At 37.4% G+C, this 72,089-nt stretch overlaps 3 protein-coding genes and 4 long non-coding RNA genes across 16 annotated transcripts in view; 3 read left to right on the top strand and 4 right to left on the bottom strand.

The window, feature by feature from the left end:
• Nucleotides 1-9,072, bottom strand: part of LOC139963889 (uncharacterized) — a 13,914-nt gene extending 4,842 nt beyond the window's left edge. Inside the window, exons 1-4 of one of the 2 annotated variants that reach the window (XR_011791788.1) lie at nt 8,941-9,072; nt 5,202-5,785; nt 3,747-3,873; nt 1,985-2,096 (exon numbers count right to left, since the gene is read on the bottom strand). This is a non-coding gene — a long non-coding RNA (uncharacterized lncRNA). Of the gene's footprint in view, nt 1-1,984; nt 2,097-3,746; nt 3,874-5,201; nt 7,920-8,336 lie in introns of both variants that reach the window. The other variant, XR_011791787.1, reaches the window with a different exon arrangement.
• A 9,396-nt stretch (nt 9,073-18,468) lies between these two features.
• On the bottom strand, nt 18,469-23,333 carry LOC139964003 (uncharacterized). Of its 4 annotated transcripts, none has more exons than XR_011791815.1 (4): nt 22,526-23,333; nt 21,540-21,713; nt 19,496-20,656; nt 18,469-19,191 (listed from the first exon to the last, which is right to left on the bottom strand). It is a non-coding gene; the product is annotated as an uncharacterized lncRNA (long non-coding RNA). The 4 variants fall into 4 exon arrangements; XR_011791814.1 differs by having other exon boundaries at nt 18,469-19,678; nt 19,914-20,656; XR_011791813.1 differs by having other exon boundaries at nt 18,469-20,104; nt 20,465-20,656.
• Nucleotides 23,334-24,848: 1,515 nt separating this feature from the next.
• Nucleotides 24,849-30,589, bottom strand: LOC139964247 (uncharacterized). 5 transcript variants are annotated; one of them, XR_011791923.1, is made up of 5 exons: nt 30,386-30,589; nt 29,668-29,834; nt 28,727-28,901; nt 27,196-27,356; nt 24,849-26,319 (listed from the first exon to the last, which is right to left on the bottom strand). It is a non-coding gene; the product is annotated as an uncharacterized lncRNA (long non-coding RNA). The 5 variants fall into 5 exon arrangements; XR_011791922.1 differs by having other exon boundaries at nt 29,692-29,834; nt 30,386-30,588; XR_011791924.1 differs by lacking the exon at nt 29,668-29,834 and having other exon boundaries at nt 30,386-30,584.
• A 2,124-nt stretch (nt 30,590-32,713) lies between these two features.
• Nucleotides 32,714-53,590, top strand: LOC139963834 (complement receptor type 1-like). The gene is made up of 6 exons (XM_071965019.1): nt 32,714-32,899; nt 33,427-33,630; nt 45,199-45,317; nt 49,466-49,558; nt 51,514-51,669; nt 52,219-53,590. The coding sequence occupies exons 1-6, from the start codon at nt 32,779-32,781 to the stop codon at nt 52,297-52,299; spliced, it is 774 nt and encodes a 257-aa protein (XP_071821120.1). The 5' UTR covers nt 32,714-32,778; the 3' UTR covers nt 52,300-53,590.
• Nucleotides 35,592-38,536, top strand: LOC139964089 (uncharacterized). The gene is made up of 3 exons (XR_011791826.1): nt 35,592-36,330; nt 37,186-37,302; nt 38,391-38,536. It is a non-coding gene; the product is annotated as an uncharacterized lncRNA (long non-coding RNA).
• LOC139964088 (uncharacterized) lies at nt 39,555-44,148 on the bottom strand. Its single transcript, XM_071965439.1, has 3 exons — nt 43,694-44,148; nt 42,919-42,993; nt 39,555-41,740 (listed from the first exon to the last, which is right to left on the bottom strand). Exons 1-3 carry the CDS (start codon nt 43,837-43,839, stop codon nt 41,614-41,616), a joined length of 348 nt encoding a protein of 115 aa, XP_071821540.1. The 5' UTR covers nt 43,840-44,148; the 3' UTR covers nt 39,555-41,613.
• An 11,304-nt stretch (nt 53,591-64,894) lies between the features above and the next one.
• LOC139963939 (uncharacterized) lies at nt 64,895-71,322 on the top strand. Of its 2 annotated transcripts, XR_011791797.1 has the most exons (3): nt 64,895-65,116; nt 65,251-70,821; nt 70,956-71,322. XR_011791797.1 is itself a non-coding variant. In XM_071965179.1 (2 exons), exon 2 carries the CDS (start codon nt 65,845-65,847, stop codon nt 70,369-70,371), a length of 4,527 nt encoding a protein of 1,508 aa, XP_071821280.1. In that variant the 5' UTR covers nt 64,895-65,116; nt 65,251-65,844; the 3' UTR covers nt 70,372-70,942. The 2 variants fall into 2 exon arrangements, 1 of the variants encoding a protein (XP_071821280.1); XM_071965179.1 differs by lacking the exon at nt 70,956-71,322 and having other exon boundaries at nt 65,251-70,942.
• The last annotated feature ends 767 nt before the right edge of the window (nt 71,323-72,089 follow it).

Genomic DNA, 72,089 nt, shown 5'->3' with positions numbered 1-72,089 from the left:
CTGCATAGTGCATACTGTGCATATTTCAATGTCTTTTTAAATATTTGCAATGAAGTGTATGCATTTGCTAATTCACTAAATTAAAAGACTTAATATTTTAAAAGGAATTTTTAACCAGTACAAACATGTACAGTGTGTATACTGTACATGATTTTGGACAGTGTGTATTTAAATAGTACTTGGTGTAAAATAACACTGTACAGAACATGTACACACATATATAGTGCACACTGTACGCACTGGTTCACATTCATTTTCTATTCTGATATAGGGTTGGGTAGAGGATGTGGGTGGGAGGGGTGGGTTACATGCATACAGACAATTTTAAGCAGATTACCATACCAAAACATTCAGTATATATGCATGTTTATGCAGTCTCTATGCAGTAAAAGTCAGTCACATACTGTATGTATACAAATCTGCATAGTGCACTATGGGGAGGGTGTTGGGGGGGGGGGTGAGAGGGAGTCAAAGAGTATTAGACAGAACACGTTTAATAAATACATTTCAATAATTTCTAATATTGTTTAACATCTCTTTGAATGAAGATACAATGTTACCACTGTTTGCCCTCGCAAGCATGTTTCTGTAGAGCTGATGTAACTCTCATACAGTATACGCCACTTTAAGCTGCTCATCAGAGCATTAATAACTAATATAAAAGATGTTTTAGCTCATTCTGTGCATCATAACCATACATATCTTACTAATTTTGTATTAAAAACCGAAAATAAAACTTTTAATTGTGACCAAATTTGACCTTGAAATGCCCAAAATAGCCCAAAATATTGGTAAAATGTGATGTTTGAGGGCGCTGTTCACATGCATCGTTGGGCATATAGACCCTTAAAATGCAGTTTATTTGTAGTCCTTATGCTAGTGGACCACCTTCCTAATTTTGTTAAGCACCTGTATGCTAATGCTAAGAAGTTGTTGTCATTTGAATTACTCAAATCGGCTTGTGCAAGCATTTTCATACATATGAACGAAGTGATTTTCGCAATTTTCGAGTCGTAAATTTGAGTAGATAACACAAAATACACAACCTTTTTGACTTGAGTTTTTAAAAATAGGGTCAATACGCTCCTGAAAAATGCTATTTAAAAGAAAAAAAAAATACCCACAGGCCCAAAATGGACCCCCAATTAGGGCCAGAAGTGAGATTTCTTAAGTTTGAGGGCGCTGTCCGTAAAACGTGCGACCCGCTTGACTTTTTTTTTGCACTTTTCCCGTAAAACTACCACTGGACAAGGATCCTATGGAAATTAAAACTCAAACATGCCTCTGCTTGTGAATATAGAGCACACTCAAAGTAGGGCCAGAAAAGACCCCTATCTCATTTTCTGCCATTTTAATTACTTGTTACGAAAAATTGAGACCGTAAATTTTCCTCAAAATTAGCTAAATTCGAAGACTGGCCACATGTCTTCCACAATATCTGCAATATCAGACATAAAATACTTTACATTTTTGCAAAAAATGCCTCCAAACTTGACACAAATTAAGTGCTCTTAAAATGCAATCTGGATTTGGTTGCTAGGCGGGGCCGTATCCTAGCAACGAAAATTTAAAAAAAAATTTTTTGCCCAATTTCATCCTTTGAGACATATGGCAAGACACCATATCAATTTCAGGCGATTCTGAGAGGGTCGACGTGGAGGCCACTGTTGATTTGGCATGGATTGACCCCTATCTCATTTTCTGCCATTTTAATTACTTGTTACGAAAAATTGAGACCGATCCAATGACCTTTCTCTAAACTTTAGGGTTTATCATCTTAGTTAGGGCTACTATATCCAATTTGTAGTTCAAGCAAGTTTTTGAAAGAGATAAGTGTTAACTAGGAGCATCACTGACACACCCACACATATAGAGGACTTGAAGGAATAGATAGTCTTTCTATTGCTTTTGACTTCTGCAAGGATTCAAAAAGAAAAACAGACATCAACTTTTAATTCTAAATTAGTAAAATATTTTGACTCACTTAAGATGATTAAGATGAACTTCTTGCAATTGTCGGCATTCTTCATTTTCCTTTCCACTCCTTGTTCTTTCCGCTACCTCTTTCAAGTACCACCCACAGTAAACTCAGTCGTCTAGAAAAATATAATGTTGAAATACTTTAATTAAGCATTTAAAGTATAAGTTTTACTTCACACAATGGTGTAAAATTGAACTGCTTAACCTAATCAAGAAAAATTTATGTAGTGATTAGTGATAGAGTTTTATTGTGTCAATTTGAACCATGTTGTTTTCATGAATACCCATAGAATAATGCAATGAGCATGTTGAAATTTTTTACTAATTATAACTGAAGTTAAGCATTCTTTTAGGTACTTTAGAGAATTCCTTTAAAGGAGTATAGGGTGTTGAGAGTAGCTAATTGAGAAAAGAACAAGTAAAGCTGTACAACATCTTCTCATGTTATTTATTAGACCAATTGATAGGGATGTTTGGAAATAAGACCCTAATCATTTTCCCAGACAGTTGAGGTAAATGTCCTCAAAGGTGGAAATTAAAACAATTAAAGAAGTTTGACCAAAGGTAAGCATATTTCAATTTCTGGCATATTTGGGGGAACTTTCTGAAAATGTCACTATCTAAGGGAGTTGTTCATTGACATTTCAGCAGAAAGCACTTTTACTCCTGATTTGAGTGGAGGTTGCAATCAAACTTATGTCACATGTTCTTTAGAACTTCTTTAAATCAAAATTTTTGACAAGAATTCTAATGTTTTTAAGGAATGATAATGCAGCTTTAGTGGTACACTAGCTGTGAGGTGTATTCTCTCCAGTATGTACAGTACAGTCTTTGTGCTTGCTGAAGCTGAAGCTAACAATAGAGACACATGAATTTTTCTGAAGAAATGTTTAATGGACTGCACATGTAGTTAACTAAACAGATTAAATGTCACTGGATTGTATGAAGTTAAAGCCTCCATAGTCAGCAAAGATAAAAGGATGCAATGCCTGTGGTTTTGACACCCCGGGCTATAACCCACCAATTGTGATTGATCAGCAGACCATGTACAGTACTTGAAAGTTATCATTTGTAATGTACACAGCTATTGTTTGTGTGATAATTCTGGCAAAACAGTCTTACAACAGCACTTTCGACCTCACAAGTTTCAGTATACTTTATCAATGTCTTTATGCTAGTTACTGTAATCAATTTAAAGCTACTAGCTATGAGGAATTTGAAATTTTATTCCCCTTTTCCCATGCAATGTATGCAACAATAACTGTCATAAATCCATGCACATTCACAAGATAAAATAATTAGGAATCTTGAACTCTTCTAAAGATTTCCATAAAGTATTCCTTGGAAATGATGCTTTGTTCACCAATGCCAATTTCTATCATTTCCTTCTTCATGCGTGCATGGAGAGAAGTCTTTGTGTATAACACTGGAAGGTGCACTTCTGTTTTGTGGGGCATGTAATCTCCAATATGTTCAAATAAACACCTCATCCAAGCTAGTGCAAATGGAGTTTTTGTTCTCATCCTTTTCTTGCCTTTATTGCCATGAATTGCATTTTTCTTGCCAACTTGAAATTATTTCAGACAATCTTTGAATAACTTGCTACTAATACCAAAGAACATACAAAATGCTTTCTCACATACAATCTTCCCACAAATTACATAAATAGAACAAGATTTGTCTCAGGTGTGACATGATCTTTCCTGATGAATCCAAATCTTGTCCAGAGTGAATTGCTTTAGCTAAGTTTCCCTCACTTCACTAACCTCTAGAAAAGACTGTTCTAGGTCATCGTAAGAAAGCGATTTGATACAGCTACCATCACAGCAATCAGATTGGAACATAGGCAGAGGATCAAATGCTTGATTGCGTCTCCTTCGTTTTATCTCACTCCTGGTGAAAAAAAAAGGTTTTGATCACATGAAGAAATTGATGCAGAAAATTCTCTGGCAATACCAAAGCTACTGCTACTACTTCCATTTGAACTTATGTCAAGGTACAACCACAGCGAATCATTTGTTGTATCTGGAGAAATAGTACTGATGTTGTGACTCACAGTGACTGCCCCATTCAAACGACAGTGAAAGTTTTGTTTTAGTATGATTATTTAAAGTTGGTTCCTCTTCCAAATTTTCCATTTCATTATCCATGCTCACGTTCCTTTTAAGTGTATTAGGTAGGGATGTATTTCCCTTGCTTTTGTGTGGAGATGAGAAAAGAGTTGGCTCAATGTCCAATTTGTCAGGATCATCCCCTTTACATTCTGACAGAAAACTGGTAATTTGTTAAAATTTGTAAGGTTTCCTTCACACATTTTGTTTCCCATGTAAGTGGAGCACAATGACAAATGAGCACAACTAAATCTTCATTTACTCAGCTGCACACCACAATAATATGAGCCATGAATGTGAAACAGTATCCAAAGGCATGCATTGAAAGAGTAAGTCCTCAGAGCATGACCACTGCTCAACAGTTTTACTCCCTTTCTGTGGTTAACCCTGCTTTTGAAGACTGTATATATTCACTGTTGGTTGCTGCAGTATAGACTGCCTTACACTGTGATATGAACTGGCTAGGTGTCATATGATCCTTTATTGACACACTGTTTGACCACAACCAAAGGGACAAAGTTTTCAGGTTTTATTTCCACAATGGAGTTGCAATCAGGCAAGACAATATTGTTGTGATTGATTGCTTCTGAGGTTAGTACTTTATGCAGACTGTGTAGCCCTGTTATGAAATCTTGCACATCTGTGAGGTACTGTATGTGGATGTATGGAGGGAGAGGACTTCTCAAATGTCAGTATCAATGCTGCAATGTTGAAAAGTGAATTTTTAGTTGACAATATTTTGTCGAAATGGTAGTGTTCTACCAAACTTCAGTACAACTTGTAAAAAAGGACAAAACTCCTTAACTTCAATAAAATAGCCTGACCTTCAATAATTTTCCTAGCCATTGGGACACAGTCCCTAGTTCCCACAATCACACATAGTGAGAGCAACAAATGTGAGTAAAAATCTGCACACTGGACCATGCAGGGACATATATATGCCAAAACTGTTATTTATGTTTTGTTCTTTTTTCTTGAGGGGAGGGGCATGTTTGTAACTGGAAAAGCCTGAAATAAATGATAGCAATATGCACCATGTACAATATGCAATAATGAAGTATATGAGCATATTTGCTGCTATAAAGATTAAATTTGAAAATTAGCACTTACCTAAGTTCTTAAATCTGTTCTTGGACTTGTGCTTTTATACAAGATCCAGATCAGATCCTCTGATTTTATCAGACGATCATCTCTCCACGGGGTGAACTGATGCATTGATCCAGTCGCATTTGCACTCGAGCCGTACTATGGATCTGATCCTTGCCGGGGCCGGGAAAAAATTCGGATTGGAAATGTGTCATTCGCAGCCGGAAATCGCGTACTAGTAGTACATTTGGTCCAAAACTTTCGTTTTCAATGTTCATAGCCTAGAGTGACAATGCTACGTAAGATTCATAGGTCAGTTATGATTATTATGTTGTATTGTATCGACGATGGTCAGGAATTCAGGATGCAAGCTTTTTACGAAAAACACCCGATTTCGAAGAAGAGTTGACGATAAAAATCGTGTCAGTATGGACGCTAGCAACAAGTGTAGAATTTAAAACGATAGGCTCAATATTCGGAGTTGCCCTGGGACAGGGAGTACAACGTATGTGTCATAACACACGATGTTTTTGTGCGATAACACTTACAGTATCTACTGTACTACCAGGGAGTTGTAATGGGTTGCGGCACAGCTGATCTGCCAATCACTTAAAGAGGCCATGACACGAAAAATCCAACTCATCGAGAGTAACTTCCTCTGAATCTATGAGAAAATCTATGTTCAAAACTATCCTCAACACCTTGAAAACTTCAAGGACTAATTAGTAATTAACGTTTTAATATTCGCATCCGAAAATAGATATCTGAGAATGCGATTTCACAACAAGACAATGATGACGTCATGTTAGGAACACACGTGCAAAGCTCAGGCATGTATCGGATGCGCGACGATCATACCGTTCCATATACAGTACACGCACATTTACACTGAGAGAACAACCACTGTATTACGCTATATCGTTAGAAATTTCAAGTTTGTTTTACAACTGTTGTAAACTATCCGAGAGAAATGCCGGTCCGTTGTGTTGTTGGGGCTGCATAAATATCATTACCCATGCAATTAGCCTTCATCCATGGCTGAAGGACGAAAAAAAAACACGGCGATTATGACCAAGTTAGTGCACAACACCAGCGCCGATTTCACTGGGCCTAGCCAGTATGCAGCTCCGAATGAAGCGAACACTTCACGGAAGCATACTACGATCCCTCCTTTTTGTTATGAAATAAAACAAATGGACTTTAACGGTTCGACATAAAAGAGTCATTCTTCTGTCAAGTAATCCACAAAAAACTACTCTGAAGACCAGATCGGGGAACAGGAAACCTCCAATGGGGCAAGTGGCGATCCTTAGGAGGTAGCGCGCCGACCACTAGTAGTACTATAGTATTAGCGTTACTACACTGAAGTCGCAATAGACGAAGAGATTTTACTGTATCATCTAAATTAACACCCCCTTCATTGCTCTATTGTATACTAATAAGCTATGAGGTTAGCTTCAGAAGCGATGGGTTACATCTTCTTGTGAACAAATCTCAGTGCCCCAATTTATTTCTGGAATATGCTTGATCAGTTAATTATAGCAATAATTTCTTATTCCTATTCCAGGAAAACCATTTATTATGTTGTGGAGGGAGTGGGGGTAATGGGGATGGGTCAAAATAGGTAGGTAAAAAGATTTTATTCCAAAGGTTGTTTAATTAAATCTCAAAGCGATTTATTTTAAAGTCACAGAGCCAAAAATTCACACAACATAGTTCAAGTGTTAAATCATTGAACAAAATTTATTCAATATCAGTTCTAGACAGTCATTCTGGACAATCTGAACTAACATTAACAACAATCATTGTATTATATGACATAAAAGTAAAACTGTACTTTCCATAAACAATATCATTCTTAAATTACACTAATGTAATTTGTGACATCAAAGGAGGTTAAAAGAAAACAACTTACATGAAATTTTTTGCTTTAAGCCTACAAAGCAGTTGCATGTCCATCGCTATCAATCGTTGTTGTGACAAATTAATTAGAATAATCCAGAAGCAAATAGAATACAGGGTTATTTAAACCAAGAAACACTGCACGACGCAACTCACATGCAAAAATGTTACCCACGCACGACGACACGTACAACACTGATGGGCAATGTGAAACACAGCATCACACGCATTAAAACAATCGAAGACCATTAACAGGGTGTACTGCTGAGTTTTTGAAGAAAGACTACAAAACAAACCAACTGCTGCTGAAGAAACAGTCTAAACATTCAAGAGTTCTGCTGCCTCCATTGGTCTTTATTATGACTTTTCTGTCAAATATCATTGGTGATATGGATATTTTGGCTTCCAGATTAAAGGTACGAATCAAACGAGGTAAATGCCCCTAAAAAGGTCAATGCCCGTTCCCTTATGCACATATTATATGACATCACGGTCACGCCAATACTTGTGTCCAAATGCTTCAAAACATGCCTTTTCTTTTATTGTTGATGTTGGGTCTGGAAAATAACCTTTTCATCCTGAATTAAAAGTCTTGAATTTCAATATATCAACACTGAGGGAACCCTGACGGATTGATAATCCAACACAATCGTAGTTTAGAAAGGCTTCCTATACAATGAGTTTTCTCCTGGCAACTTGAATCCAGTGTAATGACCATTGGCTGGAAAATCACTTCTGATCCTTTGGACTGCACATGATGGTAGCACAACCCTGACGTGTCTTGCTAGGAACCCCAAGTATCATTGAACCTGTTGACCGTAGGCTATGTATCTGTACCGCCTGGGAAAAAATTTATGAAAGTTCAAAATGTATTAATGTTGACCATGATGTCCACAATAACAAGCAGGCACACAATGTACAGTTATGGTTACATTTGTTGTGATTTTACACCTTCCATGTATCATGAAACATTCTTTTGTTTCAGAAAATTGATTTGCAAAACTCCAGGCCAAAGTACTAGCCAAGTAATAATGAGTATGAAATAACACATATGCCTACCTAGCATGGCTGCATAATGCAACTTACATCCCCGAGCCAAACTTCCAGTATGCAACCAACCCTACTAGTACTACACACTCTACATATGGGTTGTAAGTTACCGTAACACAACGCACAATACGGTTTAGGGTGTTCCGCGAATTCCAACAACACATGCACAAAATGGACTGGATTGTTGCTTCGTTAATAAATTCTTACCACGTTGTATGTTCCTTGCAATGGTTTCGAACGGATTTCTTCTTCGATATGTTGTGGAGCTTCAATTTCGGCTCGTTTAACAGGCTCGAACTGATACGGTTCTAACACCTCCGCTCAACCCTCAGCGTTCGGATCAATATTGGAATGATCATCGCCTTCACTCTCTGCTTCGAATATGAGAAAGGGCACTCTAATTATAGCCCAATTTCACTGCCTAGTGAAGAACCATTATCACTTTGAACTTCGGTTGCCGCATTTGGCTCTGGATCCGCCATTTCACAGGAAATTTTGATTTGATATCGCACTTGTGATCGGTGTTTTGTTTAGAACTACTAGTGGTATGTGTACTTGTCTACTGTGTACGTGAATGGTACCGTAGCAGCGACAACAAATGTGTTCAAAACGTGACGTCACATGACGTCATGCGAATCGGAAAATTTTCGAGTAAACAAAGTTTCAAACGCCGAAAAGGGTAAATTCATTCTCAATTTTCGACTTGAAAAATCAAGTTTTAAACTGGCAGATTGGTTGATACATGTTTTAGAGAACATTCTTTGATGGATCCCAAAAATATAGGACTTTGAAATTTTCGTGTCATGGCCACTTTAAAACTAGTACGGGGTGGCCAAAGGTCATTTACGGTTAGCATAATAATAATCAGGGTTACCAGCGACAAGTAACAAAAAAACGTTAGATTTGCCAAAATAAAACCCCAGAAAACGCTAGATAATCAGTTTCACTCACTTGTTCTGTGTTGTTTTCAATAATTCGTTGACTGTTCGTTGCACTGATTCATCATAGGCAGTCTAGTGATTATTTTAACAAGTTAAAACGGTTAATAACAATCAGGAAATAATACAAGAAAATTAACTGTGGATTTTACAAAAATACTGATTCAGTCCTAATGAAAAACCCAAGTATGAAAAACCCATTAATATTAAAGCAGTTCACGCGGTATTATAGTGTAAAAGCCACGGAAGCCTATAAATATATTTTATTGGGTTGCCAAGTGGTAATTTGGTCTCAAAGTTTCAGAAAACAAAGTAATTATTTTGTGAATTACCGATTTTGTGCGATTTTTGATAAAACGTATGCTGGAATCCTAGAAAGGTGAAAAAATACGCTAGATCTATTGCGTGAAAAGGCTAACGCTGGTAACCTTTATAATAGTAGTAGACTTGTTCAGTTGTACTGTGTAAAAATATGCACTATGCGGAGTTCTCATCAGTATTACTTGTCAAACACACATGCATGCCTATAGTCTTATTTGTGTTAGGTTAGCCTTTCTGTAGAAGTATTCATTTGTGGTTTACATGGATACATTTGGAAAATGTCGCTTTCACTTGTTTGTAAACAGTAGCACGGTGGGGTATGGGGGCAGGGGCATGGAGATCTGCCCCACATCGATGCTAACCCCAGCTCCCAACGACTTTGCTGATCCTATATAAACAACGGTCGACCTGACCACCTCCCCCCCCCCTCCCCACCCAAAAAAAATAGCTGCATGCTTGTAAGATAAATTATGGTATATTTTTTTCAGCCAGCTTGTGATCATAACATTAAAATCACTTGCTATAAAGAATATCATTATATCCCCACCCCCCCCGCCTCACCCATACACAAACACATACACATTTCTGTTGCGACAAGTCCATTACAATATAGTCCTAGTCTACGGCGCTCAACCCTCCGATTTTCTACAGCCATAGCTATTTTCACTTAATTAATCGCACTAACATTGACAATACATTTAAAGCCTCCTAATGTGGCAAAATACATCAAACTTCCATGATAATTTTGGAAAACAGTAAAATGCTTGTGTCTAATTGATAGGGTTATTTTAATTTTGTTTGGAGTATAATTATACAAATTTACCAATTTACTCTGTGCATTGTGATCAACTCCTAGCTGAATCATGTTACTATATAAAGGAAAATACCTAGTCTCCAACAAAAGAGGGAAAAAACATATTTTAGCAACAAGATGGAATAGAGGGCGTACTTTTTTGCGACGTGGAAAACACACATATCTCTGGATCTAAAGGTGTTACAAAATCCTCCTTTACATATGTCATTGTCATTAACACAATTAAAAAGATGGGTCAAATTCAAGGTCATATGTATCAATTTGAGAAAAATATCATGTATACATTTTACAACCAAAATTGTTTATTCGCCGACTCTAGGCATATACTCTCATTTAGGATTTGTTCACATTCAGCACTTCTTATTGATTAATATTTTCGGAAATAAGATTGGAAACTGATATGCAGAAGTTATACACAAAATCTATCACATTTAGGGTTGAGGATCTCGCCACCACCTATAGTTAGTGATGTATTGAATTCTTATAGATTATGCCCGCACGTCATTGGGGTTTAAATTTTGTAATTTTTGTGAAATAATATGTGATACGGAAAAACAGATGAACTTCGGGTTCTTCATCCATCATTACTGTCCTCTTTCATGTAGTACAGGGGGGGGGGGCACATCACTTACTTATGGAGGCACAATGTGTATTGTTAAATGCCGTCCTGGGGGAGGGGTGATAGGGGAGAGTTCTCCCTTCCACTTTGTGAATTTTGGATCAATTTTAAGGGTCCTCAGATGCAATCTGGTGCTATATTTAGCAACTTGAAGTAATTTTCGGGCTTGCATCTGTCCAATATTGATGTTTTTAATTTAGGCAAATAAAGATTTTTGTCTGAGTATTTTTTTTTAACGCTACAACCGCATCTGAAGGGGAAGGGCACCTGGGGCACGATTTTTTTCAGGCCCCAGCCCCCCCCCCCCCCTTCGGCGACGCCACTGATGGGTACGTCAATGGTACTTAATGGTAACGGGTGCCTTACTATCATAGGAGGCACCCCATACTATAGCCCATCTATCAAAACGGGAAAAAGACATTACGATTAACATATATACATAGACAACATATGTACTGCACGCAGCCGCGTACACTACACATATACATATTGGTTAACATGCATGTGTGCCCACGCTTTATTGTGCCCACGCTTAGGTATTGTGCCCACACTTGAGAAAGTATGACTGAAATATAGTAGTCTTCACAGAAACTGTTTGAAAATTAAGCGATTTAGAAGGCATTTAAACCCAATACAAACGAGTAGACCCTTTAGGAACTGCACTATTTAAGAAGCCTATATATTACAAACTTTCTTGAATCCTCTTTCCGACCCCCCCCCCCCCCCGCGCCTCTTTATTTTTCAAAGGTGTTGCATACGGGGAAGTTTTGGTCTCCAGTTAGGTTCAAACCTTGTTATATGCAACTACAATAGGTTATTTCGAAGGCTTAAAGTTATGATGTATTGGCCCCATATATGCTACATATTAAAATATGGCCACCTTTGGGTAAAATTCTTAAACCGTTTGATTACCATCTAGGAGGAATTTTACCTCACTGGGAAATTCAGTCATCTATAGGTGCCTATGACATACCGATCTTGAGAGACATTTACATATTGGTATACGTTGTCGTATGTATCCGTGTCGGTTTCTTGAAAAATATACGAACTCAGAAGTTCAATGGTAATGCAGGACACTGCGAGTTTCGCCCGTGTATTATTCGACGTGCCGTGTGTATACGTACACTCAGGGACGTCGCTAGAGGGGTGGGGGTGTCTCACACCCCACCCCCAATCTTTGTAAAACCAGAGTTGGGGACTCGAGTCAGGGACTCGGACTCGAGTCCGATTCGAGTCGCAAATTTTAGGACTTGAGACTCGACTCGAGACTCGGCTGTCAGAGACTTGGGACTTGACTTGAGACTTGCGCAAAAAGTTAGCAAAGACTTGGGACTTGACTTGAGACTTGCCTTCAAAAGACTCGGTTTTTCTACTAGAGACTTGTTTGTATTTCACAATTTTCTAATCATTAAATAACTTCATAAGTTGATATCGATAATAAATAATTATGGTTTTGTGTACGCAGGGCCGTCTTAAGTGATCACCGGGCCCTGGGCCCGGCAATGGAGGGGGCCCATCAATCAAGTGAGTTCGAAAAAAAGTTGCGTGAAAAATTGATATCCTTGACAATCGCTCAAGCATAGACATGCCTGCATTTACCACCCCTCCCTATGTCGCGCATAAAGCATAAAACTTTAGCTAAATAACATATATCTAAAAAATGAAATACATTATAGAAGAGAAATCTTCCAGTTGCCCTCCATCCCTTCCCTAACAATACTGGACTTACCATTTGTAACACCCTTGTGTTGAGTCTTTCAACTGAGAGGGAGGTGTAGGCGGTTTTACACTATCTAACGCAACGTAGTCGCCAAGAACATTAATTATTTTTAAGGGAGGGCCCGAGGAACATGAACTTATAGCATGCTCCTCATGGTGAAACATAATTGCACCTATTAGGTGAATTGAGTGTACTGTTAATAGTAGGAGAGACTAGCGTAGGTTCTTATGACCAACTAGACCGGTTTCTGCTTTCAAACTTCATAGGAGGAGCTTCATCAGTAGTAGCCTTTGAATATTTTATATTCGGCCTGGGCGTCTCATTCTCAAAATGCATCTATTTTCTGTGCACAAGTTTTTATGGACTCATGGTGCAGCTATAAGAGCATCTAAAAGAGCTTCGTGTGAACCTTGAGAGTCAGCTGATTCTTCGTTAGTACGAAACCTTGAGTTAACAAGTAAATCTTTGAGATTTTGGGCCCTATTGTAGGCTAGAATCGGTTCTTTTGGAAACAGTTTGGATAATTGTTGCGTGTTGCGAGAATAAGTGCCAATTTTTCTAAAGTGCTTTTTTCAAATGCGTGGTTTTGATATGGGGTGAGCTTGAACACAAGTGGTGGTTACTTTTGTTTAGGTTTGGTAGTGAGGTGTTGCCCACGGTTTTCAAATTTTATGCCTTTCGTGGCTGAGGCAATTTCCTTTTTCTTATAGTTACGGAGTAACAGTTTCTCTGTGTAAGCCTTCGGGGCATTGTATATTCCAGGGTTGCCAACTCAGATTTGAATATTTAATGTCAACTCTCAAGTGTTTCACCAACTCTCGTCACAAGTTGTCAAGTATCGAATGCAATCAGGCATAATGGCCTATTCAATCAGTTTTCCTCCCAGATTAAGACACGGGGTTACTGTGATTGCGGGGCCCCTGGCATCGCGGGGCCCTGGGCCAGGGCCCAGTGGGCCCATGCGTTAAGACGGCCCTGCGTGTAAGCTCGAATTACGAGCGCCCAACGACGACTACAGGCGTTACCATAACTACCATTGGCTTGGTTGAATATTCCATCCAGGGCTGCTGTTTGGCTGAAAGTTGGCCTTTTTCAATAAAACAGTGGCTAGCAAATTTTGAGGTAATTTGTTCCGTGGCGTGTGCCCCGGTTTTGCTATTCGGCTGTTTAATTTATACCACATAATTCCTGGAACACTGTTACATTATTCGTAGCCTGCATCATTGTATTCAAACTTCAAAGACTTGAGACTTGACTTGGGACTTGCTCATAGGGACTTGAGACTTGACTCGAGACTCGACCTCCAAAGACTTGAGACTTGACTTGAGACTCGCTCGAAATTTTCAAGGTGACTTGAGACTTGACTTGAGACTTGCTGGTAAAGACTTGAGACTTGACTTGAGACTTGCAGCTAGGGACTTGTTGACAACTCTGTGTAAAACTGATGATAGTTGGAAAATTTGAATGCGACAGTCCGAATTTCCGACTGTCTCACTCTAATTTTTCCGACTGTCGCACTCTAATTTCATATATTCTTGTAATTTGTGAGTGACCTACAATTTTCGGTCAAAATTGACCTTTAATCAGTCATATTTACCACGTTTTCCTTGTCACATTTAGAAATTTTATCTCGCGATCTTTATACTCCACCATACAAAACTTCGTGTGATTTTGAATACTGTAAAAAAAATGCCTAATAAAACTACTGTACAACGTATACGATAAAAACGCTCAATGCTTATCTACGGAAGCTTTAAAGTGCCATCAACATGAGAAAAACTTTGCCCCATAGGGTGAAATTTTTCAGTAAATTGTTTAGATAACAAGATAAAATCTTATAAAAAAAAAAAAAAAATGTTGGATTGCTTAGTTGCTTTAACTGAGCAATTGAACAATTTTCTACAAAATGATTAATTGACAATTTATCATATCTCGTGAATTGGACATTTTGCTGCAAAATGTTTAGTTGTTCACTTCATTCCATCTGAGCAATGAAAAATTTTCTGCAAAATGTTTAATTGACAACATATCTTATCTCGTCAATTGAACATTTTTTGGCAAAATGTTCAATTGTTCACTTCATTCCATCTGAGCAATGAAAAATGTTATGCAAAATGTTTAATTGATAACTTATTGTATCAGTCGTCAACTCAACATTTTTCTGCAAAATGTTTAAGTGTTCATTTCATTCCAAATGCTCAGTTGGAATGATGTGAACAATTGAAATTGTTTTCATGCAAGTGATAAATAGCCCCCCCCCCCCCCCAAGAAAATAATATTAAGCGCGCTAGGAAAAAGCACTGTATTTTGTCGAATATAATTTGTTGAAAAAAGGTTTTCCCCTTTGTTACATTAACATAGCTTTTGTAGTTAGTAGTCTATGTAGCCTATCAAGCAGATAACTCAACTCAGTTGCTTACCCGCTTAACCAGAGTGATTAATAAGTTTGTGAAGTGAGGGCCAGTGCTACAAATGTACCGCAAAAAAATTCGGAACAAAATTGCAGTCGCGAAAGATGGGATGTCTGACCGTATCGTTCACGAGTAGTGCGGGTTGGGGGGGGGGGGGGTTCAAGGCAGCAGTCGGAATTTTCTGGCTCCAAAACCCATCCAGTTGGAATTTCAGCCACTGCATCCCCCCCCCCCCCCAACTTCAGGTCTTAGCTACGTCCCTGCGTACACTCACTTTAAAATTGCAAGGGACAACCTAAATACTATACAACCCTGTTGAATACTAAAAATATCCTAGTGGGAATGTGTGATAGTGAGTAATGATGTAAAATTTGTTGTACACATAGGTTAACGTTTCATTTATCTGTTCTTCAGGAATCACACAATAACAGAAATTAAATGATATTTAACGGTAACGGGTCTAAGACTATAGTCAACTATCCCCATTCCCTCTTTTGTGTGTGTTATTTACATTTTCTTTTGTGTACTTTGCAAAGAGGGCAATTATGTAGGTGAACAGGCTCCCGGTTCCGCTTACGTTTTAGTAATCACAAATAGTATATTTCGTGATAATTTGATCAGATTCCCCGTTTCCGAACATTTCAATCTTCATAGACATTCTCTCAAAAACTAAAAATGTATTTTAATTGCCTCGAACTTCAAATTCGCTACTGAACGTAAACGTAAAGAAATCGATTGGATCTTTCGTATTAAGTCACCGGCCTCGACAAAGACTTGGGACCCCTTAAGTGCCTTAACAACTATCAGTTCTACAAACATGTTATCCGTTCTTTGCTCATTCATCCGCTTCCTGTATAGTCATGGTTTATTTGGTTTTTAATTCCATCAATGCAACTTACACTTACCTAGCGTCAAACTTTCATTGTGTTAGTATATTTTGTACTATTCATTCGACTGCCAAGTATTGCTAACGAAGGCCCCAAGGGGACCGAAATTCTAATATATTTTCTAAAACTTTACTCCTTATTTGTCAATTATGAGTCATCTTATTTCTCTGGTTTTCTAGAATAGTAATGATAATAATAATAATAATATATATATATATATATAGAAATATATATTTATGTATATATATATATATATATATATATATATATATATATATATATATATATATCTGCAGCCTTATTTTCAATGAAATGCATCATATATTTGTTTAATGCAGCTTCTTTGTTATTCCCATCCATCCATACCTATACACGTACATGCATTGCATACATACATACACTCACGCATGCACACATGCATACACCATGGAGGGAAAACTGTTTTTACCTCCATTTTACCTGGTTTTTTTACCTGTTTTTGACCTCCATGCATACACATACTGGTAGGTATATAAATGATCCTATTCCCCAAACACACTGTTTTCATTATTTACAACTATAGTTCTAATTAAAGGCTAAGGCCATGGCATGTCCTCAACTTAAAAAACGTTAACCTTCATTTCCTGTGTGAGAGAACGCAACGTGATAGGAATGATTACGTAATATAATCTTTCATCGGCCCTCTCGATGTTGACCGCAAACGTGGAGATGTTCAACCAGACTTTGTTGTCTTTTTTCTACCACAAACATCCGCACTATTATTTGATATCGTAAATTTTCACTGTGGTAGTTGCATACACATACGTATACGTTTGTTAGACCAGGGAGTTGTTCAGACCACCAACGTATTTATACCCTGACAAGGTTAGACTGCTCATGCACGGATGCACCAAACGCAAAATCGTAGAGCCGAAGTTGCGAAAAAGTTCGAAACGCCTAAATAATAATTTTATAAATTGACGAGACCAAGAAATTGGTGTGTGGCAGAGGAAGACTCAAGATTTTTCTTTTTTTCGGACTTGTCCGGACTCTACTTTTGGAACCAAAGAGCCCTTGTCACCAATTACATGAAGATTCGAAATATACCGCCGATCCCAAACAGCATTAAGGTGAGGAAAATTTTTGGACTTATTTCCGTATAATGAAATATATTTTGTGTTAAGAATAACCAAGTGGAGTTTTTGTTTCTTGCATGTATATGGGTATGCTTTTAAAATAAATTGAAAGTGCATAGCCAATCGCCCCAAATCATAGCACGCTAAAATTGCTAGGCGTTTTCAAAAAGTACTTTCCTGGAAGCATTCACTCTCCATTTGTTCTCAAATATTCTAAATGAACACCCAAAGCCATTCTTACCAAGGAAGTGATACTTCCCATGTTCGTGCACTCCTTGCAAGTACAACTTTCTCAGACAAATTATTCCATAACCCTCTGAGAATAAAAAGGAGTTTTGACAAATATATGGTACTTATTACTTCTGGTGTTTAAGACATTGATCTCTGGTAATTCTGCTTGGCAAACCTGAAAAGGTCAGTGAAGGATAAAATGTCTAAACCATACCATTCTTGAAAACCCGAATCAAGTCACCGCGTAATTAACCGACCTATAACCTCCATTGTGGTGGGTTAACTGTCAGAATGCACATTATCAGTGTTTTATATCTTCATACAGAACTGACATCAACAGTGAATACTATTGTTCTCTGACTCGAGTCAAAGGACGCTTGAACCGCAGTGTGCTAATGTAACTGCCAAGCGTAACTTATTTGTGATTGCAGGTGTCCAACCGCAGTGTAGACAAGCATTTAACGTTATACCTTGAATTCGAACTTCTTCATGATCTGTCGTCATATTTTGTGTATTACTATTTTTAAGTTGTTCATGCAAACACATAATGGACACCCTATACATTGCTCTAGACTGACTTTGACGAAAAACCGTCCGTGTCATGTAGTGTGGCTTGTCTACAACCCAAACTGATTAGAAAAGATATTTCAATCAATTCTGACTTGATTGTGAGTGAAAAAATGCTACTTGAAGCAAGTTCAATAACAAGCAAAGCTGACAGCCATTTAACAGTTTGGAATTTTAGATTATTTTGAAAATGTTTGAATTTTTCCTTCCTGTGAGAGACACTCCGGTTATTTATATCATTAATGTTGATACGTTTTGAGGAGTTTTTCGGAGGGGTTTATTTAGACCATTAGGAGGAGATATGTTAACACAGAGGAATGTGTTTACATTATATGTATGAGGTGATTAAAATATAGCATTATATGGTATCATGCAGGATTTTGGAAGTTTTGAAACATTCACTTCCATTTATTTTATATTCACAGGCGCGCAGAAGCGTGAGACATACCTCCAGAAATATGACATATCGTCCACCATCACCCAAATCAAAGACATGGTTATATATTGCCTACCTTTGCATCTTCCATCCAAACCAAATAGAACCTCCTTGGATGGGAGATGTGAAATCAGAAAGGATTCTATAAGGTGAGGGGGATACGATGTATTTTTCTCAATCAGTCTGTTACCAGCCTATACGAAAATTATATGATGGTGTGGGGGCGAGTCGGAGAGCGAGAATGGGGAAGGGGAAGGGGAGGGTGAAGGGGAAATAGAAAACAGAGCAGTAGGAAACTATAGACTTTGCGATACTTCTGCGAGTCATAATTTCCATAGTGTAAAAACACCAGGTAACATTGCATGACATATAGCAAGTTTCCTCACCACGAACTTCAAGGGATATATTAACGAATTTGCCAGACTCTCCTCGGACTACACACGAATAGTTGCCAGACATGGACCTCCGTAGGGGCTGCAGGCTAAATTTGAACCAGGCGCTTCCTGAAAGAAAAACAGAGGTTATTGCATACCATTGATGGCGAAAAACGTGAAAATTCATCAGAAGTGTATTGCTGTTCCTATATTACTATTATTTCGTTTATGGTAGGAAGGGGGAATGCAAGTAAACCCCCCCTCGTAGCTACGTGTTGAAGGGTATAATCCTTCCGCCACCCTTACAAACAGATGGTTGGAAATAATGGTGGCAACTGTTAGCTCGCTGAATATTTCAACCCGCGATGTTGCTGACCTTCAAATGCCAAAAAAAAAATGGGAGCAAGTCGCTGAATTGAAAATCTTCCAGCCGAATATGTACCCACCTGGTTCTCTCGTTCCAGATAGGTGATTGCTTCCTAAGTTGAAATACCACCTAGGTCTTTTATACGTAGGTACTCTGCAAGACATTTCGAGGAATCTATCTCCTTCGTAGGCTATAACTTTTTCGTTTATCATGGTAAAGTTATTAGATACACGAATCTGGTAATCGTGTTGACCACTTGTATCTGACGAAATTAAAGAAAAACACAAGTAGCAAAATATGAATGTATTGTCCCTCTATTTTCGTTCAGGTTTTACAGAAACACTTGTTCAACACCGGTAGTGGTTAGCTATCAATTATAGTAAGTTACTTTCTTAAAGCGTTTTTAATAAAGAGAGAGCCACAGCCGTCTGTAAATGTATGTGTTAGAGGAAGTATTTATGTGAAGACATTTCTCTTTTTTTGTAACACCAGCGCTAAAAGGGATTAAAATATTGGAGTTTACTTTAAAATAAAAAAGACAAGAGACTTGTCCACTCATGTCTTACCCAGAATACACTTTGGAAAGTCCCCCTCCGTCCATTGTCCATCTTGACAAACGAATCTGTTTGTACCTATCATCCTGTAACCTTCTTTACACACATAAATGACGTAACCGCCATGGTGTCGGTGATGCGACGAATTTACTTTAGTGGCATCTCTTGGTGTAGGTTGAAGTTCCCTGCACTTAACTAATGGCAAAGATGGCAAAGAAGATGTTTGAGGGAGGGGAAAGTATGTGGAAAAGGTAAATAGAAAGGGAAAAAAAGAAAAAAACTCGTTAATAAGTAATTGACGCATGATGTGAAGTTCGGGTTCAATTATAACGATGAACCGATTGTGAGAACAAGCAAATGAATGAAACACGAATCAGGTCTCCTTCTCTCGTCTTTTGTCCCCCTCCAACAAATTAATCTCATTGCTTACATTTGCAAGAAGGCTCTGTTCCACTCAGTCGGTTTCGTGTGAGCAACTCCTGACAGCGTCACCATCCAGGGTCGTCGTGGAACGATCGGTACATTTTTATTGTACAGTCTCGTTATAACTGAAGTAATCTCTATCCGGTTCTTCAAAGTATCTTAGCCGTCCAGTTGGTTGAGAAAGTGGACATCTATTTGCTACATTTGGCAAAATAGAAAAAGGAAAAAAATTAATCCCCAGAAGAGACCATTAATTGATATTTGAAATAGCATGAAGCTATCAGATATGATGCGCTTGTATTTTGGGTTTCTACGTTACAATGTGAAGGGGAAAAAAGGTTTCAATTCGTTTTGTTGTGTGATGCCAGATGTTTAAGCAAACAACAACATCAATGTAGTAACAAATATGCCGGTCATTGCCAGTCATAACATCCTGGAGTGTAGCTGTTTTCAATACAATGTACAGTTATCTGTATACGATATACATTTCAGTGATGATACCAGAACCTTTATGGGAGTCGGGGGGGGGGGGGCAGTGGTAAGTGAGTTGGGACGTACCTGTACAATTTGGAACGCCTCCACATGACCACTGGCTGTCAGTTTGACATGTGCAATCGATAGGGCCTGGTGTATTTAGGATGAAACCTTCAACACAAGCGAATGTCACAACGTCGTGGACAATGTAATTACCGGTCCCACTTCGTTGAATCGTCAAATTAGTTCCAGGCACAAGTGGTGGGCAGTTGTTTGCTGTAATGAAATTATTCTCTTAAATAAATGAAACTGTTATTTTAAGATGTAAGAAAAATACATAGAAGAATGTAAATAACATCATACTGGTAAAATTTCTTCAAAATCTACCATTTCATTTTCAGATAACGTCATTTCAATCTTTTTTAAAGTGTACTATCATAGGGTGTTTTTGTTTTTGTTTTCTGCAATATTTGAATTAATTTCTCTGCTATAAAAGTGGATGATTAAGCTATGAATACACTCTTAAAAATATACAATTTCCAAAACGAGATAAAGGAATCGTTTGAAAAGTTCACTAGAAATGTCAAGATTAAATTTCCTTTCACAGGCCAAAGGAGATATCCCCTGAAATGTCTTTTTAAGTGTAATAATGCACTCGGTCGGAACAACGGCTTGCGGGCGCTTTGTAGGGAGGGATTCAATGACTCACGGTCATAGCTTGTTAAAAGTAGCTCGTAAAAGTGTCAGAACAAACTTGCCTTCTTTTGGCTTATAAGTGAATTTACGGTAAAACTTGCTTAAAATATATGCAAACTTGCACTACGATATATACACTCCGTCAAAAGTTCATAACTAAATAGACATATGACCATCCTTTCTGAAAGTGACGAGTTTTAAAAGTCCTTGATCCCAATTCCGTTCTAATAGATAAGTATACCCATTTCCAGCCCCCCCCCCCTTACACCCCAAAGGTTGCTCGTTGCAAATGTCAGCAGGATAAGTCTCTTTATACATTGAAAAAGCTCTAGACAAACTTAAAGCTTTACACCAAACATAAAAGGCGCCACCGTCTGATGCATAGCAAAGATAAAAAAAAAATAAAAAAACGATGCAGTTATATTGAAGATTCGTCTCAATTCCCTGATTGATATAACCTCACCTAAACAAGACGGATTGCTGCCGCTCCAAGTTCGATTTCCTAAACAGGTACGGGTAGATGTGCCTTGTAATGTGTAACCAGCTGTACATTTGTAATAGACAGTAGCGGAAACGGAATAATCTAGGCCGATTTGAATCAAATTTTCTGATCTTCCTGGCGGATCACAAGTTGGTACTGAAAAGGACAGAGTAGAACGTTAAAAGTGACCGTTTTGCAAGAAAGTCAAGATTTTAAAGATATTGTAACTTTTAAACTCTGATTGGTGGACATTTTCATCATTTCTACAATCACACCATATCATTATAACACCTGGCGTGTTTTTACATGGCATTGGAGGTTGATGTAGTTAACCACACCGATACTGTTCGCCTCAGAAGGGAACGGCTGTGGATGCAACGATTCTTCCCCATGGTCTCAACATCCAAGAATGGAATGACTAAACAACTTCACTCACTTTACCCATACCTCTCTCCCTCTATCTCTCTTTCCTCACACTCCTCTATTCATCACAATTCCTGCCCATCCTCGATACTCAACTGTTATATTCTTCCTACTTCACCATTTTCCTGCTCCCCTTTCACCTATATACTTACTATTCAACCCACATTGCTACATCCTTCTGCGCAGTTCAATTCCATATTACATACATACAGGCCTTTCATGATATAAGCGGGTTCATCTCATTTGCTCAGTCTATGCTAACTCTATTCATTGTTCATTGGTCCAATTTTGCTGTCTAGTGTTCAATGTGTGCTTTCTGTTTTCTGTTTCACAGTTTGCCTTTGAAGAACATCCTGCTCGGATCAAAACGTCAAACCCATTATACCATTTAACACCTTGAGCAGTTATGTTGGCGAGCAATACTGCCAGGTTGTTTTCAAACTTAGATGGAAAGCTCTATAGGTTTTGTATACTCCTCTCCGTCATGTAGCTCATCGTCTGACTAAAGCTAATGATTATGTGATCTCAATATAACAAATACTTACGAAGACATTGCCCTCTAATAAGAGACCAAGAACCATCTTCGCTTCAAATGATTTCCCCGTCTCCTTCAAGGCTATAACCTTTGTTACAAGTGTAAGTTACTTTAGCTACATTTCTGCTCCAGGAGGCGTGATCCATGGACGGCGGATCCTGGCAAGTTATGTTATCTGTAAAGTGGACAAAAAACACCGTACAATCTTGTTTACTACAGGAAAGCAGCGGTATTATCACGCAACGCAGTGACGTGCACAGGATTCCAATGGTGGCAGTGGTCATGGTGGTGTGTGTGTAGGGGGGGGGAGATAACAAACTTCTCGTGACTGATTTAGGTGAGGGCATGAACCTTTTATGGACGGTGTGTAGACCGGTCAGAATTGTTGCGCATGAGGGCTGCTTGGACGTTAATAAGTGAAATTGTGCTTCTGATGCATATTCAGACTACAGTTAAGGTCATTGAGGCGGAGTGAGGAGGTTCACGTGCTATTTTGAAAACTGTCTATGAACTCTACATTGATATGGTGCACCAGAAAACCCATGGAATATTAAAAGACCATACACATCCTCTTTTCCAGAACTATGTATTCTGCCGTTCAGGCAGCAGACTTCGCATGCCGCGGTCTAAGCATAACAGATTCAGGTTTTCTTTTTTACTCAATTCTGTTTCTCTTTTCAACCTGAGGGTTGTAAGTGTTGTTTGTTTGTTTTTGTTATATGTATATATATGTATATATGTGTATTTTTTTTCTCACATGTATGGATATTGTTGCTGTTGATATTTTTACCTTTTCATTCAACTTCTCTGTGTTTTGTTCATACTAATATTTAACTGTATTCTGTATGTAACTTCAAACTTTGATTTTTTATGTGTTTTGCTGCAGGGCGACAAATTTCCATATCTTATGGACGAAATGAATCTCTATCTATCTATCTATCTATCTATCTATCTATCTATCTATCTATCTATCTATCTATCTATCTATCTATCTATCTATCTATCTATCTATCTATCTATCTATCTATCTATCTATCTATCTATCTATCTATCTATCTATCTATCTATCTATCTATCTATCTATCTATCTATCTATCTATCTATCTATCTATCTATCTATCTATCTATCTATCTATCTATCTATCTATCTATCTATCTATCTATCTATCTATCTATCTATCTATCTATCTATCTATCTATCTATCTATCTATCTATCTATCTATCTATCTATCTATCTATCTATCTATCTATCTATCTATCTATCTATCTATCTATCTATCTATCTATCTATCTATCTATCTATCTATCTATCTATCTATCTATCTATCTATCTATCTATCTATCTATCTATCTATCTATCTATCTATCTATCTATCTATCTATCTATCTATCTATCTATCTATCTATCTATCTATCTATCTATCTATCTATCTATCTATCTATCTATCTATCTATCTATCTATCTATCTATCTATCTATCTATCTATCTATCTATCTATCTATCTATCTATCTATCTATCTATCTATCTATCTATCTATCTATCTATCTATCTATCTATCTATCTATCTATCTATCTATCTATCTATCTATCTATCTATCTATCTATCTATCTATCTATCTATCTATCTATCTATCTATCTATCTATCTATCTATCTATCTATCTATCTATCTATCTATCTATCTATCTATCTATCTATCTATCTATCTATCTATCTATCTATCTATCTATCTATCTATCTATCTATCTATCTATCTATCTATCTATCTATCTATCTATCTATCTATCTATCTATCTATCTATCTATCTATCTATCTATCTATCTATCTATCTATCTATCTATCTATCTATCTATCTATCTATCTATCTATCTATCTATCTATCTATCTATCTATCTATCTATCTATCTATCTATCTATCTATCTATCTATCTATCTATCTATCTATCTATCTATCTATCTATCTATCTATCTATCTATCTATCTATCTATCTATCTATCTATCTATCTATCTATCTATCTATCTATCTATCTATCTATCTATCTATCTATAAGAGGCTAGGAAACATTTAGGGTTTCTAGGAACTATTTAAACCTGACTTTTATCCAAGAAAAAAAAAACTTTTTGTTCAACATTGATAAATTTACCAGAAATTATATTGCTTTTAATGACGTTTGCACTCGGGTATAAAAATATGGTACATATAAGGGAAAAATCTACGCTACGACTGTCATTGTCTTTAAACCTTCAAAATGTGAGTTAAAAAGGCAAATGCATTGTAATCATACTGCAGATACATAAATTTGAGACAAAAAATAACACAATCAGAAAATTATTCTTTGTTTGTACCAACTTATGTATTTCATGTTATATTTTATCTACATGACCATAAACTGAAATTTAGTAGGTTAATTTCTTACATGAATAAAGGAAGAAAAATACCTCTTGTCCCTGTACAAAAGTGAATCAGTGAAACAAATACACCCCACAACTGCAAGGGAGTGTCATTTAGCACCAAGAAGAAACACCATTAATTAATGGCTTACAATACAGTTCTGAGGGGCGTACCAATACGCCCCGCTACTGGTTGGAGTGTCATTTAGCACCAAGAAGTAACAACATTTAGTGGCTTGCAATACAGTTCTGAGGGGCGTAGTAATACGCCCCACTACTGGTTGGAGTGTCATTTAGCAACAAGAAGTTACAACATTTAGTGGCTTGCAATACAGTTCTAAGGGGCGTACCAATACGCCCCGCTACAGGTTGGAGTGTCATTTAGCACCAAGAACTAACACCATTAAGGGGCGTACCAATACGCCCTGCTACTGGTTGGAGTGTCATTTAGCACCAAGAAGTAACAAAATTTAGTGGCTTGCAATACAGTTCTAAGGGGCGTACCAATACGCCCCGCTAATGGTTGGAGTGTCATTTAGCACCAAGAACTAACACCATTAAGGGGCGTACCAATACGCCCTGCTACTGGTTGGAGTGTCATTTAGCACCAAGAAGTAACAAAATTAATGGCTTGCAATACAGTTCTAAGGGGCGTACCAATACGCCCCGCTAATGGTTGGAGTGTCATTTAGCACCAAGAAGTAACAACATTTAGTGGCTTGCAATACAGTTCTGAGGGGCGTACCAATACGCCCCGCTACTGGTTGGAGTGTCATTTAGCAGCAAGAACTAACACCATTAAGGGGCGTACCAATACGCCCCGCTACTGGTTGGAGTGTCATTTAGCACCAAGAAGTAACAAAATTTAGTGGCTTGCAATACAGTTCTAAGGGGCGTACCAATACGCCCCGCTACTGGTTGGAGTGGCTTACAATGCAGTTCTGAAGGATGTACTATTCAGACCCTCAGATTGCTCTAATGGGCATACTGATACCCCTACTAATAATTTTTCACCAAAAAAATACAATAATAAGAGAAAGTCACTGTAACCTTACCCCCCTCCCCCCCCTTTTTATTTCACACACACTTAAAACATGCATTTTAGGATTTGCAGAGTAGAAGACCATGTGGCTGTTTCAGTGTTGCCACTTCCTGAACACATATACCCTACAAGACAATTAACTTCCCTGTTGTCCCCAAATGACCTTTGACCTTCACCAAAATCAATACGCTTCTTTTAATCCGTGCTATACACATTTTTTTCATCCTCTGTGATCTAGGATCATCCCTAGCAACAATAGTCACATTAAGTTCTGTGCCATCATCCCATCAAAGTTTCCTTGCAATGGTTTTCCTCTTGAACGCAATGGCCAGACCAAACAGACTCAGTGTGAGCATTTCTGTGTCATCTTCAGAAAAAAAGAGAGAAATAAAACTTTATTCTACACTGACAGTCTAACCATTTTATTTATTTTTTATCTGTTGCATTGATAGTAAAAAAACAAATGAACAAAGACTGCAAATGTTTTTGATATGATAAGTTAGCAGGACTATACTGTCATATGATTGCAGTGCTATCACTCTGCTGTCCTCTACAATCTGAGTAATACTATGACAGAGGTCACATTTCTGCCTGTATTAGTAGCCTACATGTTGTTCCCATTATACAAGTGAAGATTCCATTTGAATGTAATGTGTCCCCTTGGAGTAATATTGAATTAAAACATTGAATTTAATTTGATGTGACATTTGACCTATGTTTCTGGGGGGGGGGGGGGGTTCTGCTAGACATAGACTTTAACCCTAAAACACCTTCATACCAAGTTTTAAGAAAATCAACCCAGTCATTGAAGAGGACTGTTTGACATAAAATTGGACACCCCACACAGACAACTTTTACCCCTCCCTCAGTCAAACACTTCTGGTGACCATGCAATACCCCACAATGAATGACCCCTATTGGGAAAACTAACCACTACCATGGCAACTGTTGCGTAATACTGTTAATGGTCCAACTTGCAAAGGAACTACAATATTGTACCTAATCCTTCCTATGAGAGTGATTAGATAACAATTATTTGAAAATTCACATACTGTAAGAGAGCGATTCTGTGTGCACAACACAAAGTTATGTGTTATGTGTAGACAAGGACTTTCCATACACACTTTCAATGTCTTAATGCATAGGTCATTGCAACCTGAATATACAATATGGAGGAATGAGATGAATAACTGCTCGGCAAAAATTCTTCAAAAAAAACAACATTCATAGTAGTCACCTTTACCTCAATGCTCATCTGATGCCTGGTTTCCCCTATTTTGATGTGCTTGTTTGCTAACCAAAGTTTTGTATCTTTACATTCTTGTCTGGATTTCTCTCTCTCAGCTCCTTACAGGCTGTCAGATTGTGGATGCCACCAATAACTTCATAATGGTATCCATTTGCCTGAAAGAAAATTTGTTACAAAATGTGAAAATGAATATATCAGTAACTTAAGTCAAAGTAGCGTAATGTCAGACTTTTGTCCTCAAAGATCAGGTGTAATTGACATGCAAACAGAAAGCCACAGGGCTTAGTGATTCCTTTGCCTATTGTTATTGTAGGGCATTGGAAGGGAGAGTTCTACTGAGTACATGGGATCCACAGTGAAATGGAAAAAAAATCTCTTGCAACTATTAGCAAAGGAGAACTAAATGTGTACTCAAAGATATGGTGTGGACAACCCTGAGTTATCATGTTTTCAAAGGTTTTTAATATTATGATGTATGTAGGAATCCACATGTCAAGTAAAAGATCTGTTCATGTTGTTCTTCTTGTCTAGGGCTAATATTGCCATGTGCATGGTGAGGTACCATGTTCAAGCAGTTTTTCAGACTGAAATTAACTGACCTTGAGTGACGTTGACCGAAACAGCCAAAAAAAAAAGAAGACAAATGCTTAATTCCTATCAAATTTGAAATTTACCAAAACTTCACTTCTTCAGCTAGAAAAGTTGTCAGTTGTTGACCACTAGTGACCTCAAATGACCTTGACTTCTCCCAACACACTATCAGCTGAGTATTTACTAAGAGTGTCTTCATACTGAGCATTAACTTCATGCAAGCTGTACTTAGTGAGATATGTTTTCAGAATTTAACTAAAATTGACCTCAAATGACATTTGACCTCAAAAAAAGTTAACATTATAGATGGCAAGTATTCAATCAGAGGAACAAATTTGACATTCTATGTAGCTTTATTCTTTGAGTTAGCTCATTCACAAAGTTTTCAGGTTTAGACCATTGGTTACAGTATCTCATATGACCTTTGGCCCCTCCCAAAGCAATAACAGTGAAGAATTTACTAAGGTGGTAGATACCGAATACATTCTTCTAATTGTTCAAAGTGTGAACTATATGTAAGCTGTACATGGTGAGATAACCTGTTAACAAAGTTTCAGATTTTTAGGTGGTGTGGACCTCAAACAATTTTTGACGTACTAAGTAACAGCAAGTGGTAAGCACTCGATTGAGGGATAAGCATACTAATTTCACTTAACCTTTACTTCAGTAAGGTCATTTATGGGGTTTATAACTGTTGACCACTGGCAATTAAATAACAATTGCAGCTGAGAATTTGCTAAGGGGTAGCTTTCTACCAAGTATGAACTTCATGCATATTGCACTTGTTGAATTATCAAAGTTTTCAAAATTTGAGCTAAGGCATCTCTCTCTCACATATGCACACACAAGCAGTCACTGCTGCATGGTTTTTGATAAACAATTATGAAGCACTCCATTATAAAAATCACTTTATAATCAAGTGCTGATTACTCACCGTGGGTTCTGAAAAATTCTCCAAGTTTTCCAAAGTTGTTGCTATAACAGTCAGTGGTTGATATTGTGGTTGTTAAATTCTAACATAGCCTCTTTTAGTTTGGTGAGAAATTACACATTCACTTCTCTCAACTTCCGACCAACTTCTAGATTTTCTATGTCAATATTTGCAACACCTGTGGAGAAGTAAAAACGATGGTAAGTAAATTTCTGCAAAGCTAACATCAACTGACAGGAAAATGCCATACTGTTGGTATGCAAAATGTTTTCCGTAAACTTTGTAAAGCTAAAAATACTATTCAAACCAAATGTACACAGTGACTATAATGATTGTTAAAGTATGTTGAAAAGCAATGTTCAATTAATGAACACATTATTAATGGGGTTCTGACCCCTCCCCGATAACACTCAAATAAAAACTGATACTTCTATTGATGTTGTAAATTTCTGGTGAAAAGTCAACAGTTGATGCAGTTCTTAATGAGCATGCAGTAGGAGGCATACAGATGGCTCAGTATGAAGGACACTGCACAGAAACTGATGTAAAATGAATTTAACAGCTGCCTACTGTCCTTTTAGTTGTGGGTTGCTGAATATTACTCATACAGTATGCGGGCCCACCATGGTAGCCACAGGAGGAAATTTTGACTAACAAAAGGCCAAAAATAGATTGCTGAAAATGGAAGATGATTGTTTTAGGATCTAGGACAAACTTTTATCAATGTTTTTTCGTGTTGAAAATTAACGCTTATTCAAATTCTCTTCAATTTTTTTTTTGTCCAGTAAATTTGTGAACCAAAAGGGTTGGTTTTTTTTTCCCCTTTGTTTTTTGGTGGGCCAGATTAGATTGTCTGGCATGCTCAATCTGGCTAGTAGGGGCCCCCTGTTCTAAAACCACAACAGTTCCAATTCCTGAGGCAGTATATTGTACTGCTACCGTACCTGACAGCTTCTAAGGGTTCTCACCTAAGAATGCTGTATTAACTTCCTTCTTGATGAATTCTAAAGGGCTGACAACTGGCTGATCCTTATTACTCTTCCTCTTTTTGTGAAGCACAGGTAACTTGTGCTGAGCCTTTCTTCTCTCTTTACTTCCTGATGTTGAAGGTCTGTTTTAAAGTGGAAAAGAGCAGTTAGTAAACCTGAATATGATAATATGCTAGTGTCCTTGGACTCCAATATCTCAACCCCAATCTTGGCCCAATGTCTGACCCAGAGGGGAGAAGGGGTACACATGAGGCTTTCACCCCCATGAAATTGAAGACTGTAAACGTTTTACTGCACTGGTGCATGTCAGTCTCTGAAGCAATAATATTCCTTGTTACTATATTAAACTGATTCAAAACTAATTATATAGTTGCAATAAAATTTTAGGATTTTGGAGTAGCCGACAACAGGAACGAAATTAGGATTTAGGAGCACTTCACGTTTTAACAATTTTGATATGTTAACACTATCCTGGCTTCACTGATTAAATAGGCTGAGGGCCTAGCTCTTGCTAAGTTGGAGTTGGACGTGACAATGTTATTTTCTACGAAATTTTAACAGATTTGTAGGTGAAACAACAAAGACACACGTTTTTTTTTAAATAAAGCTGAAGGTTAAGGAACGTGAAGCATCAATCGAACTAATCAAATAGCTGCACGAAATTAGGACTCACCTTTGATGTTGTGACCTAGCCTACACAGACTTCAGTATAGAAATAGTGTGCACGCTACCTAGGGCCTAAGTTAGAGCCCGTAGAGGCCCCTTTTCTTCTAAGTTCTATTTGAGGCGTATTACAACGAACCGAACTTGTCAAAAAATTGGCAAAATCGCTTGGTCAATAACTTCCTGGGCTCCTGCCTTTAATTGCACCGTAAATTGTCGAGAGGAATAATAATTTAAGAATTTAAAATGCCGGTATATCCTAGTCATTGAATCAACTTGAAGTAGGCCTAACGTTTAATACTAACTCACATCATGTAGTGTACTTCACTTGTTCACCTTTGACCCTCAAGTTTTATATCAAATTCACGTACGTACATAATATAAGCTTAAGGAGGTAGCACTTGTATGTTACTACGCGACTGTGGTCGCCGTTTTCTTGTTCGTCGGAAAATATCACAGAAACAGATTGTAGTAGTAGAAACCGTCAGGAGTGTCACTCGTTGACTTGTTAAACAAATTCACGGTAAGGGTGACCTTCGTGTTAAACCGCAATCATGGGAAGGATTGAATGTTACTTTTAATTCTATGATTTTTTTTTCACATGCCTCTATAAAATTGCAAAAATTCCAACCGACCTTTGTTGGGTGCTTGGATTTAAACGTTTCTGACGCAAACTGTCTTCGTTTTAATGATAGTTGAAAAGTTATTTATAAGTTTTAAACTGCCTGGCCGTGATTTATATGTGATGTCATCATTACCTCACAAATGGCATAGTCTTACAACGTAAAGAATTTAGAAGATATACACAAAAGCAAACTTTCCGATCACCCTCTCTTTGATTTTTACATGAGACCACGTAGATTTTACACGATCCCACGTATGCGGACAGAACGGTTTAGGCGATCATTTTTACCTAGAAGTATTAAAACTTTGAATTGTATGATACATAGATAACTTTTTGAACCTATTTTTGAGATGCTGTAGTCCATTTTATTATATTGTCATTTTATGATGAATATCAATAAATTTTACTTTACTTTACTTTACTTTTACTTTAGTTAAACTGATTCGTTAAGTAATCAGTTAGCCTAAACAGTATTAACACATGGGTTAATATATGCAGTTGCATTAACAATAATTTCGTTGAACCATTGGAAAATATTTAAAAAATTACCTCTCTAATCAAGCTCAAAAAAAGTTTCATATACTTGAAATCTGGAATGTTTTATATTTTATTTAAAATCAGGCGCTTTGTATCACACTCAGGCATGAGTTCTATCGAAACATAAACATGGCTACAGTATTAAATTTTGACTGTGCACATCACAACTTGAACAATAATACATTGCTGTCAATATTTATCTGAAGACTCACATGTCAACAAATGCTTTTATCGCAGCAATTTAAACCTTCCATAAAGTTTAAGGACACACATATATATATATATATATATATATATATATATATATATATATATATATATATATATATAAATGAAAATCGTAATGAGTTGGAAAATCCAGAACAGTGAAAAAACTTTCAGTCTCCACCGGGATTCGAACCACGGGCCTTCCGCTCTGTACGCGGACACCCTAACCACGAGGCTATGGACGCTGATTGTATGTCTAGAGGTTCGAAACCGGTAAGGAAGATCGTAATTCCACTGTAGGCGTTTGTCACCTGTATCGAACAATACTAGTTCTGTTTTTGGTGACATATTTTGCCTTACTCTAGGGATCAAACATGATGCTAACCAACTCGAAATCATTTGTGAAAATCATTTGTGCAGTTTCTAATCTAATTGAATCATGATATAGGATATTACTCACCCTGTCAGTACAACTGTACAAATGCTCCGATACATGGCACGAAAGCACATAATATATTGAAGACATCCTCCCATACTCGGTGTCACAGTGTGTCATGAATTACTCTGAATTCAAAGTAGGGATGGTGACCCTTTTTAGCATCGCCAAAATGTGTGGAGGCTCACCGAAATAATGGGAAGTAGAAACAGAGCAAATGGTGATATTCATTTTGTGGATAAAAAGTGGACATAGTTTAAACATAAGGTACTCCAATGTTGCAAACTAAAACACCATTTTGTAACTAAGCAACTCTTACCATATGACACATTCTCACAGGGGGAGGGAGAAACCTCCTCCAAGTAGCCCAGTTCCACAGGCAACAACATCCGTCACTGGAGGATCGCCAAGATGATGAATGTAAAAGGTGGGGGTAACGAAGCAACAACACTTTGAATACCAGATTAGTTTATAAATAAATATTACATAGGTTAAGATCATTAAATAAATCCGTACTACTTGATAACATCTCCTTCCAGCCTGGTGTCAAGACTTAGGTCAGATACGCAACGGTAATAGACATCCTAGTGACGGTAACATGCTGGTAGGGGACTTTGTCAACTTCGAATGCAACGAGGGTTACCACATCTCCGGTACCTCTACAATAGGGTGCAGAACGAACGGTACCTGGTCTGGACCAAAACCAACGTGTTTGATAGGTAACTTATTCATCATCCTAATTGTTTCAGTAATGAGTGTTGCTATTGATTATTTTCAATCGCAAAACGAAACTATTTTGACTACAAGTAGGTTTAATTGATATTGCTATACTAGCATATCCATTTTACCAGTATATTAAAATACAATAGCATCAGATGAGGTAAACACAGGTTTCAAATGAGTTTGAAATGAAGATTGAAGAACGTAAAGCGAAATACAACTTTCAGACCTTTAGACAATGTAATCTATCAACCTAAAGAGCTAAAACAAACTGAAGAAAAAAAGGGAGTGAAATCCGTTGAAGACATAATGATTTTTCACTCTAAGAAATTTTGGTAAATATTCCCTGATTTGGGAGAATTCTATCCCAAAGCAAAGGAAAGTTACAACAATTCAACCAAATTTCATTGTCAAGAAGTGAAAAATGGATCAAAATTGTATGCATTTTGCTTCTAAACAAATAAACAAAAATCCTAAAGTTGTAATTCTTATATCGATCTCAACCACTTATCCATATTTTCTTTAGATAGCTGTGAAATGCTTCTTCCCTCTGTGTTGCATTCTGTGTTGATTGAAAGAACTTACGAAACACTGGAAAATTTAACCGGTGTCTTAACGGTATCCTGTAACATAGGATTTGAAAGAATCGGTAACGAAAAGATGTTCTGTAGGGATGCAATATGGACTTATACAGATAACAAACAGCCGGCGTGCCACAGGAATTCTTCAGGTAAGAAAAGAAGAAAAGCTCAATGTTTTCTATCTGTTATATTGAAACGTTAAGCTGCCGTTGGAATGTTAAGATCTTTCTCTGCAATTTTGCTGTCATTCATGATGTTTTTGCAAAATGCTGAAATGATGACATGTTTGATGCGAGCGTAACAATTCTTTTTGTTGCCAAATGTTGATTCCACGAGATTTATTCCATGATGATTTCATCAGTTTGCTAAAATATTGTTGAACTGATGACTTTCTGAGGGAATTCAGCATTTTGTTGGGAAATGTTGAATTGGTGGAATATACTAAATGGTCAATTCTCAGTTTCCTGTGAATTGTTAAATTGATGACATTGATTAAGAATCATTCTGTTGCTTTGCAGTAAAAAGTTGAATTTCTTACTTATTAGATTCAAGGAATTTGTCATTTTGTTGCAAATTGTTAAACATAATATCTGAAAAAAATCGTTTACTTTTGTATTGAAATTTGCCAGATTTTTTTCTAATTATTAGTTAAAAAACAAAAACAAAGCATAAATAATTTATATGAACGCAAGCAAAACCTGCAGCAACTATTTTAATAGTTCGTAACTTATTCAGCCAGATCCTGTATTGAACAGGTTTATTTGATCATTTTTCTTGTCGGTATAAAGTATGGGTGCTAAACATTTCTTTACTTGTTTCACATTTCGGGATGATGAGTAGAAACCAAAATCCAATTTTGAGATTTTTAGTAGTGTCATATTTGATGTATGGGGAAAAAATAATAATTTCGGTAACTCACGTTACATCAGCTAATAGAGGTTTGAATAAAGCAAAAAATGATTATTTTTGATTATATATTCAAAAGGTTGGTAGTGATATCTGAAGTTATAGTGCCCTATGTAAGCAATAAATGAACAAATCAGTTAAGTATCACCATTTAATTTCTTAGGAGAACAAAAACAAATCTGTTAATAATTTGTGTACAAAATTTGCATTACAGCATCCTTTCATTTCATATGCAAATTTCTACAAAAAAAAATCAATATTTAGGAAGGCAACATATTGATTCCACAAACTTGGATATGTTTACGGTTGGCGCGGAGCGTACAAGAAAATTTTGGGTTTTTCAAACCCCCAGATGGCCGGAAACGGCACTTCCCGAGTGTTTTATGCTGCGAATACCTAGCTCTAAAATATGGGTCTCAAGCCTGCAATTTCTCAGATTGCACGTAAAAGTCTGTAAAAACATTTTAATTTGTATATTCGATGGTGTTTCAAGAGAGTAGCTATTACTCGTAGTGTACTCGCAAAGACGTTTTTGAGTGTAGTAAGGGGATGTTGGAGAACTGGCTGAAATGAAGCAAGTCATTGGCCTAAGACGAAGTTGTGTTGCGCTTACCGGTACTCACACTCACTGCTTCCACTTTTCATGGGGCGTGAAGACGCGGTTGGGGTGACAATGTGGTCTATAGCCAGGGGACGGGCCGAGGGTCCCCCAGCATTTACTAAAATGATTACACCTATATAGTATATGTGTGCATCGGACAGATCGACAAGTATGCATTGAAAAATGGGCAGATGCACGTTTCGGAGCCTTGGTAAATACGGGGGGAGGGGAGGCTTATCATGCATTTGCCCCCTCAACTTTTTCATTGGGGGGCCCCAAGCCCCCACGGTTCCGCCGCCACTGCCCTCCTCCCCTTTGGAAATTTTTCGCATACGGAGGATGGGCTAGATGCAAAATGCTGCCACATTTGATGTTAAATTCAATCTGAAGATATCTCCAGAAATTGCTATTTTTGAGGTAATGATTTTAACAAGGCGCAAAATTTTGCAGAGGATATGAACCACATGCTGTCGATATTATGCCTAACCCTATATCAATATCACCTACATTTGTTGAATTAATGTGTGCATAACCCCCGACTCCTTTCTTGTCCTTCTCGTTTTCTCCCATTATCTATTAAAGGGGCGTGGTCATCATGAAATATCGACAGCAATTTATTTTTCAATTTTCTCATTGGTTTAAGGTTTGTTGCCAAACGGCATTGTTCATTGTGATGTAAGAGGTTTTCACATGGGAAAAAATAAATTCGTTTTCAGTATTCAATGTCTAGCCTTTAAAATTTTAAAATATATAATTTACACAATTATAAATTATTACACTATGCGTAAAGATCGGAAGTGACTGGTAAGATGGATTCTACTTTAGGTAAGAGAGAAGTATAAATGGTATCTGACCACTAATTTCCAAGAAGTCTGCCGAACACATGTGTGCAAAACACAGGCGCTGTTGCCACAGCGGCAATATGAAGTGCATGCGCTACATATGTACAGTCATCATCGCACTAACCGAATCGGAACCGTTGCTGTGTGTGCTGTATGTGTGTCTACAGACTTACAGTACAGGCAACCAGTTGACAACTCACCTTCAACATATGACAGTACCACCGCCGAAACATTCACTCGAACGTATATTTTGTGGATTTCGAAAAACCGTCTTTGAAAATTACAAACAAAGATGTCATCCGAACTAGAGTAACAATCATCATGGGATTCACAATTTTCCGGTGGAATGTTGTAATTGTAATAGCACCTGTCAGAGACAGCCCAGCACTAGGACAAGGGGCCGAGCAGGAGCTGGGTGTCCGTGCAAGGGACTAGGGGCCTACTGCAATTCTTTCTGTACTTGTGGGACAAAAAGGAAAGCTTGCCAGAAGAAACCTACGGTAAGTTAATAACTGTCAACACAGCGTCTAGGTTAAGGTAGGCTAGGCCTAAATGTGTCATTAATAAGCCTAGGCCTAGGTCTATAATGTAATGGTACAAGGCGAAGGGTAATGGTGCTCTCGGTGTGCAAACGAATCGTCAAATATAATGCATGGTTGGAAGGGAGGGTGGCAAATGCACTTACAATTTGAAGTTTAATATACAGGGCCTTATTTCATCAGCTAAGAAATTATTTATTTATTATTACTATATTAGGCCTAGGCTAAGTCTAGTAAGTTAAGTGTATATATAGGCCTAGGCTATGCCTATAACTATAAACCAAATAAAAGTAGCCCTATAGGCTTGGGCGCTTGACATAAATAGGGTTAAACGAGAATATGACATTGCTTTGGAGAGTGGGGCGATTAGGGGATGGTTGTGGGATTAGGGGATGGTTGTGAACAGCATGGCAAGCCCTGATACAAACATGGTAATAATCTAGGACTATAGGATTAAGCTGGTAAAGTACTTTAGATACAGCAGTGGTTATATACCGTGGGGTGCGAGTCAGGGATTAGGGGATGGTTGTGACCAGCATGGCAAGCCCTGATACAAACCTGGTAAGAATCTAGTACTAAAGGGGTATTGCTGGTAAAGTACTGTACGCACAGCAGTGATTCTTTACCGTGGGGTGCGAGCAGGGGAGCTATACTCTGTATGAATAACAACTGTCCTGACAGATTAAAGCCCATATGCCTATACTATAATGATATCTAGAGCATCGTCATCTGATATCTACACTCAAACAGGCTCAAAGCAAGCCATGCTAGAAATGTAGCATTCATAAGTGTCTTTTGATTTTTTTCTTTATACAGGATTTGTCAGACACTGGTGATAGTGAGGTCTCACCAAATGAGCATGCAGCAGGTGAAGATGATAGTGCACCTGGGTAGCAGAATGTGGCTTCAAACAACAATGAATATCAACTTCAGGTTGGCATAGCACACACTTTCCACTTTACTAAATATTGACATTACGTTGATGATCATAGACCACAAAAATCATACATATGCAGATTATGATGCATATAATAATGTACCGTAGTACAAGGTTATGTCACAATGGGCAACTGCCAATGTTATCAGACCAAAATTTGTCCAGATTTTATGATGCATATAATACAATGTTGTACAAGTTGATGTCACAATGTGCAACTGTGCCCACTGTTATCAGACCAATATTTGCTTCTTTTTCTATTTATAATTTATGTTGTACCGAATTCTTATAACAAAGAATATTGTCACACATACATTGGTGCAGTTGGACACCTTAGTGTCAAACACACCTTGAAATCTCCAGAGAGTGATATTCAGATTGCAGCCAATATAACAGGTTTATGAAGTTCCCTAACAGAAGCAAACTATGTGATGTCACCATGCATGATGATTGGGCTGAACCACCCCCCCCCCCCATTCATAATCCCAAAATAATTTATCCACACCAGATATTCATTCAAAATATTAAAGTTTAATGAAATTCAAACTCATAATACATTTCCAGATAAAAATTTAACATTCCAAAATATGTCAGATTTCAAGGTTTTAAGTAAATAAAGATTAGAAAATGAAAGTATAGCTTCTGAGGAATGTCAGTCTTTGTGAAATAAAAAAAAAACACATTTTGTCTCTTTCAATGATAACCAAACTAGTTATCTATCAAGATGAGTATTATGTTTTGTTTCACGTGAATGGCTGCGGTCGGAATTTTTTGGTATGAAATCAAATGAAATGTTTGTGTTCAATTCTTTCTTAAAGGGATATTCCAGTGGCTGAAAATGTGACATTTTTGTGGAATGAAATAGCTCATAAATAGTGCCATGATTGCATCATTCACTCTGCTGTGTTCCACATGCATTCACAAAATACCAAAAATTCAAAATTTCACCATTCAGAGTGTTATGAGGTAGTGAGTTTGACCCCAAAAAATATTCTGCATTTTTACTAGCAGCCAATTGCCCTGCTATCCCTTAATATGTTTATGATTGTACTGAAGAAATAAGCTGTTTTCAATTGTCCAACAGATGTATGTACAAGGGTTGTCATGAGAACAGTTAGAGCAGGTTGCAGTAGAGCTCCGCAGAAACCCAGATGCTCACAGTGATCTCACTGCGCCAAACCAAACTGAGGAAGTGACTGCTTCTCGTGAAATGTCTGCAATGTGTAGAGATGCCAACTGATGTGGAAAAGAAGTGCTGCACAAACAGGGTGCAACAATGTGCAACTTACTCGGATGCATTTAGGGATATATGCCTTAATGCACACATCTTGGGTGTAAATATGCACATGCGAGAGGATGATCTTGCTTTGGAAGAAAACAGAACCAACAGGAACTACAGACATTATGCTTACAGAAATTTTATTTACTGGAAGTTTGGTCGCCTAGGTAGAGGAAATAGAATGGTATTGCCATCCTGTTGCATCTCAGAGATAAGGGAAAGATTTCCATCTGTGGATGGACAATATGTAGGATTCAATCCTGGCAACAACCTCATCGATTAAGAGAGAAAACAATTTGAAAAGAAAACATATTGGCACAGTGATAGTGATAAGAGTGGGGTGATGGGGGAAGAGCAGGGGGGAGGGGGGAGGGGTTACTGTTACTCCAAGAAGTGCAACATTGTTGAAGGTAAACTGATTACTTCATGGTTTGTGATAGGGATTTCAATCCTATCAACAACCTTTGGTAGAGTGATGATAATTTCTTTCGTTTGTTTATAGACAGTAGTAACCTATGTGGGATGATGGTGGGTGGGGCTGTGGGAGGAGTTTTTGTTACTCCAAGCAGTGAAACATTGGTGAATGTTAACTGATTATTTCATTGTTTTCAAGTTTATAGAGAGTGGTAACCTAAGCAGGGTGGAGGGGAAGGGGTGTTATTGTTCTTCCAAGGAGTGAAAGAAGTTTGCAAATTATGCTGAAAGGTAAAATATTTATTTCATGTTTTGAAAGGTATGAAACGACACAATCAGGGGAAAAAGTTAGAATGTACCTGTAGGTGACAAATAGCAAATGCAGATCCAAATAATACAGATGTGAGCACTCCAAATAAAGGTATAAAAGTTCAATTATAGTTGATGACAATGTATTCTCTTTTCTTTCTCTCAAAAATGAAGTATTATCACAGCCATTGTGATGTGTTATAGACAGTTAAAAACCATGAATACTAACAGACCAAGTTGCCAAGATTGTACTACTTTTAATTTTGATAAATGACCTCTTAAACAGCCAAGTTTCATCTATTACAGGGGCTGGACTACAGTAGGTAGTCTAACAAAGATACTAGAACATCATAACCCTACTAAAAGCCCCATTCACCGGCATGTTTAACCATTACAATAATATGTTCTTAGTCTAGATAGAAGTTCTGACTAAATGCTACTCACCACTGGATAAGACTGCAGTTTGCCACCTCAGATGCATGCAAAACTCAGTGGCAATACTTAAGACTTTAAGGCATCAAGTGTGTTACAAGTATAAAATGGTACTGAATGTAATCCAAGGGCTCGGTTTTTGACATGAAAATCAAAGAACATGCTTTGCTTGACTTGTAAAATAGTAATATTAAAGTGGATTTAAATCAAATGAACGAGTAAAGTAGGGAGTCTTTAAATAACTAGTAAATTTAGCACACATCAAGACTTAACTTTATGTAACATCTCTTCGAGCCATTAAGAGTGCTAATCAATAAAAACTCAAGTGAAATAAAACTGCATTCCGTTTCCTTAATTAACCATTGTAGCTTAGGAATGCCCCATGTCAGCTGAACTTGCAAATCTAGACTGGTACTGTGCAAGTAAAACACTCATACTAGGCTTTGGAGCGCTGCTAATATTTGGTTTGATGATTTTTGGGTGATCTTCAGGTAGGCCTACTCTGGCCGATAAATGGCACTGATTCTCTTGTCAGAGCAGAAAGACAGTTTTCATCAATTCAGGAATGTAACCAAAAGCCTTAGGCAATTTTTGAGGTGCCTATTGTTTTGATCTTTTACTATACTTTGCCAGATACATTGGTTAGCCATCAACAGTTGAACCATATGCTCATTCAATGTGATAGTTGTGATCAATAGCAGCCAGTAGCATTCTAGTTACATATCCATCATAAGAATAAGCACAACGTTTATTGGCATACATTAGCATATGATTGTGAAATGATTCAAAGAACCAGTATGCTTGAAATTTTGTAATATGGAAAAGTGTTCAGAAATTGCTTCTTGATTATGACAGACCTAAGGGCTTCATGTGACGGTGATCCCTTCTTTAGATATGGCTTACTATGGTCGTTTTCACATAAGTGGTGATGACTACATTCACCTGGTGTACCATCAATTGATAACAACCACTGGTGTTCGTCTACAATGTGGTGAAGAAGTGATAGCAAAATTGACTTGATTTTGATATCATTACCGCCGCACTCTTTAGCGGAGTACCAGAAATGATTACGTTATAGCTGGCATACATAAGTGCAGATCAGTGTTCTCTTTGGCATTTGCTATGTTAGAGAGTTTCCAGACAAGGTTCTTTGCCCCATGCCAAACATCCACTTGATGAGAAATTCCATCATATATTGTACACTTTTTTAGCAGTGCCTTTATCAGAACATGGGCATCTGTCACTACTTCACAGATTTTAAATTATTTCATTAGAAAATCCAATCCTCTCTCAAATCCAACTCTTTCCATGTTTGGACTTTTCCCCCCTACTTCCCTAACATCAACTACCTCTAAATGCAACATTTTTTAAGAATCTTCATCCATGAAGCTGTAAGTACAGTATTGGGCACAATGCCCAAGGGATTCTGTTCTAGCATCTCCTGCTACACATAAACCTCTGTCTTTAAGTTTGCAGAATTCTGCCTTTTGGACCTTCTGCCAAGTAGCTGTAACAGCTGGAGTTACATACAACCTTTGAACACGTAGAAATGTTGTGTTGCTTACAAAAAAAAAAAATTGGAAACTTTAAAATACAAAGCCATTTTAGAATACTTGTTTCCTGAAATGGTTACAGCTGACGAAATTTGAATGTTACCTGAAAAGATACCACAAAATCTGTTTTGTGAGTACTATTTTCCACACACATGGCCGGCCATCTTCACACTTCCAAGAAAAAAGCATTGCTGTACCAATAGCACTCCATTGATAAGATATTATTTTAGTACAGTTAGTGTGTGTGCAGTACTCCCCATGTATTAACTTCAGCAGTTCTAACAATTTGTTTATAGATACAAAACATTTCGCTTCCTCAATTATACCAAGAGTTTCCCATGAGGGGCAGTTATCTGGAAGAGACTCTTCACTCTGTATTTCTGAGGAGTCCATCTCAAGCTCTGGGGGAACACCTCACTCCCTACAGTTTCATTAGGGAGTAATTCTCTGGGAAAAGAAAATCCAAAAATTCAGTCAACAGGTATATTAGTAATAGATTATTGAAGCCTATTTGCATCATTACTGTAATGTAAGTGCAGAGGCACAACAGTTCAGTCATGGTATCTGTATTTTTTTTGTGGGGGGGGGGGCAGTGTGGTATACTTGACATGCAAGGGGCATAAAATAGGGAGATATTGTGGGGGCCAGGGGTAACCTCTGTTTTCACATGTATCATGTTCTCTTGTAGCAAGTTTGAAGCACAACAACCAAGGTCAGCTTCAGAAAGAAGAATAACTCTTAAACTTAGCATTCTTCTCTTGCAAAATATTTATATTCCTAACAACCCCCCCCCCCCCTCTTATGGCCTTTCTCCCCATGTTGACATGCCAAAATTTAGAGCTACTTTTGAAAACCTGACAAAGAAATTCACGAACCAGTGAATTATTTAACATGGCAAAGATTCCTCCTCAAAATTCACTTGAGCATTAATACTTTGTTACTTGATAGCACAAACTTCCCCAAATTGGCAAGTACTGGCACTAGGAATCATCCTTGAGTACACCTAATTAATTGACAGTCACCACATGGTTGTAGACACAAGTGCTATAATGGCCAACAATACAGTACTTGCCTGTGTGAAGACAAATTTGGCTTGACCACTGGAATAGTACAGTGTGTTTCATCATGAATTTGTGAAAAGGGGCGTTCAGTATGGCTAGCATTACCTACACATGTAGATATTCAATCTCCCGTGTTGTTTTTGCCTAAAACAGTGTACTCTTGGTGGAATTTGCTATAGGCAGGGAAGATTGTAATGAATATTTTGTATAGTTCTGGTAAAGCATGGAATATAGGAATTTTCAATGGCCAAAATTGTTGACCTAATAAACCACATTTAGCAGAGTATTTAAGCAGGATGTATACCCCAACTTCACTATGGAATAGGTCATACATGAAACCGTAGGCCTTAGCTTAGCTTACTTTAACTGATTTTGTTTCACTTCATTTCTTGAAACTTTAAATGAGAATGAAAATAGTTCCTCACTTGACAGTAGCCTATGGCTGGCCCCACACTGTACAGCAGTGTTAACTTGCAGGTTATATTCCATTTAAATTACACTGATAACTGTATCCATAGAAACTTCCATACAGTAACTATGTGATAGTCTTTAATATATACTCACCCTTCATCAATACACAATAGTTCTTCTTCACCATGGGATAGGGCTGCAATACCTTCTTCATCACTGTGAAACGACCTTCAACAAAGTGTAACAAAAACAAGCAGTTGCAAGGGCTGTCAAAGCACAAATTTCACTCACACCACTTTCTACTTAACAGAACAACATGTTTTTATGTATAAGTCTTCATCAACTTTGGTCTGATGTGACTCCAGCAATTGAATACAACCAGCTAGGCAATTTATTATGCAAACTTGTAGTTAACTAGGTGATCCACATACAACTCCTACTAATTAGAATATATCTTCAACGTGAATATATCTTGTGTGGGAGGGGGAAACCTCAAGTTCGATCTAAACATATTTTACACCTGTTCTCATGATGAGAGGATAAACTGTCCTCAGATACAATCTTACAAGTTTCAAACTGAGAAAATAAAGCCCTGGCACTACTTCAGTTCATCATAGAGGTAAATCAATGCTGATATTGTCCATAACTAAAAATAAGTCCAAAGAGGTCCCTTGACAGAATAAAACCTACACAAAGAAGTTAGGCCTCGAGGCTTTAGCAACGAACATTAGGCCTGAGCCTATTTCTAATCAATTATTTGAAAGGTTCTTGGAATACTGTATGTACTTGCTTCACCTTGATCGAGAGAAAGCAATTGACTTTCAGTTATAGGCCTACATCAATGTATGACTTGTTCACCTATGGTTGGAGGACCTAGGCATATCAAACATTTTTAAAAGTTTATGCATGCTGAAAGTTACGCACTTACCGGCAAAAACTACATGCAGTGAGATGACATTCAAGGTGTCCACAATGTGTTGAGGAAACCGTTAGGTCTTTGTCACCTATCCCTCGACTTTCTTTAAATTCACCTCGTTTCGTCTCGAAGCCTTTTTTTCCGTCGGACCCACTCATCAAAGCGTCGGAAAGAAGAACCGATGTTGACCTCCGTTCTTTTAATTTCCGCTTTAAATATCTAATTCACGGTAGCCTATTGTCAACAAAACAGTCACTCCCTTCATTGTGTACTGGGCTTTCCCTATATGAAACTGTACATGTAGCAGACTGCATACAGGAGAAAGTTGCCGATGTTCGTCGCGGTGATCATTCGTAAAAGTACTGAGTGACGTCACCTTCGTGACGTCAGAGAAATGTACTGTACCAAACTCTGACGTCCAGAAGAAATATTCTAAAAGCCACTACGTCACGACCACGCCTCTTTAAGATGTAACAGGTTCCAGCATCGTTATTGGCTCCTATCAGGGATCTCACCATGCAATCCAAAGTTTGATCACACATCGAGTATGGCTCAGTATGCAGGTGTGAACATTCGCCATTTGTTCCTACAAGCATCTGACCTCAAATGACGTCTGCACCCCTACACAACAGGGTTAATATATGGTTCCACAAATATAGGCAAGTATGGTGCCTGCGGACCCTCACATTCTCACATTTCGTCAGCTCCTAACCTGCCAACCTCAGACCAAGGCAACATATTGCAGTACCCTCCCTTCTCACAGTCATGTAGCTCGCGAAGCGGACGTGTATATCCGCTGGTTTGGCGTGAGCACTGACACATTCAATGTAAATATCGACACCTGTTGTGATGGCGCGGGTTACGACTTCGATACCCGACGTTCAAGGATAAACTTATTCATTTTTTTCGCAGCTCATTTGAAGAAAATACGAATTACTGTGCTTCTTTGTCCTTATAAAAAACCAACTCAGATGATGGGAGTTGAATATAACAAAATATATATTTTTTTTTTACCAACCCAAATCTCAGATGGGGGGGGGCACTGGGTTTTCCAGGGGGCACGTGCCGGTTTTTTTAATGTAAACAAATCTTTTAAGACAAAACAAAAAAAAGTCCATGTGACCCCCTCGGAAAAAAAGGTTGTTTATTGATGCAGGCTGTCTAACGTGCAAAATAAAGCTATAGGAAGCTCCCTAGTGTATTCCTATCTCGAGTAATGATTTTCTAAACACATGGGGTTTGGAATGTTCGAATTTGTACAGTCGGATTGGTAACGGATAAGTATCCCCCTATATGTAATCCATCTCACCTGTTCGGTTTATACACGGAGATTCATTTTAAAGTAATATCGATTCTCATCACGCAGAATAATGAATTAGCTGGTACATCGTCGTCGCAAAACGTTTATTCAATTATTGTTATTTGCTTCGAGTGGAGGGCGATTACAATAAATGGTAGTTCATTGGAGTTCGTTGCAGTGATGCAAATAATGTTTGCTTTATATACTTTCTCGACAGCTGTTGTTAGCGTCTTTCTTAGGAATACGGCTGAGTCGACACCAATGAAGAGGACCTCTGGCAATAATTTCTGTAATCGTGAATTGATATACCAATATATTACAGCAATAACACGTCAGGTAAGCTTTGTTTTCACATTTAATACATATATTAATACATATTTAATGCATTTATTATGCACTTACTATGCTTATACCATTATTGACGTGTGAATTTTTTCGATGTATTTTAGTTGGCGTAGCAACCAGTCATATCCTGAACGCATACCGTGGACGGTCAATGTCACTGCACAATTTTGCTGTGGTACATACGTTAATGCAAAAACAGCATTTGAAATCTCATTGAAAAAAATGCTCACCTTTAACCTCCAGTGGCTGATCTATAATCTCATTTCTCTGTGTTATAGACTGATTCATACAATCATGGATGCAACACTGTAACAGTATTAGGCCATACTCTATATTATAAAGTGGCATAACAGATATTATTTCCAGTGCAATCGACCAGATTACTGTACTCGCTGATTTGTAAGTTACGCCAAAAAGAAAATGCAAATTTCTGATAAACAAGTTCGTACGTTTCAAAAATCTTTCCCTTAAGTTGTTCTTTTCTGTGAATGTTGATCAAAAGTGGTATGTATCAACTTTAAAGTTGTAAAAGGAAAACATCAATGCGTAACATAGTATCACGTGAAAAGTTCATATAGTAAACATAGTAGGTGATCATTCCAACGTATATACACAACAGAGTGTCGAGACTGTCGAGTCACTTACTTTGAAGAATGTCCTCACTTTTCCTCGATACAATACTGGTGAACATTTCGAAACATTTTAACTTCTGCTGGGAAGTGGAGAGAATAAATGATGTCGTTTTAAACGAAATTGGAAGAAAGGGAACCGAAGGAACGGGAGAATGCATTTCAAGGTAAATTGTTATATTTCCCTGTATTTTGAGTAATCTTTGTAGTTAACATATAGTTAGGCTATAACTCTTACCAACGTTTCAGTGTTAGGCTACCGTACATCGTAAACCCAATCGATTATTGTTTCTGTTCCGTAATGTTAGATCACAGGAAATCGACAATACTAAATGATATCAAATAGATTCTATAGGACTATTTATAGTATTGCAGTCGTAAAAGTGCCGTACTGTTTCTTGATGTAAATTGTAGGCTGCAGGATACACATGTGTTTTCTATTTGAAATAGGAAAAGGAAATATATATATATCATATAAGTAAATTGTGGCAATTAATTTGACCGCAAATGTTTCGCAAAAGCAGGTCGGTTCAAACAAGATATAACATAGCATGGTGAATGTAAAAAATTTCCACCGATCCACAAGTATGTTATATATGATATGTAATCTCCTTACTGATGATAATTTTAGATACGAATATGTGCTGTAGGTCTTGAGATGTATTACTGTCTTCCTAAGATAGTTGAACCTTGTGGTGATTGCATATTTCCAATCAAGAGAATAATTCTATCTATCAACATTAAATATTTTATATATATATATATATACATATATATATATCGGTATATAAATATAGATATATATATATATATATATCGGTATATATATATCGGTATATATGTTGATACTAGATGAGACTAGTGGAACACTAGTAGTTGTAACTCGGAGTTTCACGCTTTGTAGCGATCTTCAGACAACTGAAGATCGCTACAAAGCGTGAAACTCCGAGTTACAACTACTAGTGTTCCACTAGTCTCATCTAGTATCAACATATATTCTGCTCTGTCCAATGGACATAGAGCACTCTGCGCCAAGATAGACGCCAACCTACTCTATATCGGTATATATATATATACCGGTATATATATATCGGTATATATATATATATATATATACATATCTAACATTTCAATCCCGTCATTGTTTGTCCCAATTTTAAACTCATATGAAATGTTCAAGAATTTCCTCTCTCTCTCTCTCTGTCTCTTTCATATTACCAGGCCCAAGTTGGAGAACTGCGCGAATGAATAACAATATTCACTTCTAATTCTTAAAGTCCATTTATCAACTACAACGAAATGCTGAATTGAACAAAACCGCCGCTAATTACATTTGCTTCTGTGCATGAGAAGAGGATATACTCGCAATGTATTGGAGTTGAAATGATGTTATAAATGGTCAACATTTTCATACGTTTAGGCTGACTAGAGTGGTCATAACAACTTCCTTCCATGGTACTCTTCTCTTCTTGTTATTTTATTTCTAAAATGTAGCATGATCATCCTCTCCCTCCCCACCCACAAATTTGGATGAATTCAACCATCATCTAATTCCAACTAATCCTATCCTTAAACGTGTTTGATGTAAGACTTTGCTCAGATGAAATCATTTGGGAAAGAAGCAAAATAAAGTTTTTCTTTAATTGAAAACGATTGGTCTGTATATCGTTTCGTCGTATTATGTGATTTCCTTTATATATCTTATACACACTTGAACATGGGAACTAAAACACAATGATGTTGACCAAATAGGTCTTAAATCCCTTGTGAGCTGCCTAACATGGGTCAGAACTGCCATATTGCTGGCCACTGATCAGACCTTATTTTCATGGGCATGACCTTATGAGTATGATTAACATTTGACCCCGTCTTATATTTGGGTAAAATATGACCCAATAATCTTCAAATTATTTCATGTATTCATTCCACTTTACATATAAAAGTATAACTAATATAACAGGGAAAGGGGAGAAAATGGGTAAGATGTTAGGATCTCATATAAAATACATCTACAAATACAAAAGTTAATACATAAAACGATATAACAAAATAACCAACTACAACAAACCCTTTTAAGTGCTCGGATTGAATGTTTACAGCACAACAGTATATGACAGAGTTTCTGTAGACTTGTGTTCTGTATTTTGGCAAGTTGTTGGGATTTCTTAGATTTCTGTTCGATTTGTGCAGGAAACCTTTCAGTTCAGTATACAAAGGGTGAATCTGATAACTGTTAATATTAACTATGAGACCTGTCCCTCTGTTGTATAATCAAGTTAATTGAAACTGCCACATCAATAAGGAAATACTGCTTTAAAGGTAAAGGTCATTCCATATCAAATCACCAAATTTTGGAGTATGTTGTAATTGGACATCTTTGAAAATTTCCAAAATTTATTGTATGATTCGAACACTATTAAATAGGCATATTCTGAAAAAAATCAGTTGCATTGCTTCACAATTGGCCGATTTATCACACTTTGAAATTCCGCAATTTGTCGCCACCGCAGCATTTTGGCATTTTCTTGACTTTTGAGGTCTCATTTCTCAGCCGCAATTGAACATCCTACTACCTTCATATTACATATGCCTATAGATTCCATCCCATAAAACAGGAATTTAAAAAAAATTAGGCTACAAAAATATTGTCGTGTGGAGTTAGGTTAACTTAAAGGTGTGCTCGCTCGTAAATTCCTCGTAAATTTGTGTCCTTCACACCACCCGATTCAAAAATAATATAAATACTACCCTCTACCGGTTCGTCGCTGTTGTCTCGTAATTTCTTAGCAAACCCGTATTTACGGCTAATAAGCAATAAACGGGTTTGGCTACCTGAAGCGGTGGCCTTGACGAAATTCCTGCATAGTTTCTTCAGGGAGCTGCTACTCTAACTTGTCTATGGCAGTGCCAGTAGTATGCGGTAAATTATTACACCAGGGAGCTATGAATGTTTAGCTATATTTGTCCGCGTACAAAGCGGAAGGCCCGGGTTCGAATCCCGGTGGAGGCTGGAAGTTTTTTCACTGTTCTGGATTTTCCTTCTCATTACGTTTCATTTATATATATTCATTTGCCTTTGTCGTTTACCTCCATTCCATTAACATAAAGTCTGTTCAAAGTATCTCTTTCGAGATCCGGCTTTAGGAATCACAAATGATTTTCAAGTTGGTTAGCATCATGTTTGATCTCTAGAGTAAGGCAAAATATGTCACCAAAAACAGAACGAGTATTGTTCGATACAGGTGTCAGACGCTTACAGTGAAATTACGACCTTCCTTACCGGTTTCGAACCTCTAGACATACAATCAGCGTCCATGGCCTAGTTGGTTAGGGTGTCCGCGTACAAAGCGGGAGGCCCGGGTTCGAATCCCGGTGGAGATTGGAAGTTTTTTCACTGTTTTGGATTTTCCTTCTCATTACGTTTCATTTATATATATATATATATGTACATCTCTATATATATATTTATATAATTCATATAATAATATATATTTTTTAATGTTCATACAGACACAATTTCCTATAGGACAGTGTTACCGTTTTAATTGCGAGCAACAAACAACAGACACTGTGATTAGAGGATTATGCGAGGCACGTGATCTGGTAAGCTAAAATGCCGTTAATCTCAGACCCATTTATGAGTGTTATTAACAGGATAGTCCATACAAAAGGTGGCTGATGAAAGTGTATTATATTTCTTAGAATCCTGGTACAGTACAATTCAATCCCTAGAGTCCGTTTGCGACATTTGAACCTGAACTTGAAACATCTCGTTAACCAGCCCAAGAAAAAAGCCGAATGTTTTTTTTTCTCTTTTAGGCTGGACTATCTTTTTAACATCCTCATTAAACGAATATTCTGATGGCTGGAAAGATTGCATTGCAACTATGCTGTTATTTGTCTTCATGTTTCAGTCAAAATCACATTCATATGGCGATGATTGATGAATTCTTATCAATTTGGTGACAGTTTGTGAAAGCATCTTGCACGAGCAAGTGTCAATGCCGTAATCTTGCAATTAAGAATCAAAATCTATCAGACCTTCAATGAGGTGATTTTATTTGGTAGGTTTAGAACATAAAGCTTTTGACTAACATCACCCCCTGATGACAATATTTCACAGACCCATCAGTATACTGTGATCCTCTGCATGGAGCAAATTAGGGTTTAGCATCAAGTCAAGATGTTACTCTCCCACTGAGAAGTCGAATAAGAGACAAAGATCTTGATATTGGGTTTTCAAAATACCAATGTTAAATATGCTTGTGTGTGTTCTACCTTTATATGATAATAGTTCTCCATGTCGATATATACTATATGATTTATCTCATAAACTGTATCGTCATGTTCACATTCATAAATACATAACATTTGCAACTTTCCGTACATTTTACAGTTTTGAAGGGGACGAGGAGGCAACAAATAGAAGTAGAACCCTCCATGCGTTCTTCTCATCCACTTTCTCTTACGTCTTTCCTCTTATACATAGTCACAACGAGTAGTTGATCCTTTCATACTTACCTTGAAATAATATTATACTATTATCTACTCTTAACGCTGATCAAATTGGTCATCAATTAACGTCAAGAAACAACTAATTCGTATTAATATTTTGTCTAAGTATTTTAAAGTAAATCATCATGGTTTCCTATTTTAACCCACTGTCGAGAACCTTTTTTCCTATAGTCTTTTCCCCGTTCAACTTCGAAGCAATTTGTATTTCGGTGGTAAAATACTGCAGGTCAGAAGTGGCTTACTTTTAGGTTAATATGTTATTGCGAATTAAGGAAAACGTCATATGGTATTTACGTTACCCGCTTCAATAACGCTAAAAGGGGCAAATGATTTAGTGACAGGACCCCATATGAATGGAAGCTTAAGTAGTAAGCCAGGTGCCAATTTGACCCTCATGCTGATTGTGGGCATTAAGCGTGCCACAGTTTGGTATAAATGAACGCACTTTTCAATCTGCAATTATTGGTGTGTTTTCTTTATTGTTATCAACATATTTGTATCAAACTCAAATAATAAAGTCATTTAGAATAAAGCTTGGTTACTTGGCTAACTCTCGATTATTTAAATTTACCATAATTTCGAATTAATAATAATAATTTATTTCATAAAGCGTAAAATCCACAAAGTGCTCTAAAGCGCTATGTAACAGGAAATAAATATATGACACAAAATATGTAGTAAAACTGCAGAATAAAATACAATATAGATGAGTATGAAGAATAACTTGATTGAACGATACCGGTGAGGCTTTGCAGAACTTGCCTTCTGCAAAATTAAGCTACCATGTTAAAATAATCATTGTCTAGGAGCCTTTGGACATTTTTCAACTGAAAGAAGGTGTATTTTCATCATGGAAGATAACATTTACTTTTTTTTTCTGTGAGAGACAACATACTTTATAAATACAAAATATACTGCACTATTACAATTTCATATACGGTAAGTAGTTTTACTTTTGTTTTTGTAAGAATCGTTTTCACTTTTTTCCTGTGACACTTTGAACATGGTAAATATGTTTCGTATTAAATATATTTTCTCATCAGGGATACAATTCCCAAGACTGGTGTACTATGCTAGTTTTATCGATGACACAGTTATCCGGACACTACTATAGAAATAGAAATCCGGACATAGATGATAGACCATTTGCTACATTTCTACAGCTCGATGACCTTATCTGTCCAACATACAATGCGCCGGTTAGTTGGCTGACTTTCTTCACAATCCAATCAAAATTATAATCAGATATACCGTATTATCATTGATAACAAAGATTCAGATGTTCACTTCCAGTTGCAAAAGGGATCAATACAGAGAAGTAGAGCAAGTACATAATATAGTATACCTATTTGCTGTTATCGTAGTTATCGTATAGGTATACTATATTATATATATATTATATATAATAATAATAAAAATAATTACAATGACAATGGCAATAACAATAGCGATACTCGTAGCGATATAGCAATAGCAATAACTAGTGTCCTTTAAATGAGGATGTAAAAATTGAAAAATATCCGGACGTGGTCTTTGTTATATGATGATATAATTGAATGAGGGAGTAGGGTGGGGGGGGGGGGCTGGGGGACTTTTACACCACTTCCTCTCAAACTCATAAAAAGATGCATAGTAGCAATAGGCACAACATTGTAATTGACAATTTGTTTTCTTACCGAACATCCCAAGGTTCTTATGAGGTCCTCTCAATCATATAACTCATCCATTTCCTTCATTTTCTATTACAGGTATATGTAAGTACGACAGCTAGCTTGCAAACGCTTTTCTGTTTTGCTATATTTGCTATTGAAAAGGAATGTGAGTTTTGAGGTACAATACCATCCCGCTTGTTCGAAGTTAGTTGTATTATGAAGGACGAATGTTTTGTGACAGCATGGCAGAAGCAACACATGACACATTTGTGGAAGAATGTTCATGTGAGGAATGCTTGAACTAGACTTGAGAGGTGTGAAGTCACACAGTGCATACATAATTGCTACTGTTGCGTGGCTTTCAAGTTCGACGAGGGAAGCAAGAACAGGTGTGAACAGAAGCTGAGAGTGCTGAGAACAACGCGTGTGAGCTTTCATTGTACAATATACGATTCTGAAATGTCCATGCTTGCGCTTGAGAACAAAACTCGATCGACGTTGGAAAGTCCTACATAACATAGAGAAAGTATATAACATACTGAGCAACTAGGGCATGAGTGGAGAGGATGGACGAATCACTTAACGACGTTCGTATAAACGTGATGATTGGAGGACAATTTAGTATTTCGTTCGCGTTATCAACACGCATCATATTTCATTAACAGTAATATACGTTCAGAAGAGAGAAATGGAAATTTAGTACATGACGACATCAGCATATAATATAACAAAAGAACAGATTATAAATTATATTAAAATGAGCTAAGCTTCTTTACAAAGAACAGAGGTTCAATATGTCGTCTGATAGACGGAGAGGATGAATGATTTGTACAACAGTGTCACAGTATGTTACCCTGTCTAATAATTTTTTGTCGATGATATATTTAGCCTTCTTCCCCGTATTACAGGGGACGCTCTCCAGCCGACTACGCATGTCCAAAAGCAACTTCGCATGGGTATTAGGTGACAACATGTACTTGCATAACTCAATTTCTGCACCTTAGGTGGCCTATTGCATTTCATCATGCATGGAGAGTGTCCCCTATTGTTAGTCTTGTACAGCGTTTGATACTCTTACCAGTGAGTTGTTATGGAACAACTCCCTGCTCTTACAATATAGTGATATTCTTGAGCTTTATGTATATATGCGTTGGATTGGTTCAGGAGTTGTAGGGAAAAGTATATGGTCCGAGACAGCAGTGTATAAAGAACAGACAGACATTTTACCTGTTCACTTAATCTTAATTTGTACTTGTTGTGTTATATATCTATAGGACCCCCGTCACTATAGGAACGATTAAACTAGAGTGGTATTCAATGGTATGTTATTCACACACACATGTGACAGCTTACACATGAGGTAAGTGTAAAGAACATGAAAGGATGCATATTGTCCTTGTTCCATTTGTCCTGTTATGATCCTGCACAGCAATGGTGATTCAGTGACAAGTCATTGCAGGGAGATGAAGCCGGGGAACAGGGGATACGTGCCCCCTCGGTATTGTGAAAATCTAATTCCATTAATAGTTAGTACCCATTTTGACAGCTGTTTTACACAGAAATTACAGTAACTACTGTAAATATTAACACTTTGTACCACAGTAAAAACTGGATTGTGCTAACAATTCCGCTAATCGGTAGCATGTACTATGAGGATTACAGTTAGAACTGAGGATATGTGTAATTCCAACAAATCCAGTTGTTTGGGATTTGTTGGAATTACAAATATCCTCAGTTCTTACTGTAAACGTAATAGCACATGCTACCGATTTATCAGATTTGTCAGTACGATCCAGTATTTACTGTGGTACAAAAGTTTAGATTTACAGTAGTTACTGTAATCTCGCTGTGTGAATCGGCTGGATACCATCAAGACGTTCCGAAATGTTGCTAAGGTCAGTGTTACTTACAAAGTTCCTAAAGTCATCCCTCCTCTCACCCTTCCTTAGAACCTTCTTTGAGGCTTTTCTCCGAACATCAATATTACTTTTACTACTTTGAAACGCTTCTATCAGTGTGAATGACCACCGGGGTTCCTATTCAGGAACTCTACAGAAATTGGGTTATGCTTATCGGACATTAAATTATCGAAGATATCTACATATAATTCTACATCAATATTTGGAAGTATAGTTCCGGGGAGGTATAATAACGCAATCGACAGTGCAAGGCATCGACACAAATCAATTAGTCTACGACCATTGTTATGCACGTATTTGTCCATGTTGCATCTTGCCGTAGAAATCCCCCCCCCCCAAAAAAATAATAATAACCCCCATCAAACTGGATTTGTTGATATTACACATATCCCCAGTTCTTACTGTAATCCTAATTGCACGTGCTGCCGATTTATAGCACGTTCCAGTTTTTATTGTGGTACAAAACTGTAAGATTTAAGGAAGTTACTGTGTTCTCTGTGAGTATCGGGTGATTTTGAAGCTAAAAGAAACCCCTTTTATCATTTTTTTTTAGTTAATCATTATTAATTTAAAGAAAGTGCTAGTTTGTTGCAATTTTTTTTTAAAGATGAATGAAAACTGTAAGATTAATTCGAACGTTCTACGTTGTTGCAAAAATTCAATAAAAACGGTTCTTTTGTTGAAAACAAAAAATACTGGAATTTTTGACCGAAATTTTGAACACAAACCCCTGTTTGGAGCCTCAAGTTCCAACCGCCCTGATTCCACCGCCCAGAAAGTTTGGTGACATAAATTAGTGTAATTGTTTTTGCATTGCTTTCCCTGTTAAATGATTTGTTTGACTAATTAATTGAATTACTAATTGAGCTAACATTGAGGCTACATATAAGACGCTCACAACGTTACATATCCAATGGATTCAAATAGCCTCCTAATAATAGGAACATTGTTTACAAGCCGGTCAGAGGCTGCAAACACTTTTCGGATGTATATGGCAAATATAAAAGAATCTCTGTCCATTCAATATATTTAGGTGCAGATTGAATGGTGGAATATAATGTGACCTAAGCCGTGGATAGGAAATAAGTGGACGAATACATTTCATCCCAAAAGTTCTTTCACCAGTATCGTGCTTAAAACTTTGGATACTAGTGAAAGTACTTTTGGGATGAAATGTATTCGTCCACTTATTGCAAGGACAGACTTTAAGATTGGAAATAAAAATGAGAATACAGACGCAACTCTGAAACCAACGCGGAGCGGGTAACTCAACTGCGCGTGAAAGATATGTCTTTCCCATGTGATACAGAACCCTCAAATATTGCACACTATGTTGTTTTATTTCATTTTGTATGTCTAAAAGTATTCCGTATAGTCTTCTTTGTCTTACCATAATAATACACTTTGGTAAATTATAAGTTAGTTATTTGAAGGTGTAGCAAAGGTTTGAGCAATCACCTTACATTAACCAACTTTAAAAATAAATATTTGAGTTAGTATTAATTTGGCCAAATAGTGTAAATTCCTATTGTTTTTTTGTATGAGAAGACTGTATTATCTCTATTTCAATCGATGCATATTGATTACTTGGAATAGGTTGGTGCGTTCTTCTTAATTATATACAGGGAGAAATATTTAGAAAATGTATGCTCCCTATTTTACCATATATTCGGTCCTTTGGCAACTATTAAAGGAACTGAAGGGATAAGATTTATATAGCTTGTTATATTAACGCACATATATCTTGGTGTCAGGCATGAAGGACTAATACGTTTGACATAAAAGGGATTTTAGCGAACAGCGAGTGTATACGACGTGACCGTACAAAGTGAAACGTAATGGTAGGTAAAGGTAACATATACTCCTATACTATTTTACAACAAGGTAAGCGAGATTGTCTCTTCAATTCTATATGCACGTCATCCGTTCCTGCAGTTCATAACGCGTGCAGTATGTTGAAACGTGACAACTTTCTTAAGATTGCATCGTGCAACGTAATTAAGTGCCAGTTCGTTCATCAATAATCCTAAAATAACCGCTGAAAAACTGAAACCCATTTCACCTGTTCAAACAGCCGATTCACACAGAGATTACAGTAACTACTGTAAATTTAAGGTTTTAGACCACAGTAAATACTGGGTCGTGCTGACAAATCTGATATATCGGTAGCATGTGCTATTAGGTTTACAGTAAGAACTGAGGATATTTGTAATTCCAACAAATCCCAAACGGATTTGTTGGAATTACACATATCCTCAGTTCTTACTGTAATCCTAATAGCACATGTTACCGATTTATAGCACAATCCACTTTTTACTGTGGTACAAACTGTAAGATTTACAGTAGTAACTGTGTTCTCTATGTGTATCGGGTGGTTCAAATGGGAATATTATATATAAATAGCTGCTAATTATAACGGTATATGTATAGTATATACTTTAAAGATACTCTCTTAAAATGATAAACTGAAGAATTCAGTCTTCTTTGAGACTGAAATTTTTTTCAGTGTTATACACTGAGCTTAGACTGAGAAACACTCTACTTAGACTATATTATCAGTTACACCGTTCAGTCGCTGTTTGGACTGATTGTATTAACCAATCAGCTAATCACATGTGGCATGGCATCTTACCATTTTCAGTCTCTGTATTCCACTGAAAAATGTATCCAATCAGAGAATAGAAATGCGCCTACGTCATCCGAAAACTTGCAAATACGCCGCACAAAAATAAGTGACAACGAGCGCTACAATTTGTGTACATATATATACTACTATATTCTTCGCTTAGCCAGGTACTCGCTGTACTGTACGTACGCACGTCGTACACACAGCTAGGCATGAACGAGACAGACGACCGTATGTCTAAGCTAGAGTAAAGGTTATAAATTAGCAATGGCTGAGTCTTTAAGAACTTTTCTTACAAATAAAGGTTTCCACGAAGAAGTGAAAACAGTTTACGAGGGTATGTATGTATGTTTTTTGTTGTTTTACAATTAATACAGAATAAAAGCTTGGCAGTTCGTAACGTTAGTTATTCTAGGCTTGTGCGCGAGGTAGGCCTAGCTAGGCTGTACTATAGAAAATAGGGCCTAGCCTAGGCTATTGTTATAATTGGTGGGGCCTATTTACACGATCGTCGGGCGAATAAGCACGTCGGTCCTGCATATGTACCCGATCGTCGGGCAAATCAGCCCGCCTCTCCTGCATATGTACCCGATCGTCGGGCGAATAAGCACGCTTGTCCTGCAATATGTATTCGATCGTCCCAAAATGAATCTAGCCTAGGCCTATGCTAGGTTAACCTCATAACAAATACTTGAACATAATAATGCTGAAGAAATTGCAAAACACAGTACTATTATGCATAGATTGTAAGCACCCTTAATTATTTGAAAAATGTAGTTACTGTTACAGCCATTACAGCATGAAGCTATCACGGTACCAGATCGTCTGGCAAATTAGCCGCCTGTCCTGCATATGTACCCAATCGTCGGGCGAATAAGCACGCTTGTCAGGACTGCAATATGTACTCGATCGTCCCAAATGAATCTAGGCTAGGTTAACCTCATAACAAATACTTCAACATAATAATGCTGAAGAAATTGCAAAACACAGTACTATTATGCATAGATTGTAAGCACCCTTAATTATTTGAAAAAATGTAGTTACTGCTACAGCCATTACAGCATGAAGCTATCACGATTCTGTTAAACAATTACCATTGTATTTAAATCATGTGGAAACTGGAAAAGAATTGGTATGCTTTTGCTATTTTATTAAACATATAGTGGGCCATCAGTCTTCACTATAAGATTTTACAGTAATATTACCATTCACTAATCTTATGAAATCAGTTTCTTTTAAAAGCAGATAGACATATTAGTGAAATCAGTAGGCTAAAATGTAAATCATATTCCTTGTTCACTGGTTTTCTATGCTGATGAAATGGAATCAGGAGATGTCACGAACAATTTATCCTTAAAAAGAGAAATTTCTGAAAACAACTAACAACAAACCTTGCTTGGTAACCATGTACCTGCCAAAATCAACATGATAACCCATAAATGTTAGGTTGAATTTGAATCCACCTTCACATAACACATCTCACCCGCCATGGATGACATATATATTGCTGCCTATCATGAATTGATATATCTCCTTCGTACAATGCCAGTCATGTTCTTCTTTCTCCATTCTCTCCTAAATATTATTCTAGTCTAGTCCACATCGAACTCTACCTCTCAACATATCTTTTTTTAAGAATGTTTTGATTCATACCATATTGCTTGTCCTTTACCACATTTATTTTTATCTTCACCAAACAGGAGGGCACAGATACTGAGAGCGCAGCACAGGGCAGACAAGGACAATATTGGCAGCCTTTCATCCTATCTCTCGGACCAGAATTGAACCCCAAACAATTCTTCATTGTGGCAGATAAACTGGCCATTTCAGCAGGGACAGAGGCGTAGAACATACATTTAACATAGACTATACTCAGTCTATACACCCCCTCTACAACACTAGTTTTGTGAGTTCCATGCTTCCATGGTGTATGGAATTTTGCAACCAACAGAAGTGAAGTCTCTAGTCCGTATCCTTGCCACATCAATAAGGGCAGTCAGCATGGAGTAATTTCAAGGAGTGAATGTTACATTTTATTGCTCTGTAGTCCGGAACCCCGTCTGTCAGAGTAGGGTAACTTTAAAAGGGTGTGAAGACTCGCGCAAAAAGAACGTCTAATGCCGGTAATCTGACCTAGTTTCGAATGAGGTGTGACAGAAGTGTTAGACACTGCCATCGATCCCAGAAAATACAAACACAGCTTGCTACCGTCGGTAATTAGACACTAGTGTACAGTCAGTGCATACAGCTGCGGTCAATACCCACATCACAGTGTATAAACGATACAGCGATGAACATCTCAGGTCCAGTTAAAGATATCAAGGTATCACGTTTCATTACTGTCTGTCTTTTTTAGCGACACGAACAAACATCACTTGCAAGCAACAGAAAGTTAACTTTTTCAGATGGCTGCATGCTGTTTGCGACAAGCCTTCAATGCCTTTAAGGAGTAACTAACACATACCCTAAAATGTTAAATTGATTACCCAGAGTTTACCAACAGTTTTATATGAATAGGGCTCCAGAAATAAATATTTCATTGATTTTTGGTTGTCAAAAATGTTTTTTAATGATACTGATCTAATTATGATTTTTCGAGCATGTTATTTTAATGTTTACTTTAATGTTCCCACATTTCACTGCACTCACTATGTTGAAGGTTTATTTAATTAAGCAATTAATTAAGCTCATATTATTTATTATGCACAATATTCCATAACTTGCCATGAAAAGCAAGTAACCTGATTATTATAAATTCAGTAACTGTAGAAAATTCCATTTGAGAATATCCTTTCCTCATTATTTTTTAGTCGACTTTGAGTGACATTTTTTTTTCAGCTTGAGCCCGACATTAAATGATTCACGTCAGATAATTTATAAAACTTCAAAATTTGATTGAAATCCCAATCGAAATCACTATACATGATTACTATCAGAAAGTTAAGAAATAATTGAGGGTGGTATAATAGTCACATGTGCTGTTTTTGCATACAAATTTGCTTTATATGAATGCCATATCATGAAATTGTGAATGCAGTATATAATAATTCATGTTTATCTAATAGTCATTATGAAGTTAGGGTTAGGCTGTTAACTGCTTGTAATATGTTGTTTGTGTGTGCTGGATAATGACTTTTAGCAATCGCCAATCTATATCATTGAAACACAAAGTATTAAATGTTGACGGCACTGATATATAGTTTAACCATTCCTAATATTTTATAAATAACCTGCTGAAAATTTGTCATATGTTTTCCCCATTTTGAAATCATTCTAAGAAATTGTTGCTACTATACATTAATGATTCACAACTGGAAAAAAGGCAATGTACCAGATCCATTGTACTATCGTCGTGTTACCATCCTATCCCTTTTCTAAAGGCAGGATCGTATAGTTACTATATCCTTTACAGTGGAAAATTTAAAGTTCAGTGAGATCGGGAGATGGGATCAGCTGGGTATATAACGACTCAATTTACAGCTGTGTTGTCAATGAATTCCAGGGTATTACCACCTGGTGGTAATATACAAAGAATTTAAAGTGCTTTCTGTTGCAGTGGTGTTGCCAGACATTTGAATCTTGGTTGGTGATATGTCTATTTGTGAATTCCCTCTCGGGGGAGGGGTTCCCCAGGCCACCCATTGGCGACACCACTGATCTGTTCTCAGCTCACCTAATCCTTTTTCCAAAAAAATTAAAGAACATTTTAGATGGCCCAATTCAAGCAGAAATTTGACAGATTAATATTGAACTGAAAATATGTCACTGTTATGTAAAGTATCTTTATAATTTGAACGTTTGTTGGAAAGATAACATGTTGTGTTGAACATCCCTCAGAATATTGTAGTTTTGATTTCTGTTTTTTTTTTAATATGATAACGAAAATTATATAAGAATATATAAGTGGGTTAGTGGAAATAAAATTACTGTACGGTGGATATTGACAATTATATTTCTTGATGGAATACCATTTTTAATGTACTTTGTGTGTGACTGTCACAACGATTTTTTGGTCTTTATAGCCTAACATGATTGGATGTGAAGGCGAAGTCACTCCATGAAGTAGCACCTTTCAGTAAATTCCCCTGCATTAACAGATCATTGAATGTTGTCTTTGATGGCCTTTAATGCATCTATATTGAAGAATTCCAGCACTAAGCCAACACGGAGGATCAATAGAAAAGCTTGTTCAATCCAGGATTTGCAGTTTATAAGATTGACAGTATAGCTGTGATGTGTAATAATTCAGTCTAAAGGACCGACTGTTCAGTCTGATATCAGTCTAATAGACTGAGCGTATTCAATCTAATTAAGACTGGTGCTGCAATAAATCAGTCTAAACTGCTGACTGTTCAGTCTAAAGTGGTTTCATTTTCAGTCTATTAGACTGCAGAGTATTCAGTCTAATTAAGACTGACCTTCAGTCTTTACATTTCAGACTGAAATTCAGTCTAAGTAGTCTGATCCCTTATCCCATCCATCATTAGACTGAAATTTCAGTCGATTAGACTGAAATTTCAGTCTCTCATTTTAAGAGAGTAATGTATGCATATGCACGGCCACAGTATCATTATATCAACAAGTCTAAAGTGATTTCGTTCAGAACATATATGTGGGCATACTGTCGTTCATTACAAAAGAATGAGAAATATCGTTATAAAAATTATATTAAAAATGATTACCTCCATCCCTAATTTCTATGCCTATGCAATATTATTTCATTTTGCTGTGCTATTAGAGAAATGTTTTGCGAGACTCATCTCGTAGTAAACTAAAATTGGAATTCATGCTGTTTGTCAGAAATTATTTTACAAATAATGTTTCCTACATTTCTATTTACGCCTCTTCAAGACTTAAGGTGTTTCGTTTTCCTCGAGTTACTGGATTGTTATAGTTTCAAAGTGTTTCATGGTCAAGAAACAATTATTTCGGCTATTATGTTGGCCAGTCTTTTGTTTGGGAAGTACTTACAGTAAATAACGATAAAATGTTAATGTGACATTTACCATGCAGCCTGGCAATGATCAAACTTAAAGCCTGACAAATGCCAAATATCCAACGAAGCTTGTTGAATAATGGGCAAACAGGGTAAACCAAATTAAAACCATAGCTGTACAACCATCTGACTGCAAACAGGCAAAAGATGATTAACCAGACTTAAACCAGTCGATGTCATTGGGTGGTAATATGGAGGCCCCTGTCTGCCTCCTCCCCTCGTAAAACACCGTTGTTATACTACCATTTCAACCTAAATGTCCCATCATGAAAGTATTATCCTGAAAGGGTTATACTTAATCCATGGTCTCATAAATAACTGCGTCTGGCATCCCGGTGAAATTTGAATGATTCAATTCCAGGTATCTCTGAAGTTAAGCTGTTCCCAGACTGTAGATGAGTATACATCTGAAGTGAACTTGAAGCAAACAACTGTAATGTCATTGTTGACACCACAGTTGTTTGTCAGTTGTTTCCAAAGTTTCTAGCTAGCTGTTTGGATTTTGCAAAATGAGTACCAACATGCATGTATACTATACGGTAGTATGTCATATATTCGCTAATATCTGTGTTTTTATTCCAGTTGACAAATACATTTACTGTCCAATGCTTTCACTCAAATAGTTTAAGCCGCCTACCGTGAATATTACATTAGACTTGTGTCACCGTAGTTATAGGCAACCAAGTTTCGTCAATGCCAGGAATGGATATAAAGTTAACAAAATAAAATCGATACCACGACTAGGCCTACACTCGACGGAAGTGCTAAATCGGTTATCTATCATTGTATCAACAAACAGATTGCTAGGCATTAAATGTGTTTTTTTTTATGGTTTTATTTAGCTCATAATTCTTTAAAAAGAAGCAAAAAATAATATTTTATGAAATAAAAAATCTCCAAATATCGACATCCAACGCACAAACATTGACATAAGCATTCAAAATACTGCCTACTTAAAACCATCTTCCCCAAGTGGATTATTTGTTTTCGTTTCCGTTTATATCCGCAATGTATCCTCCAAGGGAGTATAAGAGGCAAATATATATTTATAAATAGAGATGACACATAATATAGTTCAGATGGAAGTCACGAGAGAGATACAAGACAAAAAGAAAAAAAGACAAAAAAGACATAAACAAAAGTATAAGATTACAGATAGAAGTTCTGAAACTGTGGCACAGTAAGCAGAAGCAATTGATGTGACAAATAACAACGAGGTTTTTATTATCTTAGCACAAAACGGAGTTAAAATGGAAATAATAACTTTCAAATTTCGATTGAAGAATATCATGCATCTAAATCGAACTGGATATTGTCCTTTTTGTAGATTGACTTAAGAAGCCCTTAAAGTCCAACTTGTAGGAACAATACTTGTTATGATTACAATTACTTGTTATACTCCTCTCATCCTTCCTCAGAACCTTCTTTGAGGCTTTTCTCCGAACATCAATATTTACTTTCAATTGACTACTTCAAACGCTCCTATCAGTGTGAATAACCACCGTGGGTTCCTATTCAGGAACTTTAGCAAACGATGGCAAATAACAAATGTAATTTCTCTCAATTTCTACACCAACTTCATTACACCGGTTAATTACTTTCTCTTCCAAGTCTTTCTTATTCACTTTCATTCAGACCAAAGTTAAACATAGTTGACTAACTAAAATTTCGACCGAGAGAGAGATAATGGAGAATAAAGTCGAAATATGAAAGAGAAAGTATAGAAATTCGAGGAAAATAGTGCCAGGGAATATGCCAATATCCTTATCTGGGAGATCGTTGAATGTATGGGGTTTTCTCTTGGGTAAGACACCAAACTCCTGTCGGGTTTCTCTCCGCCTACTCAATTGCACTCAACTCCATATGTTGATACTCATCTATGCCACTGGGGGGTTGTTACTGGATACTTTTACAGCTTAGAACCCTTCCGTTTCCTATTGAACGGAATAACTGCTATCTTTGTGTAACGTAACCAAGTTTATATATAGGTATTAAGTATGTGGCAAATAAAGTTCACCACTCTTTCGTTTGACCCGCTCTACATTTAGGAAGATCCAGATCACCGTTCAATACAATTATGTTATAATTGGGGAAGTTATTGTCATTACTTCAGTTTAACCAAAGAAGAAGAAGAATAACATATATACTTTGATTCAATTATGACAATGAATAACTATTAAATAGCAGGTGTTGATGTCAGTACAATCACCAAAGAGATGCCATTTAGTTTTAAAGTTAATTTAAAGGGCAGCAATATATAACTTCTTAAAGGAGGCATGAGAACATGAGAACGGTAATCACCGTGTCAGTACCACCGTGTGAATGCGTATTATTGGCTTTGCATAATTGGCAATGACTTGAATGAGAGCGTCTCACGCAAGTGTTATGGTTGAACAGAGTGCACCCCTGGTGCTTTTGAATCTGACAATTTACACATAATTACCACTTTCAGAGGCAAGCCAAGCTGTATTTCTATAAATGGATATGTACTAAGTGAGAGCTAAGACCACTTTAATGGTACGCGTGATGTGACAAGAGTTGTTATTGTCTGGTTGTCGTTATACGTAAGAAGGGTAAATCATTTCGTTTACACATTTTTAAAGAAAGAAAATTGTAAAAACACTTTTTCGAATTTAATTTACTTGTGGGTTAGTTGACGTATTGTTTTTGAGTCTTTTTAAACTTAATTAAGAAGTGTAATTAATTTAATGAAATACTGACAGGCTTGTATAAGGAAAGCGCATCGTCTTCTTAATTTCCCAATAGTTATGTACAGCGACACATCCATAGCTTTGTAAAAGAAAAGTAGGCATACTCTCTTAAAATGATAGACTGAATTTTTCAGTTTGAAGTGCGATTGAAATTGTTTTCAGTGTATTGGACTGAGTTTAGACTAAAATTCACTCAATATATTATGAAGAATCCGTTGCACTGATCAATATGTGTTTACACTGACCGTAGAAGCCAGTCATATTGTTCAATTTTGTCACGGGATCGCGTCGATGTCAATCTTTCTATTCCACTGAAATGACGTCCAATCGTTCTCGATATTTGTATTATTACAATACCTGAGTGGCGAACATGACCGGTACCGCGCACTAGCGCATTGCATGCGGCCATGTAGATAACGCGGAAACGCGGAAATCGATAAACCGAGTTCGGTAATCGAGATACCGGGTTCGATATCAACGTTTTCCGCGGTTTCTGCGTTATCGACCTTGCTATATGTCACAACCCGTTCGGGGATAACCCCCTCAAGTATTTTATTGATTGCTTTACATGTTTATTTAATTGGATGCTAATTATTTAGCCATGGTTTTGTGCATCCTTAAGCATTACGTAATCAGCTTTTTGTTAACGAGTATCGGAATTCCGTCGGCATTGGGTATAAATAGAACAGTAAAGCCACGTGCTCTCTCTTTTCTATCTCGGTCTTGAACCGAAAGCAAAACCGTAAGTTGCTCTTGTTTAATTACAACATGTTAGCTCAGAATTTTAGTTCAAAAGAAACCAATTTCCACCTTCATTGAGATAACATGGACTCATTACTTTACGAATTAAGTTCGGTGTTTTTGGTACTTTTATAGATGGCAAAAGAGGCAGGGAAGAGGCTAAATTAAAGCTTGAACGAGGAAAAGAAAGAGAACGTGAAACTAAGAAAAGGAAAAGGCCGACGCTCGTATAGAAAGAAAGAACATTCATTTGTATTATACACGTTGACAGAACCCTCAACGAAACAACACTAGAACCATAAGAAGGAAAGGATGCCATATGAAGTATAGAAGTTAAAACGTTAAAAGGATATATATAGAAAATGATGACTTTTTATTGTTCTATGTAACCGTGATTAATTTTATTGTTGTTGTTAGTAATTATATTGAACCTTTTGAAACTCATATACTCTCTCTGTCCGTCTTTACACCGTTGTCGACTGCTCTCTTGAAAAGAATCCGTGACATTTATGGGGGCCTGTCCGGGAATTTATTAAAACGAAATTTATGAAAGCTTTTTAAAGGTGGGAGCAGACAACTGACATCGGGTTTAGAGAAGAGAGATTATATGTGTTTCGTAATATATTATATGTTGTAGTATTTAAGATCAGTACCTAATCAGTAATCAGTACCTATTGAAGGCCAACTGTGTTTCTACCTGACCGAGCTTGTAAACTTGTAGTTACTGTAATGGATACTCAAATACTGGCGGACTTAGGCGCGTCGTTTGGGCTTAGTGGAGCTGATTTACATAAGTTTGTAAAGGAAGAGGGAGAAAGAGCTGATAGGGCTAGGAAAGACGCTGATGCAAATGCGCGTGATTTGAGGGCTCATGAACTAGAAATGAAAAGACAAGAAAAGGAAATTCTTGAACTTAAGACAAATTTAGAAGATTCAAAGAGTAACAGACAGTTTGACAATAGGCCAAATTTATTGAATAGGGCTCCTGCACCCAAGCTTCCACCGTTCAATGATAACACTGATGATTTAGATGCGTACATTGAACGATTTGAGCGTTTTGCCACTGCACAAAATTGGGTTCGTAGTAGCGAGTGGGCTATAAATCTTGGTGCATTACTACAGGGAAAGGCATTGGAAGTTTATTCTCGCTTGCCCGTAGCAAAGGCTACTGATTACGACGAATTGAAAGATGCCCTCTTGAGGAAATATCAACTAACGGAACATGGTTTCCGTCAAAAATTCAGATGGGCTAGACCAGAAACTGGGGAGGGTCCCGTCCAGTTTGCAGTACGACTTGAAAACCTCTTAACGCGTTGGGTCGAAATGGCTAAAGTGGCAAAAGAATATACCAAATTGGTCGATTTGCTGTTACGAGAACAATTCCTTAACGCATGTTCCAAAGAGCTTTCGCTATTCATCCGCGAAAGAGCTCCAAAATCAATAACGGGTTTGACTAAAATGGCGGAACAATACTTAGATGCACACGGGGGAGAATTTCAAAACTATTCTGCAGCTAAAAGAAGACCCTCTCAAGGGCACCCCTCCCATTCCCAGCAAAATAAACCGTCGCAAGGTAATAGTTTTAATCAACGTCCTGACAGACGTAGAGTTGTAGGTCCTGAAGCCTGGGCCCAACCTCCTTTCGCAAGGCGACCTAGCAGGCAACGTCAGTGTGACATATGCCACAAATTGGGTCACACCGCAACTGAATGTTGGTTTCGAACCACTCCACAGAGTAGAGCAGCCGCAGTAACTGAGAAAGATGTTCCTCATGTGTCGCATGAAAGAACATGGGCAAATCATGAACTCGAATATGAACCTGCTGATCATATTGGTACAGTTGCATGTGTGATGGTGTCTACACCAAATAGTCAGTTAGGTAGTTGTTGCGTAAATGAAGGAAAAGTAACCCTCAAGTGTGGAAATACGTTGCCATTGATGAGTGCAGCTTGTGATGTAAAGTTTTGTCGGAAAGCTCCTGTAGAACAAGGTCGTGTAAATGGAAGAGTAGTTAGTGTGCTTAGGGATAGTGGTTGTGATGGTGTGATTATACGTCGAGAATTGGTTTTACCCGAACAATTTACTGGGCAGCTGAAACCATGGGCATTAGCAGACGGTACTATAAGAACAATCCCCGTAGCAAGACTACGGATTGATACACCATTTTTTTCGGGAATTGTAGAAGCTTCTTGTTTCCGTAATCCATTGTATGATATTCTCCTAGGAAATATAGACGGTGTTAGGGGACCTGGTGATCCAGACCCTAATTGGTCAAAAACAACGGATGGGAAATCTAGAGAAAAAGTTGGAGCAGTTCAAACTAGGGCTCAGAGAGCTGCCATTGGAAAACCGTTACCAAAACTTAATGTTCCAAAGGCATTACCAAAAGTTAAAACGGGGGATTTTAAGAAAGCTCAAATGGGTGACGTAACTTTGTCGAAATGTAGAAGATTAGCGGATTCTCATGAGGAGGCACCTCTCAATAGGTTTGGGCGTACTCATAGTTATGTGTGGCGAAATGGATTTTTGTATCGCAACTTTAAAGTGATTAGTGGCGAAGTTGAGGATACTACTTTACAACTTGTAGTTCCCAAAGCATACAGGCATTTTGTCATGAAGATGGCCCATGAGTCGATACTCGGAGGACATCAGGGTGCTAGAAAGACTAAACATAAGATATTATCTGATTTTTATTGGCCAGGTTGCCAAGCAGATATAACTAGATTTTGCAGAAGTTGTGACGTATGTCAACGAACTGTACCTAAGGGTCGGGTCGGTAAATTACCCCTGGGTACCATGCCTTTAATCGAGACCCCCTTTCAGAGAGTCGCTATAGATATAGTCGGACCAATCCAGCCCAAAACTGATCGAAATAACCGATACATACTTACAATTGTAGACTATGCTACACGTTATCCTGAGACAGTAGCCCTTCCCAGTATCGAGACAACAAGAGTTGCCGAAGCTCTAATAACTGTGTTCTCTAGGGTAGGTGTTCCGAGAGAAGTTTTAACTGATCAGGGCACCCAGTTCACGTCCGACTTGATGAGGGAAGTCGGTCGACTTTTATCTGTGCGTCAACTTACGACTACCCCCTACCATCCTGCCTGCAATGGGTTGGTAGAACGGTTTAATGGGACCCTAAAACTCATGTTAAGGAGAATGTGTACCGAACGCCCACGTGACTGGGACAGATACATAGACCCCCTCCTATTCGCATATAGAGAAACCCCTCAAGAAAGTACGGGCTTTGCCCCATTCGAACTATTGTACGGTCGTAAAATTCGGGGACCAATGACAATACTCAGAGAATTATGGGCTGACGAGGTAGACGATCCCACTGTTCGAGGAACGTATGAGTATGTTGTTGAGTTGAAAGAACGCCTTCAGCAAACATGTAAAATGGCTAGTCAGGAGTTAGCAAAAGCGTCGAACAGGTATAAACGTAACTATGACAAGAAGACAAAACATAGATCATTTAATGTCGGGGACTCGGTGCTTCTCCTACTCCCAAGTGATACCAACAAATTAGTGTCACAGTGGCGAGGGCCCTACAAAGTAGTTCAAAAGTCTGGTTCATTAGACTATAGTATCGATGTTAATGGTAAAATCAAAATGTTTCATGCAAATCTGTTAAAACGGTATATTAATCGAGAAGCAGAGGACAAAAGTATGACCACAGAGTGTAAGGGAATTGATGATGGTGGTTTGGTAGATGTGGTGTGCAGTGCTGTAATTGTAGAACACGATGCACAATTAGATCCTGAAACTCAGGAAGGTCATATTAACCAAAATATGGAGAGTAAAGATGTAGGTCACCTAGAATTGACACCAACCGAGGTAGAGGAAACGTATCAGAATGTAGAGGTCAATCAAAACTTAACATGGGCGCAAACTGAGAAAGTTAAGAGAATTTTGTATAATTTCAAGGATGTGTTAACTGACCGTCCAGGTCACACCCAACTTGTAGCACATAGTATTAAACTTACTTCTGATGAACCTTTAAGAGTAAAACAGTACCCTATTCCACATGCTATGAAGGAAGTTGTTCAGGAAGAGATTGATAAGATGTTACAAATGAAAATAATTGAACGATCCGATTCACCATACAGTGCACCGATAGTTATTGTTAAGAAAAAAGACGGGGGTAACCGTTTCTGCATAGATTATCGACAACTAAATAAACTAACAGTATTTGATGCTGAACCTATGCCAAGTATGGATGCAATACTAACCCATCTTGCGCAAGATCACTTCTTTTCGAAGCTAGATCTTAGTAAGGGATACTGGCAAGTTGCAGTCGAAGAAAACTGTAAACATTTAACAGCGTTTGCCACGCCTTCCGGGTTATTCCAATTTAATGTTATGCCCTTCGGGCTTGTTAACGCCCCGGCAACCTTTAACCGTATGATGAGAATTTTGCTCAAAGGATTACGTCATGTAGACTGCTATTTGGATGATATTCTTGTCTATACTCCAACTTGGGAACAACACTTAAACGTACTTAGTGCAGTATTTAAGAGACTCAGAGAAGCAAATTTGACAGCAAAGCCTAGCAAATGCTGCATTGCAAAGCAAAGGATAGAATTTTTAGGTCATGTTGTAGGAAAAGGAAAATTAGAACCCCAATTGGATAAAGTTGAAAAGATTAAGGCTGCACCAAGACCACAGACCAAGAAACAACTCCGATCTTTCTTGGGTCTGACTGGATATTATAGGGGTTTCATACCTAATTATGCTGCGATAGCATCCCCTCTCACTGACAAAACTAAAAATAAGGAACCTAACAAATTAGTTTGGGGAGACAGTCAAGAATTAGCTTTTACGTCTTTGAGAAATAAGCTCTCCAGCTCTCCGATTTTGCACCTGCCTGATCTTTCAAAACAATTTATTCTTAGAACAGATGCATCAGATTTAGGATTAGGAGCCATACTCTTACAAGAGCATGATAACGAGTTATTTCCTGTGGCTTACGCAAGTAGGAAACTGTTACAAAGAGAGAAGGCTTATTCTGTCATGGAGAAGGAATGCCTTGCTTTAGTTTGGGGGATTAACAAATTCCAACGGTACCTCTACGGTAGGGAATTTACCGTACAAACAGACCATAAGCCTCTAGCATTTCTTCAAAAGGCTAGATTAGCAAATCCACGTATTATGAGATGGTCTCTAAGTATTCAACCCTATAAATTGAGAATTGAAGCAATTAAGGGTTCATCAAATGTTGGTGCAGATTGTCTAAGTCGTTTGATCTCGTAACTGAATCATTGTATGAACTTAAAGGAGTGTAAAGTAATTAAAGTGTTGAACAGTGTATCGTAATAGTATTGTTTACTATAAGGAAATAATTGAGTTACAAATTCTAAGAATATAAAGACATAAAAAGTTACAAATGTTTAAGAATGTTAAGAAAAGGTTGTGTTGTAAATGTTTAAAAGTATTAAGAAAATGAAACATTTTCTTCAAGAGGAGGGGAGTGAAATGTCACAACCCGTTCGGGGATAACCCCCTCAAGTATTTTATTGATTGCTTTACATGTTTATTTAATTGGATGCTAATTATTTAGCCATGGTTTTGTGCATCCTTAAGCATTACGTAATCAGCTTTTTGTTAACGAGTATCGGAATTCCGTCGGCATTGGGTATAAATAGAACAGTAAAGCCACGTGCTCTCTCTTTTCTATCTCGGTCTTGAACCGAAAGCAAAACCGTAAGTTGCTCTTGTTTAATTACAACATGTTAGCTCAGAATTTTAGTTCAAAAGAAACCAATTTCCACCTTCATTGAGATAACATGGACTCATTACTTTACGAATTAAGTTCGGTGTTTTTGGTACTTTTATAGATGGCAAAAGAGGCAGGGAAGAGGCTAAATTAAAGCTTGAACGAGGAAAAGAAAGAGAACGTGAAACTAAGAAAAGGAAAAGGCCGACGCTCGTATAGAAAGAAAGAACATTCATTTGTATTATACACGTTGTCAGAACCCTCAACGAAACAACACTAGAACCATAAGAAGGAAAGGATGCCATATGAAGTATAGAAGTTAAAACGTTAAAAGGATATATATAGAAAATGATGACTTTTTATTGTTCTATGTAACCGTGATTAATTTTATTGTTGTTGTTAGTAATTATATTGAACCTTTTGAAACTCATATACTCTCTCTGTCCGTCTTTACACCGTTGTCGACTGCTCTCTTGAAAAGAATCCGTGACACTATATAGCAAGGTCGAAAACGTGGAAACCGCGGAAAACGAGAGGAATTTGTCAAGGGATGGTGACGAAGTTTTTTGGGCGGATTTCAGCCTATATGCGCCAGGAAGTGTTGCGGGTTCAAAGCTATTTCACCGTAAATGTTGGTCGAAAACGCGGAAATCTGAAAGTTTACAATGGATGAGAACATTATTTTGTCAAGGGAGGGTGAAGAAGTTTTTTGAGCGCAAGTCAACCAATATGCGCCACGAGGGGTGGGGAAGGGCTTGGGCTTTTTTTATCACTAAATGCCGGTCGAAAACGCGGAACTGTTTTTTACAATGGCGAAACTAGAGGACTTTGTCCAGGGAGGGACAAGAGTTTTCGGCGCATTTCAGTCAATATACGCTAGGAAGGTGAGGGGTTGTAGGCCTCTTTTTTTAAAACTAAATGCAGGTCGAAAACGCGGAAATGTTTTTAACAAGGCGGAACTAGAGGAGTTTGCTAAGGAAGGGAAAAGAAGTATTTTGGCCGGCGCATTTCAGCCAATATGCGCCAGGAAAGATGTGGTGAGGTGGGTTGAGTTTTTTTTCATTAAATGCAGGTCGAAAATGCGGAAATGTTTTCAACAAGGTGGAACTAGAGTAGTTTGCTAAGGAAGGGAAAAGAAGACAGAATACCCACTGAAGCCTTGGCTGATGACCCCCATCGCAATCACCCGCCGAAATATCATATAACAGGTATGTACGAAGGAGGTTAATTGGGGACCAGTTATTTCATCCTGATA

This window comes from Apostichopus japonicus, chromosome 22 (genome assembly GCF_037975245.1).
Source record: "Apostichopus japonicus isolate 1M-3 chromosome 22, ASM3797524v1, whole genome shotgun sequence".
In the NCBI taxonomy this organism is placed as follows: Eukaryota; Metazoa; Echinodermata; class Holothuroidea; order Aspidochirotida; family Stichopodidae; genus Apostichopus; species Apostichopus japonicus.
Note: the sequence above shows the minus strand (reverse complement) of the source record. Positions and strands in the feature narration are given on the sequence as shown.

What these genes read in the sequence shown, in the direction of transcription:
- LOC139963834 (XM_071965019.1), top strand. Translation starts at nt 32,779, where the DNA reads ATGCTGGTAGGGGACTTTGTCAACTTCGAATGCAACGAGGGTTACCAC. An exon ending in GTGCCACAGGAATTCTTCAG is followed by an intron (nt 33,631 to 45,198) that starts GTAAGAAAAGAA and finishes CTTTCTCGACAG; the next exon opens with CTGTTGTTAGCGTCTTTCTT. An exon ending in GTCCAACATACAATGCGCCG is followed by an intron (nt 51,670 to 52,218) that starts GTTAGTTGGCTG and finishes TTTCTATTACAG; the next exon opens with GTATATGTAAGTACGACAGC.
- LOC139964088 (XM_071965439.1), bottom strand. Translation starts at nt 43,839, where the DNA reads ATGAGTGGGTCCGACGGAAAAAAAGGCTTCGAGACGAAACGAGGTGAA. An exon ending in ACTGCATGTAGTTTTTGCCG is followed by an intron (nt 42,994 to 43,693) that starts GTAAGTGCGTAA and finishes ACTTTGTTGAAG; the next exon opens with GTCGTTTCACAGTGATGAAG. An exon ending in CTATTGTGTATTGATGAAGG is followed by an intron (nt 41,741 to 42,918) that starts GTGAGTATATAT and finishes TTCTTTTCCCAG; the next exon opens with AGAATTACTCCCTAATGAAA.
- LOC139963939 (XM_071965179.1), top strand. Translation starts at nt 65,845, where the DNA reads ATGGATACTCAAATACTGGCGGACTTAGGCGCGTCGTTTGGGCTTAGT.